General features: G+C 42.5%; 1 protein-coding gene across 1 annotated transcript; it reads right to left on the bottom strand.

Annotated features, from left to right (window-relative positions):
* Window positions 1-27,882: 27,882 nt before the first annotated feature.
* Window positions 27,883-58,163, bottom strand: LRP10 (LDL receptor related protein 10). The gene is made up of 5 exons (XM_089678187.1): window positions 57,974-58,163; window positions 45,361-45,396; window positions 39,440-40,562; window positions 38,846-38,975; window positions 27,883-33,343 (listed from the first exon to the last, which is right to left on the bottom strand). Exons 1-5 carry the CDS (start codon window positions 58,002-58,004, stop codon window positions 32,780-32,782), a joined length of 1,884 nt encoding a protein of 627 aa, XP_089534313.1. The 5' UTR covers window positions 58,005-58,163; the 3' UTR covers window positions 27,883-32,779.
* Window positions 58,164-72,089: the final 13,926 nt, after the last annotated feature.

Raw genomic sequence — 72,089 nt, 5'->3', positions numbered from 1 at the left:
CATTTCAGTCTTTGCAGATGACACCAAGCTGTGCCGTTGAAATAACATCCTTACAGGATGTCTTCAACTTACAAGCCAACCTCAATGCACTGTTTAATTGGGCAACTATGTGACAAATGAGGTTTAATGTTGATAAAAGTAAGGTGATGCACTTGGGGGCTAAGAATATGCATGCATCATACATACTAGGGGGGTACAACTGGGGGAATCAATGGTGGAGAAGGATCTGGGGGCTCTGGTAGATCACAAGCTTAATAACGGCATGCAATGCCAAGCTGCGGTTTCTAAAGTGAGCAAAATCCTCTCTTGTATTAAAAGAGATATAGACTCCAGAGAGAGAGATATCATTCTACCCCTGTACAAATCATTAGTAAGACCTCATCTGGAATATGCAGTTCAGTTTTGGGCACCAATTCACAAAAAGAACATTGGGGAACTGGAGAAAGTACAGAGAAGGGCAACCAAACTGATAAGAGGCATGGAGGAGCTCAGCTATGAGGAAAGATTAGAGGAACTGAATTTATTCTCTCTTGAGAAGAGGAGATTAAGGGGGGATATGATCAACATGTATAAATACATCAGTGGTTCATATAGTGAACTCGGAGTAGAGCTATTCACCCTGAGGTCATCACAGAGGACAAGGGGGCACTCTTTACATCTGGAGGAAAAGAAATTTAATCTCCAAACACAGAAAGGTTTCTTTACAGTGAGAGCTGTAAAAATGTGGAATAGACTCCCTCAAGAGATGGTTTTGGCCAGCTCAGTAAAGTTGATCCAGGGAATATCTGATTGCCTCTTGGGGGATCAGGAAGGAATTGTTTTTCCTGAGGAACAAATTGGATCGTGCTTTGCTGGGTTTTTTTTGCCTTCCTCTGGATCAACTGTAGGTATAGGATTATAATTTTTTTTTTTTTTTTAATGGTTGAACTGGATGGACTTTTGTCTTTTTTCAGCCAGACTAACTATGTGACTATGTCTTGTATATTCCTTCCTGATCTCTTTCAACCTCCTCTGAACTATATGTCCCATGATGCCACCGTGGCCACTGCATTTCCATGTTTTCCTTCTTGGCAGTGTTCCCCCTCCTCAGGAGTATGTAAGCCGTGTACCGGGGTGAGCTCCCCAGGATACAGTGAAGTCACGAACGAGGAAAGCAACCCCAACACCAGCTTTTGTCACAACAGAATTTTACTTAGATGTGGCAAATAAACAAAACCACAAATGCTGGAATATACAATAAATTTACATACACTCAGCCCAAAGGCTGAGACCCTTGTGCTGCACAGCACGGCGCCTTCTGATGGATGAAGGTAGAAAGTTTAGTAATTTACCTACTGGCGGGTACAAATAAGCTGCCTCACCTTACCTGTTATTACCCTAAAAGAACAAGAATCAGTGTATGGGTGTATGGTATGGGTTAGCCTGCGGTGCAGCACAGCAGTTTACAATCTTACACAAATCTACAGTATTCCCCCTCCCATAACTGGTCCTGTAGCACGTGCCTGAGTATTCCTTCTAAACAATACGCCAGTCTGGCTTGAGTTTGTAGGATTTTATCAGCTCTCCAATGTGAAATGTCACTTTTAGTTGTGGAGTCCTTCCAATGATCAGTAACAACACTTGTGGCCTGTCACAAACAGAGACCCTAACTAACTATAGGCCTGTCTCAGTCCTATAGGCGTCAACACTGAAATGAGGTGCGTGCACGATCTTACCGACCTGGGTCTGCTTTGTATTCGCTGGTGACTCTGAACAGAACAAATGTCTCTCCAACAGGACTGCAATATTGTAGTGTATGCTGCGTTGTTCCTCGGCTCTCATCAGCTTCCTGGCAGCAATCTCATCGGCTTCTCCCAGCTGCAGCTCACAAGGCCCCTTCATTCAGCATTCTCCAGAACATGGCTCCTGCATTCAGCATCATGCAAAACATGGCTGCAGTCTCCTCTTCCTGTTCACTAAAAACCCCACCTCTTCATGAATATACAAATATCTATGCAGTCTGAGCCTGTGTTAGAACAACAGTGACATCTTGTGGCTAAATTGCAGAACGTCAGTCAAAACATTAATTTACTCCACACCATAATTTACTGCACACAAACAGTGTTCAAACAATGAGAGCTGTTTCCCCATCTCACAAGTACATAAACCATAAATCCACCACAGCCACTGCACATGCGTGCTCTATTTATTCTTTGCTTTTGCTCCCTGGATGGGATCCCCCTTCTAAGAAGTACACGTCCCATAATACCACCACAACCACTGCACGTGCATGCCCTGTCTTATCCTCTTTGATTGTGTTGCCCCTCCTCTGGAGTACGTAAACCATAAATCCACCACAGCCATTGTACATGCATGCTCTGTCTTTTCTTTCCTTTTCCTCTCTGGATGGGTTCCCCCTTCTCAGGAATACATGTCCCATAATACCACCACAACCACTGCAAGTGCATGTCCTGCCTTATCCTTTTTGATTGTGCTCCCCCTCCTCAGGAGTACATAATCCATAATTCCACTAAAGCCACTGCACATGCATGCCCTGGCTTTTCTTTCCTTTTGCTCCCTGAATAAGTTTCCCATCCTCAGGAGTACACGTCCCATAATTCACTACAACCACTGCACGTGCATCCTCTGTCTTTTCTTCCTTGACTGTATTCCCCCCTCCTCAGGACTATATGTCTCATAAGGCCACTGCAACCACTGCAGATGCATGTTTTATATCTACCTCCCTGGCTGCCTTCCCCTTCCTCAGGAGTACATGTTCCACAATGCCACTGAGGCCACAGCTACTGCATGCCCTGTCATTTCTTCCCATATGTGGATGTTGATCTACAGTGAAGGAAATAAATATTTGATCCCCTGCTGATTTTGAATGTGTGCCCACTCACAAAGAAATGATCAGTCTAAAAATCGAATGGTAGGTGTATTGTAACACTGAGAGACAGAATAGCAACAAAAAATTCAAAAGAAATACATGTCTAACAAATTATGCACTGATTTGCATGTTCATGAGGGAAATTAAGTATTTGATCCCCTTCACAAAACATGACTTAGCACTTGGTGGCAAATCCCTCGTTGGCAATCACAGAGGTCAGACGTTTCCTGTAGTTGGCCACCAGGTTTGCACACGTCTCAGGAGGGAATTTGGCCAACTCCTCTTGGCAGATCCTCTCCAAGACATTAAGGATTGGTGGCTGACGTTTGGCAACTTGAACTTTCAGCTCCCTCCACAGATTTTCAATCAGATTAAGGTCTGGAGACTGGCTAGGCCACTCCAGGACCTTAATGTGCTTCTTCTTGATCCACTCCTTTTTTGCCTTGGCTGTGTATTTTGGGTCATTGTCATGGTGGAACACCCATCCACGACCCATTTTCAATGCCCTGGCTGAGGGAAGAAGGTTCTCACCCAAGATTTGATGGTACATTGGCCCATCTATCTTCCCTTGGTGCAGTTGTCCTGTCCCCTTAGCAGAAAAACACCCCCAAAGCAGAATGTTTCCACCACCATGTTTGACAGTTGGGATGGTGTTCTTGGGGTCATAGGCAGCATTCCTCCTCCTCCTCCAAACACGGCGAGTTGAGTTGATGCCAAAGAGTTCGATTTTGGTCTCATCTGATCACAACACTTTCAGCCAGTCCTCCTCTGCATCATTCAGATGTTCAGTGGCAAACTTCAGATGGGCCTGGACATGTGCTTTTGTGAGCAGAGGGACCTTGCGGGCACTGCAGGAATTCAATCCTTGTCGGAGTATTATTATTATTATTACAGGTACTTATATAGCGCCATCAATTTACGCAGCGCTTTACATACATATTGTACATTCACATCAGTCCCTAACCCTCAAGGGGTGTACAATCTAAGGTCCCTAACTTACATTCATACATACACATACTACGGCCAATTTAGACAGGATCCAATTAACCTACCAGCATGTCTTTGGAGTGTGGGAGGAAACCGAAATACCTGGAGGATACCCACGCAGGCACAACATGCAAACTCCAGGCAGGTGGAGCCGTGGTTGGGATTCGAACCAACGACCCTAGTACTGCCAAGTGGAAGTGCTAACCACTTAGCCACTGTAGTAGTTTGTTACCAATTGTTTTCTTGGTGACTGTGGTCCCAACTGCCTGGAGATCATTGACAAGATCCTCACGTGTAGTTCTGGGATGATTCCTCACTGTTCTCATGATCATTGACACTCCACGAGGTGAGATCTTGCATGGTGGAGACTGACAGTTGTTTTGTGTTTCTTCCATTTGAGAATGATTGCACCAACTGTTGTCACCTTCTCACCAAGCTGCTTGGCAATAGTTTGGTAGCCCAATCCAGCCTTGTGTAGGTCTACAATCTTGTCCCTGACATCCTTGGACAGCTCTTTGGTCTTTGCCATGGTGGAGAGTTTGGAATCTAATTGTTTGATTGCTTCTGTGGACAGGTGTCTTTTATACAGGTAAATGCGATTAGCAGCACTCCATTTAAGGTTCAAATCTCAGCTTGTTACCTGTATGAAAGACACCTGGTAGCCAGAAATCCTGCTGAATGATAGGGGATCAAATACGTATTTCCCTCATGAACATGCAAATCAGTGCATAATTTGTTAGACATGCATTTCTTTTGAATTTTATTTGTTGCTATTCTGTCTCTCAGTATTACAATACACCTACCATTCGATTTTTAGGCTGATCATTTCTTTTTGAGTGGTCAAACATTCAAAATCAGCAGGGGATCAAAAAGGCATTTCCTTCACTGTACTTGGAGTTTTGCTGGCACGTATTTACATGTATACATGTATTTATGTCAGATTTATAATGCATTGAACGTTTTTATGTATGTATAACTTGTCAGTTCCAGTGATATGCAATTAATGGCCTTAACCCTTTCACTGCTAGTGATGTATGCCATGTGTCAGCAGCAGCAGCGGGGGGGGGTTTTACACACACTCCCGGCCGCTATATGTAAATATGACAAGCAGACTATCAGTTGTCAGACAGAAGCGATCAGGTGGCTGTACCGCTGTCTGATCTTTTCAACACACCCCTGCAAAAGTTGATTTCCCCTTCCACCAAGCACCCCCGCCATGTTTACCAAGCTCCACACTTTCATCAGCGGTTCCAGGAATGGCACTGCAGGTGTTTCCAGGTAGAGGAGAGAGAAATATCTGTTAACTATAAAAAGAATAAGTGCATTGTGTCTGAAACTGTTTATTCGGATACAAAATGTTCTGCACCATTTTTCTGTGTTGCATTGAAATGCATCAGATTATTATTGGTCATTAGTATGCTGGCATCTAATGGCAGTTTCTGGTCACTACAACTTGTTTACAATGTAAATTTGTATCTTCCTCTGCCCTCCCTCCTCTTTAGTGCTAGTTAGTTTTGCCCTAGCTAGACCCCCCATTTCTTCAATATTCCATCACTCAGTGTTAGTTTTTCACCAAGACAGGGTTTAGGAAAGTGATTGTCTTCTTACACTTCAAAAGACTGGAAAACCATCCTCTGTACTGCAATTAGGTGAAGTAAAATTGTGTTGGATTCAACATCTGTGTTTTTTGAAGAGTTAAGCTGCCTGTGGATAGTGCCAAGGCAGCAGGTGATTATACTGTCTGGACAGACTGGGTCTAAGAAGGTATGTCAATGCATAAAGTGGCATTTGAAATAAAACATAAAAAAACACATATGTATGTTATTTTATTTAAAAGCAAGCAGTGTAAATACCTGAATGTAACTTATCAGTCTTGTGCAATCCACTGTACAGCAGAGCTCAAAGTAGTAGAAGGGGCACAATAATTTAGTCAGTTACAGAGACAAAAAAGGCAAAGTCCTCCAGGAAGCTTGGAACAACCTACCATGAGAGTACCCTTCAGAATCTGCATACAGGTCTACCAAAGTGCATTACTACTGTTTTTTTTAGGACAAAGGGAAACAAAATATATTTTCTTTTAATTTCATTTTTTGCTGACTGCACTTATTTGGAAGTTTAATTATTAAAAAGTATTGATAGCATTCATTTTTTATTAATATATATGCTTTACAATATATTCTTACAAGTGCCTAAGGCTTTTTTACAACTTCATAAATAGGGCAGCCATATTTGTTCATTAGATTTGTTTCTTGGTTGGTAGTGCTGTACTGCTCCTTCCTCTCAGTGCAAATTTATGGATCAGATCTGACATCAGCAGAAACAATGCACTTTCTGTCCTGTAGAGAAGCTTTGCCTCCTGCATGTGACTTTTATTTGAAATCGCAAGTCTACAGATCCCTAGTCACTTTAGTTGTGTGCCTTGGATGACTGTTCTGCGTTTGATGGATCTTAACTTTAACTTGTATTGCAAGCAAAAATCAAGTCAAACTCACTCGAAGTGAAGCTGCTTTAGAATGTAAAATGAAGGATTCATAAGCAAAGCACGTCTATGAAAAACTGATCTTATAAGGTGCCTGGTATATTGCATGCCTCTGGATATCTGCATAGGAAATAAACTAACAATGCAACAAAAAGAAAGTAGAAAAATCACAATTAACTACAGTAATCATAATCACTATAACCAGTCAACACTCATAATTTATTTATTTCAGGTACTTATATAGCGCCGTCAATTTACGCAGCACTTTACATATATGTTGTACATTCACATCAGTCCCAAACCCTCAAGGGGTGTACAATCTAAGGTCCCTAACTTACATTCATACATACACATACTACAGCCAATTTAGACAGGATCCAATTCACCTACCAGCATGTCTTTGGAGTGTGGGAGGAAACCGGAGTACCCGGAGGAAATGCAGGCACAGGGAGAACATGCAAACTCCAGGCAGGAGGTGCCGTGGCTGGGATTCAAACCAACGAGTCTAGTACTGCCAGGTGGAAGTGCTAACCATTTAGCCACTGTGCTGCCCCATTTAATTTATGCTTTTAACAATTCCAAGCCAATGATATATGGCATTTGGTTACTATGGGTTAGGTTAAATAAAACAATGCACTATTCACAAATAATACACAGTTGCCAACATTTCCCAAAAATTTTTAGGAACACTTTTTTTTCTGTATGTCCAGAAAGGTGTTATGGGCGGAGTAACATTTTAATTATGAGTGAGGCATTCAATTGTGGGTGTGGCTCAACATTAATTAAAAATAAATGTGTGTGGCTTCAATTGCGCTAAATATTGGGCGTGGCTTAAAGGGGTGTGGTTAAATAGAGTCTAAGATGACTTACAAAGTGGATAATGTGGTAATGTTAAATAGGGAATATACTGTAGGTAGGGTAGTGTACAGGGGTCAGTAGTATATAGGGCAGTGTACCAGTATTTTGGTTTTGTGATGCCCTAGGCAAGGCTAAAATTGGGTGCCCCCATCTAAATTTGCCCCACCCCTTCTTGTTTAAGATCCACCTCTTCATTTTCCACCTCTGCACCCCCTTCTGAGCACCTGTTACACCACTGCACCCCCTCCTGAGCACCTGGTGCACCTCTGCATCCCCTTATGAGCACCTGGTCTACCTCTGCAACCCCTTCTGAGCACCTGGTCCACTTTTGTACCCCCTTCTGAGCACCTGTTACACCACTGCATCCCCTTATGAGCATCTGGTCCACCTTTCTACCCCCTTCTGAGCACCTGGTCCACCTCTGCATCCCCTTATGAGCACCTGGTCCACCTCTGCACCCCCTCCTGAGTACCTGTTCCACCTCTGCACCCCCTCCTGAGCACCTGTTCCACCTCTGCGCCCCTTCTGAGCACCTGATCCACCTCTGCACCCCCTCCCATACTACATTCATATATGCTATATACGCACATGCTACATATACATACACTACATACAGTATGTCCCACCGTCACAGCACTTACCTTCTTTGCTCACGCTGACCTAGGAAAAAGAAGGAGGGGCCGAGCGTGATTGTCTGTGAGGCTGGCCGCACCACCTCCCACCCACCTATGCTGCAAAGGCTCACAGGGAGTCCTCAATCAGAGTGCCCGAACAGAGCTCCTGAGGGAGGAGGAGTGATCTGTCCTCACTTCTCTCTGTTTGGAAACACAACAATGTGTTCCCCTATGTGCCGACACCCACTTGAGCGGCAATGTAAAAAGTACACAGAGCAGAACTGTGGTGCCGGCCGCCCGGCACAGGGGTCACTCTATCTGGGAGTATTTTCAAATTTCGGGACGAAGCGAAGACCGGCTGTGACAGGACTTTAAAACCTGGGACTGTCCCGGACAATCCGTGACAGTTGGCAACTATGATAATATGGTCAGTTGACTGTTCAAGGTTTACAACTGTTTCTGATTTGAATTTTTTGGACATGGCTCTGGAATCCCTATGTGAGGACAAGTGCTAGCTGTCCTTTTAGACTATTTTGAATGAATGACTGTTTTCAAACCAGCATTAGTTTCTATGTTTGCGGAAATTAATAAAATGATGGCAACACACAAAACCCTATGTATTTTCTTTATTATTTACATGGTTTGTTAAATAATGTATCTTACTGTTTCAAAGAATTCAGGGAGAGAAACATTACAAATAGAACACACACACAAACACACATACACAGTATATATATATATATATATATATATATATATATATATATATATATATATACACACACACACTATATTGCCAAAAGTATTGGGACACCCCTCCAAATCATTAGATTCAGCTGTTCCAATCACCTCCAAGGCCACAAGTGTATAAAATCAAGCACCTAGGCATGCAGACTGCTTCTACAAACATATGTGAAAGAATGGGTCGCTCTCAGAGGAGCTCAGTGCATTCAAGCATGGTATCATGATAGGTTGCCATCTGTGCAATAAGTCCATCTGTGAAATTTCCTTGCTACTCAATATTGCATGGTCAACTGTTAGTGGTATTATAACAAAGGTGGATGCAACTGGGAACAACAGCAACCCAGCCACAAAGTGTTAGGCCACATAAAAGCGGGGTCAGCACATGCTGAAGAGCACAGTGCACAGAAGTCGCCAACTGTCTGCAGAGTCAATAGCTAAAGACCTCCAAACTTCATGTGGTATTCAGATTAGCACAACAACAGTGCATAGAGAGCTTCATGGAATGGGTTTCCATGGCCGAGCAGCTGCATCCAAGCCTTACATCATCAAGTGCAATGCAAAGCGTCGAATGTAGTGGTGTAAAGCGCACCACCACTGGACTCTAGAGCAGTGGAGACGTGTTCTCTGGAGTGACAAATCATGCTTCTCTCTCTGGCAATCCAATGGACGTGTCTGGGTTTTGCGGTTGCCAGGAGAATGGTACTTGCCTGACTGCATTGTGCCAAGTGTAAAGTTTGGTGGAGGGGGGATTATGATATGGGATTGTTTTTCAGGGGTTGGGCTTGGCCCCTTAGTTCCAGTGAAGGGAACTCTTAAGCATACCAAGACATTTTGGACAATTTCATGCTCCCAACTTTGTGGGATCAGTTTGGGGATGGCCCCTTCCTGTTCCAACATGACTGCACACCAGTGTACAAAGCAAGGTCCATAAAGATGTGGATAAGCGAGTTTGAGGTGGAGGAACTGGACTGGCCTGCACAGAGTCCTGACCTCAACCTGACTGAACACCTTTGGGATGAATTAGAGTGGAGACTGTGACCAAGGCCTTCTAATCCGACATCAGTGCCTGACCTCACAAATATGCTTCTGGAAGAATGGTCAAACATTCCCATTGACACACTCCTAAACCTTGTGGACAGCCTTCCCAGAATAGTTGAAGCTGTTATAGTTGCAAAGGGTGGGCCAACTCAATATTGAACCCTACGGAGTAAGACTGGGATGCCATTAAAGTTCATGTGCGTGTAAAGGCAGCCATCCCAATACTTTTGGCAATATAGTGTATATATATATATATATATATATATTTCATTAATTCTGTATGTTGGCCTGAGGTAAGACCTCCCAATGAGCAAACACAAAAAATTTTATGGCTGGTTCACACCAGATGCACCCCAGTGTGTGGCTTTTTTTGCATCAAAAATGCATGCACAGCGTTTTCCATGTATTCCAATGTGCCTAGATCACACCAGTGCAGTTAGTTTCAGTCAGTTTCCGGCGCAGAAAAATAAAGTAGAACATGCTGCATTTTTTCTGCACAGAACTGTAAAGGAGCACAACAAAATGGATCAAAAATACACCGGAATGAAATGTAGTTTGAACTGTAAGCAAAAATGCATCCAGAACGCCTTTTTGTGGTGTGAACTGGCTCTGAGTCTGGGGATAAAGATATATAATGGCATATAGCTTGCACTGTATGCTATGCTTTCTATAATGCTAAATCCAGCACTGCCCATGCACATTTTGACTTCTACAAACTGAAATTTAGTAGTATCTTCTCCCAGCTAGGATAAGGAGGGACATATACCTCTTCTGATTCATTCACCACTGGGAGGGCATGTAAAATTAAATTAAAGTGTATCTATGGTCCAGTTGTAAAATCTGATATTCTTTTCCACATTGCATTCAATTATTTATAGCCTATTCCTAATAAACTGAACGATCATGAAGTTTGTAAACTTACTTTGTGAAGATCCCACACATTTATTTCCTTGAATTCTGTGACACAAATTCTCTATGGCCTGTTGATAGGCACTGCTGTGTCACACGTTTCACAGAGTCTGCCCTCTGATCTACAGAGGAAGAATTTCAGGAGGCGGAGTCAGTACAGGAATCACTGCTTGCAGGCAGCAAGATACTATGGGATATGTAGTCCTTGGAATCTGAAAGTAAACAGGTAGCACTCACAATATGATAGATTTTTTCCAGAAATCTTATATTGGACTGTCAAAAATAATTATTGTTTGTATTGTTATTACAATGCTGATGTTTTAAAATGAAAGTGTATGCTATGACCATAGAAGAGGAGCACATAAGAGGCCTTTCTACTTAATAAAGGGCTTTCCCTTAAGCAGGACTGTAATTTTCAGAAGATTAAATAGAACCCAGAGTTTTTATTCATATATTGATAAAACATAAAACATCAGTTATAAAATTCTTAGCTTAAAGCGGTAGTAAACCACAGATTAAACAAATTAAAAAAGTCCCCTGCAAGGTAATGTCATAATGTACTTGTATGCATTGCCTACTAGCACATTATGAAGGATTACTTTAAAACAAAGTCCTCCCTCCAACATTCTGTCACCACTGCAGAGGTTTCCATCTTCAACCGCTCTTCCTTCCGGTTCGTGAGCTCTGGCCGTCTGACTGGCTGAGCTGCAATAACATCACTCCCGCGCACAGGTATGCATCAGAGCACATGTGCCGACTCTCAAAAAGAGTGAATATCTCCTAAACGGTGCACATTTAGCAGATATTCATTTTACCTGCAGGTAAGTCTTATTATAAGCTTGCCTGTAGGTAAAAGTATAAAAAAAAGCATTTACTATCACTTTTACCACTTGCCTACCGCCACTTTTACCCCCTTCCTGCCCAGGCCAATTTTCAGCTTTCAGCGCTGTTGCACTTTGAATGACAATTGCGCAGTCATGCAACACTGCACACAAACTAAATTTTTATGATTTTTTTTTTAGACATATAGAGCTTTCTTTTGGTGGTCTTTAATCACCACTGAGTTTTTTATTTTTTGCTAAAAAAACTAAAAACAACTGAAAATTTTGAAAATTATAAAATGTTGTAAATAAGTAATTTTTCTTCTTCATTGATGTGCGCTAATGAGGCTGCAGTGATGGGCACTGATAGGCGGCATTAATGGGCACTGATGAGGAGGCACTGATAGAAGGCACTGATGGGCATTGACAGGCATTACTGGTGGGCATTGACAGGTGTCACTGATGGGCACTGAAAGGCAGCAGTCATATATGGCACTGATGGGCACTGATAGGCAGCACTGACTGGCACTGATAGATGGCACTGATTGGAAGTGTTAGAGTGGCAATGACAGGCACTGATAGGTGGCACTGATTGGCGGCACTGACTGGCATTGATAGTTGGCACTGAAAGGCAGTACTGATGGGCACTGATATGTGGCATTGATGTGCACTGGTAGGCACTGATATGTGGCTTTGATGTGCACTGGTATGTGGCACTGATGGGCACTGACAGGTGGCATTGATGGGTACTGACAGGTGGCCCTGATGAGGCTACAATGTTCAGTGTAGATGTCCCCTCTGAGGAATGCCGATTACCAGTTCTCCTCTCCTCATGAGCTGTCAGCAAGAGGAGAGGACTGCCAATAACCAACATTTTCTATTTACATGCAATCAGCTGTGATTGCATACAGCTGATCACATGACAGAGCCGATGTCATCAGCTCTTTAGTGTGATCCACTGTGTTCCAGGGACACAGCGCACTGCCGATTGCCGAGCGCCCCCATGGACGCGCATGCGCAGTTTGAGTGGGAGGACGCCATACAAACAAGAGAGCCGCCGCCAACCGCCCGTCATTTCCTTATATGGCGAGCGGGAGGCAGTTAAAAAAGAAATCCAGGCAAAATTATTATTTTCACATGCACTGCATATGTTAAATGCTCATTTTTGTCTAGGGCAGGGGTCTGCAACTTTTAAGACATAAAGAGCCACTTGGACCCGTTTCCGAAGGGAAAAAAAAGACTGGGAGCCGCAAAACCATTGCAACATTTAAAACAAATCCGACACTGCATATATTGTTTCTTACCTTAATGCTATATACAGGATCGTGCAGTTAGCTTCATCCCCCATATAGTAATTCATCCCCCATAGTAATTCATCCCCCATATAGTAATTCATCCCCCATATAGTAATTCATCCCCCATAGTAATTCATCCCCCATATAGTAATTCATCCCCCATAGTAATTCATCCCCCCTATAGTAATTCATCCTCCATAGTAATTCATCCCCCATAGTAATTCATCCCCCATATAGTAATTCATCCTCCATAGTAATTCATCCCCCATAGTAATTCATCCCCCATATAGTAATTCATCCCCCCTATAGTAATTCATCCCCCATAGTAATTCATCCCCCCTATAGTAATTCATCCTCCATAGTAATTCATCCCCCATAGTAATTCATCCCCCATATAGTAATTCATCCTCCATAGTAATTCATCCCCCATAGTAATTAATCCTCCATATAATAATTCATCCCCCATAGTAATTCATCCCCCCTATAGTAATTAATTCCCCATATTGTCTCAATTCACTTACCTTTGCTCCGCGCGTTCCTCTCGCTGTGTTCCCGCGCTGTGTTCCGGTCTTCAGGGCGGACTGTGAGAGGAGTTCGTCACGCTGCCCCGCCTACATCCTGGCTGCCCCGCCTACATCCTGACAGCTAATGTTCCACGCTCCGCGGGCCGGATTAAAAGAGTCCTGACTTTTGAGGCGGCCGCCCGAGAGGAGGGGAGCGGGCGCCCGGCACACAGAAGAGCCGCATGTGGCTTGCGATCCGCGGCTTGCCGACCACTGAAACCCTATTGCCTGTCACCTGGTGGGCAGTGTGCTCCGGAGCCGCAGCAAAGATGAAAAAGAGCCGCATGCGGCTCTGGAGCCGCGGGTTGCCGACACCCGGTCTAGGGGCTCAGAAAGCAAAGATATACTTACCTAATCAGCCAATCCTTTGAGTGCAAGACCAGTCTCCGCCACTCCTGCCCCCCTGCACGCTAGCAGCCTTGTGAATGGGGCTGTTCCTGATGTCATTACGTCCATAGACCGGCTCCGGAAGTGAGGACAGCAGGAACAATCCACCACTGGACATGGGGGAGTGTGGTTTTCCAGTGGATTGGAGGAATGGGTAAGTGCAGCTTTTACATGAGCCCCTAGACAAGACGAGATGGGCGCAGCCCCACTGCATTGGACAATACAATTTTTAACCAGAGTTCTGCTTTGAAAAATAAAATTACCCAAAGTACCTTTAAAGCAGGGGAACTGTAAAGTGTGGGCACCTTGTAGTGCTTGCAAGTACCTTCAAATTAATAACCCTGTCCCAATGCAGTCCCTTCGGTTCCAGGTCAAGGTTGAGCATAGGGACTCAACCTCTTTTGATAGTAGGCCAGTCCACCTCTAGTATTAGTCCAACAACGTATTTCAACAGTCAAATGCCAGAGCCTCAATGATCAATAGAGCCTCTGTTCATTGCCAGCTGAATGGAAGGGGACAGGGGCTTGGAACCAGCTTGGCACTCATGCCTGGGTCCAGGATCTCCATAAGGGCCTAGGATTTGAACACTAAAACTGGTACTTGCTGGTATCACAGGGTGACTGCATATTAAAAGAACTATTATATATGTCTGTATGAATTTTAAATGGCACAATCTTAAACTGAATAATGTAGTTTAAATTAATTTACCTTGCTAAATCTGCATGATGAGTAAAGGACAGGAAATATAAAACTACTGAAATGTTTTTTTACATCAAATATATGCAACATTGTCAGAGTGCTACTGTCATTAGAACGTGATGATTTCAGAAATGTGTAAAAAGAAAAAAACATTTTACACCCATCAACAAATATGTACTATCTGCTTGGTTAATTAGACTTCAGTGTTTCACAGGTGCTTAAGAACCTCATTTACTTAAAGGACTGTCTTCTATCACTAATTAGGAACAAGAAATAATTAGACAATTAGCAAAAACAAAAAAAAAATCATGCTTTAATTGGCATGAAATTACAGGCAAACTAGGGAGAAGCAATAGAGATGGAAGGACATAAAAACAAGAAGGAGAGTTTTGAAGAAGGCAGTATAGACCCACTGTCTAACATTAACGAAATGGCCAAACTGCAATTGAAAATTACCTTAAAGTGTTACTAAACCCACAACAGTAAAATCAGTCTGTATACGCAGTAACGCATGCTTGTTCTACGCACTGTGGAAGGGGTTAATTCTCTGCATTGTGTAAAAATGTTTTTTGATCCTGATGTCTCCGATCCTACTCTTCTTCCAGTGTTCCCCTCTTATCGCCTGATAAGACATCGTGTGGAGTCACTTTGCACATGCTCAGTTTGGTGTGTATTGCTAGAGAGGTTTTTTTTTTTTCATGGGAAATTGCATATGATCAGCAGAGGGCCAATCAGCACTCTCCAGACAGAGATAAGGAGCCCTGCATCCTCCTAGAGCAAAGTGAAAACTCCTTCTACAAACTTTAACCAGTGCTTGGCTGGAGACCGATAGTCACAAGACTGCTATATACTGCTGATGAGAAAAGTGTAGGCATATAAAATGTGTGTATCATAGATATAACTATATATATATATATATATATATATATATATATTTATTATGACCAGGCAAACTGCATTTTTTCATATCAAAAGGATAGAATGAGGACTCCTTACTATGTTCATTTACACAGGAGGTAATTACTTTACCTTTTTTATGTTGGGCTAACCTGTTTTTGGATAAATATGTGGCGAGTTGGGGAGTTTCAGTACAGGTTATTTGCAGATATACCATCATTGTAAAATGCAAGTTTGTCTGATTAGGTTTGGAAAGGTCTTAAATATTCATGAGAAATAGCCTTTTTAAAGAGGTGGAGTCGTTACCTGTGCAAGAAGGGTAAAAAAAATGCCATTTTCCCTTAAACAGTATGAGAAGTACAGTATATGGTAAATGGGTTTAAGGCGTCTTAAATATTCATAGAAGGAGATTTACTAAACCTGGAGCACCAAGAATCTGGTGCAGCTGTGTATAGTAGCCAATCCGCTTTTAATTTCAGCTTGTTCAATTAAGCTTTGACAATAAAACCTGGAAGCTGATTGGTTTCTAGGCAGAGCTGCACCATGCAGTGTTAGTAAATAACCCCCATAGTGTACTTGTTTATGGTGAAGAGAATTACAAGGTGGGTGTCCTTTCCACCTTTGTACAAGGATGTTAAAGATTGCAGTTTTGCCATGAACAAGACAAGGAGTATCTATTTAATGTTTTAATTAAAATCTATGCATACAGCTGTTCTAAGCCTATACACATTGTTTGTAACACATAAGATCAAACATGCTCATAAAACCATCCAATCAGATTGCTCGACACTTTGGTGTATATTAGGGAATGTTTTTTGGTTGTGACAGGAGAAAGTGGGTCTTCTGAATTGCATGAATATTCTAAGTACCCTGTCATCGGCCTTGTCTGTACCTCTGTCTTCCTCTAGGTTCCCACCTATGCATTTTGCAGAGACACACTACAGTCCATTTAACATGATTTCCTGTGGGACACATCTCTGCATTTTTATTCGGAACATTTTTTGTAAAGGGCCAGTGACTTTTTTTAAACAAAAAAGTTGCATTTTGGTTCTATGGACTTCAATGAAAACACTGCAAAAAAACATGCAATGGATTTTTGATGCTTTTTTGCCACATTTTGATGCATTTTTGATGTGTTTTAAATCTGCCTAGCAAGAAGAAAAAACGCATGTGCAAAAACCGCAAAACGCACTGCAGAAACGGCTCAAACACAAACTACATAGGTGTGAACCTAGCCTAATGGATTGTTTCTGAGCCCATTAAATCACTCTCTGGAAAAGAACTGTTGGACTTGTTGCTGCGGAGAAATAAATGTAATAGTCATCCTTGTAATATAAGACTACAGATTGTGCGGCTCTCAGTGACACTTGCCGCTCCGGGGAGACTCTCAGCCTCACCTCCGAGCAGGAACCGGCGGCGTGACAGGCAGTGTGGGCACCTATCAGTGCCCCATTAGTGCAGCCTCATTAGTTCCCCATCCGTGTAGCCTCATCAGTGTCCAAATCAGTGCCCCGTCAGTGCAGTCTCATCAGTGCCCCATCAGTGTAGCTTTATCAGTGTCCACATAAGTTCCCCATTAGTAAAGCCTCATCAGTGTCCACATCAGTGCCCCATTAGTGCAGCCTCATTAGTTCCCCATAAGTGTAGCCTCATCAGTGTCCAAATCAGTGCCCCGTCAGTGCAGTCTCATCAGTGCCCCATCAGTGTAGCTTTATCAGTGTCCACATAAGTTCCCCATTAGTAAAGCCTCATCAGTGTCCACATCAGTGCCCCATTAGTGCAGCCTCATTAGTTCCCCATAAGTGTAGCCTCATCAGTGTCCAAATCAGTGCCCCATCAGTGCAGTCTCATCAGTGCAGCCTCATCAGTGTCCCATCAGTGCAGCTTTATCAGTGTCCACATCAGTGCCCTATCAGTGCAGCCTCATCAGTGTCCACATCAGTGCCCCATCAGTGCAGCTTCATCAGTAGTCCCATCAGTGCAGCCTCATCAGTGCACCGTCAGTGCAGCCTCATCAGTGGTCCCATCAGTGCCCCATCAGTGAAGCCTCTTCAGTGCCCCATCACTGCAGCCTCATCAGTGCCCGATCACAGCCGCCTCAACAGTGGCCCTCAGTGCAGCCTCATCAGAGCCCCATTGGTGCAGTCTCATCACCGCACATCAGTGAAGAAAAATTACTTATTTGAAGAAAAAGGTTTTTTTTTTCATTTTAAATTTTCAATCTTTTCTTTGTGTATTCAGTAACAAATAAAAACCCCAGTGGTGATTAAATACGACGAAAAGAAAGCTCTGTCTCAAAAAATTGTCCTTTACACTCGGTTTACATCTGTGTGGGTGTTGCCATTGCGGGACCCGCACAAATACCTGCAACTGCACCACCCACACAGAGGAATGTGGGACTTGCAGGTGGGTGCCATTAATTCCAATGGCACACCGCCTGCACAGTAAATCGCATCCGTACTGGGAACTTCGGTTTACATGAGGGCTGCGATTTCCAAAGTAGTGCAGGGACTTCTTCCCTGCGTGTCCTGGGGCACGGTAGTCCATTCAAATGAATGGGATCACGTGTCTGCACAAATCACGGCCCGCACAGCCACACAGATGTCAACCAGGGCTTAAAGTGTGACAGCGTTGAAAGTTGAAAATTGACCTGGGCAGGAAGGGGGCAAAAGTAACCAGTAGGCGAGTGTTTAAAAAAACTGGCACCTAACTTTTTTAGCTGGCTCCTAGATTCAAAGCAAATTTGTCAAGCCCTGGTATAAGCAACCATAACGTGTAAAAAAAAAATCCTGATCACTTGTCCAGAGTAGTACAATATTACTATGGTAACATTGTATTGCTCTGGTCACGGGTAGAAAAAAAACTTAAAATAATTGTTAAAATTAACATTTTTTTAAAATTCTTAATTTTTTTTTTTTGGTACGTACTGTCGCCAGTCAGGGTCCCTGATCACTGCCGCACCATGACAACGCTGTACTGCATTGGTGACAGTATGTAAAATAAATAAATACAATTGTGAAATTTTGTTTTCATTTCTATATTTTCCACAAAATAATGACAAAAATTGACTTAAAAAAACATGCAACGCCTCTTACTAAATACTTCAGACTGTTTACTTTCCAAAAAGTGGGTATTTGTACTGACCTGGCATTTTTGGCCCTTAAGAAATGAGATAGACCATCAGTACATCAGGATTTATCGATTTTTAGATCTATCCCATAGTTTGTGGACTCTATAACTTTCCTACCAACTTAATAATAAACACTGATTTAGGTTATTTGCACCAAAGAAATGTAGTAGAATACATTTTGGTCTAAATGTATTTAATAATTAAAATTGTATAACAGAAACAAAGATAATGCTTTTTTTTCAATTTTTTTTTTACGTTTCAGTCTTTTTTTATTTATAGTGCAAAAAATAAAAACCCAGCGGAGATTAAATACCACCAAAAAAAAGCTCTATTTATTTGGAAAAAAATGATAAAAATGTCATGTGGGTACAGTGTTGCATGACTATACAATTGTCATTCAAAGTGCAACAGCACTGAAAGGTGAAAATTGGCCTGGGCAGGAAGGGGGTAAAAGTGACCAATAGGCAAGTGGTTAAGTGGCAGGTCTATTGGATATATAGGCTCTGCTCCAGGGCTCCTGATGGTCTAAACCAGTGGTCTCCAAACTGCGGCCCAGGGGCCATATGAGGCCCTTTACTTGCTTTAATCTGGCTCTTGAGGCAGTATTCCTCCCACAGACACCAACAATGAGGCACTACTACAACCACTGATACCAAGGATGGGGCACTATTCCTCCCACTTGACACCAAGGATAGGGCACTATTCCTTCCACTGACACCAAGGATGGGGCACTATTCCTTCCACTGACACCAAGGATGGGGCACTATTCCTTCCACTGACACCAAGGATGGGGCACTATGCCTTCCACTGACACCAAGAATGGGGCACTATTTCTCCTACTGACATCAACGATTTGGGCACTATTCCTCCCACTGATACCAATAAGGCACTATTCCTTCCACTGACACCAATAATGGGGCACTATTCTTCCCACTCACATTAATGATGGGGCACCCTAATACAAAAGATAGGGAATTGCTAACTCCTGCTCGTCACAGTCTGGCCCCTCTAAAGTCTACAGGTCTGTAAACTGGCCCTTTTTAAAGAAAGTTTGGAGACCCCTGGTCTAAACCTCTAGTGCCCAGCCTGATGCCCTTTGGCACTTTTTGTGTGGCTCTCTGAACCTCTGCAGACAAAAATCTGTGCTTGCCTTGTTATAGTAGTGATTTCTAGCAGTCTCATGTCTCCAGTCTATAATAGTCTCCTGAAGCATGTCCCCAGTCTCCAACAACTCCTATAGCATGTTCACAGTCTCTGACAGTTTCCTGCAGCATGAGCACAGCCTCTGACCATCTCTTGTATCATATCTGCAATCTCTGGCCATCTCTTGTACTATGTGCACAGCCTCTGACCATCTCTTGTATTATGTCCACAGTCTCTGACCATCTCTTTTATTATGTCCACAGCCTCTGACCATCTCTTGTATCATATCTGCAATCTCTGATCATCTCTTGTATTATGTCCACAGCCTCTGACCATCTCTTGTATCATATCTGCAATCTCTGGCCATCTCTTGTATTATGTCCACAGCCTCTGACCATCTCTTGTATCATATCTGCAATCTCTGACCATCTCTTGTATCATATCTGCAATCTCTGACCATCTCTTGTATCATATCTGCAATCTCTGGCCATCTCTTGCATTATGTCCACAGCCTCTGACCAACTCTTGTATTAGGTCTGCAGTCTCTGACCATCTTATGTATCATGTTCACAATCTCTGACCATCTCTTTTATCATATCTACAATCTCTGGCCATCTCTTGTATCATATCTGCAATCTCTAGCCATCTCTTGTATTATGTGCACAGCCTCTGACCATCTCTTGTATTATGTCCACAGCCTCTGATCATCTCTTGTATCATATCTGCAATCTCTGACCATCTCTTGTATCATATCTGCAATCTCTGACCATCTCTTGTATCATATGTGCAATCTCTGGCCATCTCTTGTATTATGTCCACAGCCTCTGACCATCTCTTGTATTAGGTCTGCAGTCTCTGACCATCTTATGTATCATGTTCACAATCTCTGACCATCTCTTGTATCATATCTACAATCTCTGGCCATCTCTTGTATCATATCTGCAATCTCTGACCATCTCTTGTATTATGTGCACAGCCTCTGACCATCTCTTGTATCATATCTGCAATCTCTGGCCATCTCTTGTATTATGTCCACAGCCTCTGACCATCTCTTGTATCATATCTGCAATCTCTGATCATCTCTTGTATCATATCTGCAGTCTCTGGCCATCTCTTGTATTATGTCCACAGCCTCTGACCATCTCTAGTATCATATCTGCAATCTCTGATCATCTCTTGTATCATATGTGCAATCTCTGGCCATCTCTTGTATTATGTCCACAGCCTCTGACCATCTCTTGTATTAGGTCTGCAGTCTCTGACCATTTTATGTATCATGTTCACAATCTCTGACCATGTGTCGTGCCCATTAGGACTCAAACAGCTAATCGACATAATCAACTATGAAAATAGTTGTGAACTATTTTCATAATCGATTAGTTGGCCTGCATACAGAATGCATTATTTGTTTACATATCAGGAAATACAGTGCAGTACATATGCAGTTCAGTACATCATTCATACATGTCAGTATACACAGTGCAGCACACATACAGTTCAGTACACTGTCTAGACATGCCAGTAAGTGCCTGAGAACTGGTGAAGGTGTGAGGAACAATGCCTCATGGGACATGTAGTCCTGGGCAGGAGAAGGAAGTGAGTGATTCTAAAGACAGATTTGTTTTTTCACCTTGCTATAGGGCAGGGGTAGGCAATCTTTCAGAGGCTGATGTCTACCTGGACAATATGGAGTAAAGCAAAGATCCCCTGTGGGGGAGGGAGGGGTTACTAGGTGGCACCCTTAAAAAAAAAACATTCCTCTCCCCCACAGTAGTGTCCTCTGCCCCCTTTTCATCACCACTCTACTGTAGTGTCCTTCTCCCCCCCACAGTAGTGTCCTGTATTCCCCCAGTGTCCTCTGCCCCCCTTCACACTACATCCCCCCACTGTCGTATCCTCTGCCCCCTTCTCCCCCAGTAGTGTCCCCTACCCCCCTTCACATCACCCCCCCCCCCCAACTGTGCAGAATCCTCTACCCTGCCCCATAGAAGTGTCCTCTGCCTCCCCATCCCTCAAAGCAGTGTCCCCTGTCATTTTCTCATTAAAATCCACCCCCCCACTGTAATTTACTCTGCCCCCCCCCCCTCCCACAGTGTCTCCTAACCCCTCCCTCACAGTCTCCTGTGTCCCCCCTCCCACAGTGTCTCTTAAGCCCCCCTCCCACAGAGTCTCCTAAGCCCCCCTCCTACAGAGTCTCCTGTGTCCCCCTCCCACAGAGTCTCCTGTGTCCCCCCTCCCACAGAGTTTCCTGTGTCCACCCTCCCACAATGTCTCCTAAGCCCTCCCCCCTACAGTGTCCCCTTCATATTACACACACATAGGTAGCACTACCTACCTGTCAGCATGTGTGGAGCAGAGCGGAAATCAGAAGACAACACAGTGCTGGGTGGAAGGCGGGAGCAGGAACTACCATATTTCACACCAAGCTAGTTATTGGCTACTAGGACAACCTAGCAACCAATCACTGAGCAGCTGCCACCCCCGACCCCGCCCTCCATCTAGCACTATGACAGTGATAGCGAACCTTTTTGAGCCCGAGTGCCCAAACTGCAACACAAAAGCAACTTTTTTATTTCAAAGTGCCAACACTGCAATTAACCACTTTCCTACCGGGCACTTCTACCCCCTTCCTGCCCAGGCCAATTTTCAGCTTTCAGTGCTGTTGCACTTGACGATGACAATTGTGCGGTCATGCAACACTGTAACCATATGAAATTTTTATCATTTTTTTCCCACAAATAGAGCTTTTTTATTTAATCACCACTGGGGTTTTATTTTTTGCACTATAAATGAAAAAAGAGCAAAAAATTAAAAACAAAAAAGATTTTCTTTGCTTCTATAAAATTTTGCAAACAAGTAATGTTTCTTCTTTGATGTGCGTTGGTGAGGCTGCACTGATAGGCAGTACTGATGGGCACTGATGAGGCGGCACTGGTGGGCATTGATGAGGAGGCACTGTTGATGCACTAATATGCAGCAATGATGGGCACTGATAAGCGGCACTGACTGATAGCACCAACTGGAGGCACTGACAGACGGCACTGACCGGTGGCACTGCTGGGCATCATTGATGGATGACACTGATGGGCAGCACTGATGGGCAACACTGCCTGGCACTGATGGGAGACACTTCTGGGTACTAATGGATGACACTGCTGGGCACTGCTGAACAGCACTGATAATCAGTGCCCTGATTATTAGTGCAGATCTCTACTGTCACCTTTGCTGGTTACCTGCAGTACTTTCTTCAATCTGTGACAGCGTGAAGAAAGTGCAGCCGATAACCGGCAACTGTATTTACATTGTGATCTGCTGTGTCATTTGATACAGTTGATCACGTGGTAAAAGGCTGCTGTGATTGGCCTTTTACCTTATCACGTGATCAGCTGTATCCGTAGGACACAGCGATCTCCGGCAGCACAGGGTGTGTGCCACTGGGTACGCGTTCTGGGATGCCCTCCCAGAACTAGACAACCGTACTGTAGCCATCTTTCGGCTATAGCATGGTTGGCAAGCACCTCTTACCTCTGGCAGTGTCAGTGTGGCTTCCAACCCAGCAGCTCATTCCCATCCACGCTAAACACATCGCCGCTGGCCCCGGAGCAGTGTGGGAGCCTCTTCCTCTCTTCCACGCCCATCTCCGGCTACATCACCCCTGGTGCCAGAGCCGCATAGGAGCCGTTTTCTATCGTCCACGCCCACCCTGGCCCCAGAGACATGTGGGAGATGTAGTTCAATGGGGGTCCAGTGTGGATGAGATCTGGATGGCCGGTCAGTGTGCGTGGTCCATGTGTGCTCATCTTCCTCTTCTTGCTGGCGTGCCCACTGAGATGGCTCTGCGTGCCAGCTCTGGCACGCGTGCCATAGGTTCGCCATCACTGCACTATGCTGTCTCCTGCTCTCCGCTCTGCCTGTAACATGAAAGCAGAGGTGGCTTGGGGGAGGCAGAATAACGGTCATAATCGACCTGTCGGCTCCTCGCGATCGACAGCTTGCTGACCCCCACTCTAGGGGCACTTATACTATACTTTGCGGCTTGCTATGGGGGCACTCTTAAGGCAGGAGGAGCCAGAAGCGCTGGTGGGGGACCCCAGAAGAGGAGGATCAGGGCTGCTCTTTGGAAAACCATTACAGAGCAGGTGAGTTCGACAAGTTTGTTGTTAAAAAAAAAAAGTTTCCGATCACTTTAAGGGCTCTGTGCAGGGTAGATCAACATCTGAACCCAGAGGAGCTGGAGGCTGATAGACTGGAGGTAATATAAGGAATTACAATTACATTTAAAGTAAACATTGTATTGTGCATTATATTTAAAATGATTATATCCATGGAATAAAGTCTCAGCCTTTAGTACTACTAAATATAAAAAATTTTTTATCCCCCCTCCACCCTTCATATAGCTTCATGTCCGACTCCCAGTTAATACTGTATACCCAGTATATCCTACATCTGTCAGAACACAAAGGCACAGCAGGAGAGACCGCTGCACTAACATCACTTAGTACAGCGATCCCTGTTTTGTTGTTCTTTCGTTCACTGAATGTGTGTACCAGGCTTAGGTGACAGCAGGCCTATGACAGTTCTTTTAATTTTTTTTCTTGAAATAAAATTGTTGATCTTTGAGTCTGAATATATGTACCAGATTCAACCTCTAATAGTAACTATATCTTTCTTCTGTCTGTTTTTCTCAGAGATGATTAGATATTTTGTTCCCCAACCATATAGCTGGTTATTTATATTTACCACTGCATATAAATATTTAACAATATATTCTCTTTTTTAACATTATATATTAACTAAATTATACACCAAACTTTCTTTGAGGTTTTTATCCGATTAATCAAAACAATAATTGGCCAACTAATCGATTATGGAAATAATCATTAGTTACAGCCCTAATGTCTATAGTTATGTTGTATGTCTGTTATCTCTAACAATGAATATTACCTGAATATTATGTGCGGCCCTTTGGTGATGTCACTGGCCACACTTGGGCACCCCATATCAAGAAAGGTGACCACCGCTTGTCTAGATCATCACTGGAATATCAGCCTTGGGGCTTCACAGCTGGTTTCCTTCTTTTGTGTTTATTTTTCTTACAGAAGCGCATTTGTGAAGTCAGGCACTGATGGCGGACGAGAAGGCCTGGCTCGCAGTCTCTGCTCTAATTCATCCCAAAGGTGTTCTGTCTGGTTGAGGCCAGGACAGTTCCTCCACCTCAAACTCGCTCATCCATGTCTTTATGGACCTTGCTTTGTACACTGGTGCGCAGTCATGTTGGAACAGGAAGGGGCCATCCCCAAACTGTTCCCACAAAGTTGAGTGCAAGAAATTGTCCAAAATGTCTTAGTATGCCAACACCTTAAGAGTTCCCTTCACTGGAACAAAGGGGCCAAGCCCAGCCCCTAAAAAACAGCCCCACACTATAATCCCCCCTCCACCAAACTTTAAACTTGGCAGTCAGGCAAGTACCATTCTCCTGGTATGGCGAAACCCAGACATGTCCATCGGATTGCCAGACAGAGTAGCATGATTCATCGCTCCAGAGAACACGTCTCCACTGCTCTAGAGTACAGTGGCGGCGTGCTTTACACCACTGCATCCGAAGCTTTGCATTGCACTTGGAGATGTAGGGTTTGGATGCAGCTGCTCGGCCATGGAAATCCATTCCATGAACCTCTCTACATACTGTTATGCTAATCTGAAGGCCACACGAAGTTTAGACGTCTTTAGCCATTGACTCTGCAGACAGTTGGTGACTTCTGCGCACTGTGTGCTTCAGCATGCGCTGACCCCACTCTGTCATTGTACATGGCCTACCACTTCATGGCTGAGTTGCTGTTGTTTCCAGTTGCTTCCACTTTATTATAATACCACTAACAGTTGACCGTGGAATATTTAGTAGCAAGGAAATTTCACAGATGGACTTATTGCACAGGTGGCAACCTTTCATGGTCCCACGCTTGAATTCACTGAGCTCCTGAGAGTGACCCATTCTTTCACAAATGTTTGTAGAAGCAGTCTGCGTGCCTAGGTGCTTTATTTTATACACCTGTGACCATGGAGGTGATTGGAACACCTGAATTCAATGATTTAGAGTGGTGTCCAAATACTTTTGGCAATATATTATTATTATTATTATTACTACGAGTTTATATAGCGCCAATGGGTTTGCTCAGCGCTGTACAATAGATATAGTGTATATCCATCCCCAATGTGATGAAGAAGAACAAAGGCAAACGTGGGTGTAGTCCAGCCTTTCTCCACAGAGAGTGGAGGAGTGAGCATTGCACCCAGGTACAGGAGGTTTGCTATTTGCAGGATTACCAGGTGAAAATAGAAGGAAAAAAATTGGAAGAACACCACTAATACAGCCCCCACATTTAAATGCTGATAGGCTGCAATGTGCAGTAATTTTGTTTTTAGGTTAAGATAAGCTTTAACTCTTAGAAGAGCTTAGAGCTTCATCACTTTATGCTCTGCCAAACTGTAAACTGCAAAAGGATAAACCTGGTGCTCCAGACCAGAACAGATAATCACTGCTATGGGCAAACTGCTCTCTGAAAAAAATGATGGGCCTCCAACCAGTGAAAACCTGAGGGCAACTAACCGTCCGCCTAGAACAAGTGGAAAACTCACTATCCTCTAAAGGGGAAATCTGAAGCAGGATTCCAGTTTGAGCTGTCGGATGACCTCCCAGAAAAATACAGGAACCTCCAGCAGAAACTTAATTCCAAGTAGGAAAAGAGGAGCACACAAGTGTCTCATCAGTGTGAGGACCATCTGCGACCTGTGGGGATCTTAGGGAGACTGTGCAGTCATGAATGACACACTCAGCGCTGTCCAGTGTAGGGAGCAAGCCACCCAACCTGTCAGAGAGATCCCATACCTTTCTGGAGGTAAAGGCCCTGCAGCATCCAGGTGATTGTCAGAGGAGGTCAGGAGCTCAACACACATAAGAATCATCCGACCACTCAGGAACGGTCTATTCCAAAGAACCAAGCCCAAGGGTCAGCCAAGAGGATACACCCATTAGAGGAAACCATCCCCCTCCCCAACCGGTTACCAGTGAATGGCATCTGAGATTTCCTTGTCCAAAGAGACCATCTTGGTGTCTTGCCCAGATTTCAAACACGTGCAATTGACTTAGGAATGCGATGTGCCCAGAATTCTTGATGTGACACCCTAAGGAGCATTTGTGTACTGTCCCACCTGCTGGCCATTGTTTTAAATTACCTAGTATGTTGGCAGGTTGCATGGGATCATTAAAAACATGCCTAAAATGCTTGTTTTTGACACATCTCTAGACCCGTGTGGAAGAGATCACAGAAAAAGCAGAGTCACCCTTCTGACTGCCATGTTTGGCAGAGGTGTACAAACCACAAACGTGGCTGTATGTAGCCACTCTGTATTGCCTGTTGGGAGATGTGAAAGCAACTATCTCAGTTATGATAAGGGATGCACCAAAATTCCGGCGGCTAAAGTACTAGCCAGGCCTTAGAGTTACTTGCAACCAACAAACACACACAAACAGAGACACCTGTACACACACACACACACACGTACACACACGCACAGAGACACATGTACACACACACATACATGCAAGTACATACGCACAAACACGTACATACACACACAGACACATGTACAGATACCCACATGTGCATACACACAGACACATGTACATGCATACACACACACACACACACACACACACCCCTATAAAAAGTTGCAGTACTACTTGTTCACTCACAAAGCCGGGTACTGCATTCTAGGGGGAGGCAGAGAGCACAGCACACACTCCTTCCATTGCTTTCACTGCGCTCAGCTATTGAGCAGTCTGACGGCTCCCAGTGCCAATGACAGATCCGGCCTGAGCTCCGAGTCTGCTCAGCAAGACAGCCCTGGGCGACACACTTGCCCCCACCATAATTTCCACTTGCTATTGGCAAGCAGGCGAGTGGGAATTTCAAGCCCTGACATAGGGGACTATTGGTCCACTATGTGATAGCAATAAAATCATAAGTTAAAAAAATACACACATTAAAAGTAAAAAAAAAAAATAATAAAAAATAAATTTGAGCCTCCCCACCCCTAGAAATGGATATTTCGGTGCACCGCTATGACTATTGTTCTCATATGCTATGTGTTATTTCCTTTGATATTTTGATGTGCAGGTTTGATGCTCTGTTTTCTATACATGGTGTACTGATACCAACGTACATGCATACGGCAGTTCCTGGAAATTTGTTTTGTTCTGCATGCCTTTCTTGTTTATTTTTTAATAAACACCTTTCTGATTTAAAAAAAAAAAAAAAAAAAAAAAAACTAAAGCGGCTGAACACAATAGTAAATAATTAGGCACATACAGTATGTTAATGTCAGCTTTAGCTCTAGACAACTTTTGTGCAGGCTTATATAGAACATGTCAAGAAGAACTCACAAAATGTTTTAGCATTATAAAGATTTATTTTTTACATAATCACAGAAAATAAATAATTTAGACAGCCCTGCATACAATCCCACACCAATCATCAATGCATTCTTTGACACAATAAAAGCCATCCAGAACATCATATGGTTTTAGTAGCTGTTTGTAAGTTGGCTATACGTGAACACAGCAATGTCATTCCTGTGTGAAAGATCCATTTGCAGACAGGATGCTGTTTCAATGTGGTGTGGGCCTCCTCATGTCTGGATTGCGGAAGATAAAGGAATACTTAACTTTTTTTTTTTTAAGTAGAAAAATATGTTTAATTTGTTTCCACACAAACAACCTTGAGAAGACCTGCTCATAATATCTCCTCCGTGGAGTGATAGTGGAAATCAAAAGAGAAATTTCAACCATTTGATTGTCGACACAAACTATGTTTCTGGAAATTGATGGAGCCAAAAGTGAAAGCAGACAAGCAGTGTATGTACGATTTCACCAGATAAGGATACAGGATATTAAATCAACATTAGCATTGTATTAAACAGAAAAGACTTGATGGAAAAAAATTCTTACTGTATACTTGGCACAATCCTGGCCAATTTAAACCAAGTGTAAGTTACAACAAAGATGCATAAGCTAAAGTTACTATCAGTGAAAAGCACGTGTCAAAACAACAATAGAACCAGAGATATAAGAAACTGATGTTATAAGCAAATCTCAACTTGGCAAAAGCAAAGCTTGGTCTCATACCTTCTCACTTCCCTACCGGTAAAATTAGGCCACTGACCACAATAATAATAAAAAAAATAAAATCTAACAAGGCAGCAAACAGATGTGAATGATGGGGAACAGTTGAGATCTGAATATCATTAATTAGCTATCTGTATCTCTGGATCTGCTCAGGTTTGTCACAGATTTACTTTTACGTGTTGGACACATTCACACATCTCTACTGGCTTCAACATACTATACATCCATACAGTGTATACACACACGTCAATATATATATATATATATATATATATATATATATATATATATATATATATATATATATATATATATATATATATATATATTTATTTGGACACAGGCACAATTTTAGTTTTTTTTCCAGGTACCGACCAAAACATATTCAAGCTCTAGTTCTATAATGGATATGGTCTGAAAATGCACACTCTCAAGTTTAATTTGAGGGTATGTACATCCAAATTAGAGGAAGGATTTAGGAATTACAGCTCTTAAGAGTAGCCAAGGGACCAAAAGTAATTAAATCAAAAACGGTTTCATGGCCAGGGGTGGGCTACTCCTTCGTTATTTCTTCATCAATTAAGCAGGTAAAAGGTCTGGAGTTGATTCTGCATGTGGTATTTGCATTTGGAATCTATTGCTGTGAATCTACATCATGCGTTCAAAGGAGTGTTCCATGCAAGTGAAACAGGCCATTGTAAGGCTTCAAGTACAAAAAAAACCCATCAGAGAGATAGCAGCAACATTAGGAGTGGCCAAATCAACAGTTTGGTACATTCTGAGGAAAGAACAATGGAAGACAACAGTGGTAAATGATCGCAGGATCCTCTCTATGGTAAAGAAAAACCCATTCACAACATCCAGACAAGTGAAGGACACTCTCCAGGAGGAGGGCGTATCATTATCAAAGTCTAAAATCAAGAGACGACTTCACGAGAGCAAATACAGAGGGTTCACCATAAGGTGCAAACCATTCATAAGCCTGAAGAATAGACAAGCCAGATGACAAAAAAAATCTAAAAAAGCCAGATCAGTTCTGGAAAAGCATTCTTTGGAAGGATGAAACTAAGATTAATCTATGCCAGAATGACGGGAAGAAAAAAAGTTTTGAGCAGGCTTGGAACAGCTCATGATCCAAAGCACACATTGTCATCTGTAAAACATGGTGGAGGCAGTGTGATGGCATGAACATGCATGGCTTCCAGTGGCACTGGGTCATTGATGTGACAGAAGCAGCTGGATGAATTCTGCAGTATTTAGAGATATACTGTCAGCCCAGATTCAGCCAAATGCAGCAAAGTTGATTGGACAGCGCTTCACAGTACAGATGGACAATGATCCAAAACACACTGCAAAAGCAACCCAGGAGCTTTTGAAGGAAAAGAAGCGGTGGAATGTTCTGCAATAGCCAAGTCAATCACCTGATCTCAACCCAATTGAGCATGCCTTTCACTTGCTGAAGGCAAAACTAAAAAGGCAGAAAGACCCACAAACAACTGAAGACAGCTGCAGTTAGAGCCTAACAAAGCAACAGAAAGGAGGAAACCTGGTTTTTGGTAATGTCCATGGGTTCCAGACTTCAGGCAGTCATTGTCAGTAAAGGATTCGCAACAAAATATTAAAAATTAACATTTTACTTATGATTAAATTAATTTGTCCAATTACTTTTGGTCCCTTGAAAAAGGGGGGATGGCTACTCTTAAGAGCTGTAATCCCTAAACCTTTCCTCCAATATGTACATACCCTCAAATTACACCTGAGAGTGTGCACTTTCAGCCCATATCCATTATATAACTATAGCTTGAATATGTTTTGGTAAATACCTGAAAAAAACTAAAATTGTGTCTGTCCAAATATTATAACACATATATATATATATATATATACACACACACACACACACACACATATATATATATATACATACACACACTTGGGGGATTTGTTAAGGCAGTGTGGAGCACATGTCTATCCATACAAATGCTGACTACAACTTATTTATCTACAGGTTTGTAACATTACTCAATAAAAGGAACCTGTCAAGATAGCAATACGGGGTGGGCTGTCCTTGTTAACTTGATTTTCATCCTGAACCTTGCTTCAATAGCTACTGGAGTCACTCACCTGGAATATAAAGGCAATAGAGATGATTGGCTTTTTCACACTTCACTGGTCACGTACGTGTTCCAAGTCAGCGATTCATCAGGTGGTGAAGAAAGATTTAGGATGAGAACCCCAAAGCCTACACCTTTAAGAACAAGCAATGGCAGCTCCCAAATTGCTATCCAAAGAGGTTCTCTTTAACGTTTACCCCTTACGCCAGTTAATTTAGTGCACTGCATACATGCATGAAGTTTGTCACCATTTTACTTCAAACTAATTCACAGGACCTGCAAATTTTCAATTAGTGCAACTTAACTTCTAATCAGCAGAGGGTTTCCCACCAAAGCTGCAAACTACAGCTGGTAGAATTGCGCAACTACATGCAGCTGTTCTGCATTGTCTTTTCTATAGGAGTTAGAAATTCCCCACGCTACCTTTCTATTTTTACACCAAAGGCTTTATGCCCTCTCAGGCATTCAGTCACACTCAACTTCACACTGCTGCTGGATATTGCACAGCTCTGCTCTGTTTGTTAGTTAGCTCTGTGATCTAAAACCCATTTTAAAAAAAGTGTACAGTGCTGATGTGAGGGACATGAACCCTACCTGCATCTTCAAGAACAAAGAGTCACCAGCACATCACAAGCTCAGTTAAGAGTTTTTTTTTGAGTCACAAGAGGACTGATGAGAACGTGAACAAAACAGTTAACGCAAGCAACATACGATCACCAATATGCCAAGGTAGGTCTGTGCTCCAGTATCCTGTCCCAGTGTGTCATGCCTTATATCTATTATTATTATTTCAGGTACTTATATAGCGCCGTCAATTTACGCAGCGCTTTACATATATATTGTACATTTACATCAGTCCCTAACCCTCAAGGGGCGTACAATCTAAAGTCCCTAACTCACATCCATACCTACACATACTAGGAACAATTTAGACAGGATCCAATTAACCAACGACTACCAGCATGTCTTTGGAGTGTGGGAGGAAACCGGAATATCCAGAGGAAACCCACGCAGTCACAGGGAGAACATGCAAACTCCAGGCAGGTGGTGCCTGGGTTGGGATTTGAACCAGCGACCCTAGTGCTGCCAGGCGGAAGTGCTAACCATTTAGCCACTGTGCTGCCCCATCTAAAAGCCTATATAAAAATTAAGCTAAGGAGATAAAAATAAAAATCTAAATATACGTAACTTTTATTATAGAAGTACATATGAATGAGGGAGGAGGCGATTAGGACTCTTGGTGCAATATTTATAGGATTCATGAATGTGGTACTGGTGTCACTGTTTGCTTGATGAAGGGGCTGCTATATGCTCTGAAATGTCGCTGTATTTTTACTGTTGTCACCAATAAATTGCTCTTAACTGAGCTTTTGATGTGCTTGTGACAATCTTTTGTTTTTGAAGATACTGGATGGCAGCACTGTCCACCTTTTGTTGACTTCAGTTCATGCTTCAATTATTCCATCACACCATTTGCAGTGAACCACACTCTCTGCTCTCTACCTGTATTTGAGCGTTTCAAATTAGATAGTATGAGACCCTGCCCCCCACCGACTAAACGGAACCCTATTTGCACACTCTAGAGGTGTCCACTTACACTTATGTACACTTTAAACCCAGCAAACAGCTGCAGGTGGGGCAAAGTTCTGTGTCTCATCTAGGAGTAATTAGATGGAAGCACCTTACCAATGAACACCTATGCCTACATTTTTTTCCAGCATTCGAGAATCCATCACCGAAGTCTATGAGACATGGATAGAAACAATATATTGGTCAGCTGCTCAGTCTTCGATACAAAAGTGCATCCACCACCTGGGAACAATATCCAGATAAATCAGAAATCCCTCTGGACTGTTTTCTGTTCAGTTTTTATTCCCCTCCATCTGTGTGGCTGTCTTGAATCACATGTCGCAAGGAGAGGTGGGAATAAGAGGTTGGGTGAGATCCACTGAGCACTGTAGTTAGGAGTGTGTGATTAGCGTGGGCTAAATTAAAAAGCCCCCCACTTTGTGCAAAAGTGTACAGAGAGGATAAAACAAAAAGCGGTGTTAACATGAAATCAAGCTTACATCGCCTGACTCGCTGTCTAAGCTTTCTGCCAGTGGCAACAACAGCATTTCATCCTCTTCTTCAGGCCTGTCTATCTCCACATCACAATCATCACGCCGCTCAGCTCTTTCTGCACCCAAGTGTTCCACTCCACCTAGTGGGAGTAAAATTCTTTCCCTGACCACCTGCACCATTCCCATCATTAGTCCACTCCTATCCTCAGTGGGATAAATTGGTGAAGGAGAAACAGCAGGCTCAGTCTGGGAAACAGAAAAATCAGGAGTGTCTAAAGGGGTCTTGACTGGAAGAAGTGGGGCTGAAGGAGGATCACTGCCCTCTGACACTAGTTGTGACGAGCCTGTACTCTGATTTTGATGGGTCTCGGTCTGTGTCCCTTGGGTACGAGGAGGAAGGAGTCCCCAACGCCTGAGTCGACGGAGGAAGCGTCTGACAGGACGTGGTGGGCGTCGCCGTGTTGGCAGCTCGTTTAGGCCTCCAGCAGGATGTGGCGGAGTCTGATGTAAAAGTTGCAGTAGACTTCGGAGATTTCCCATGAATGAGCCCTACAGTAGGAAAACAGAAAACAGTGATCATATACAAATATAGTGCCACTGTGAAATTACAGCAACCCTGAAAAATAGACGACTTTAGTGCGGAGCCTTTATGACAAAGGGGATAAATGACTTTTTTCACACAGACTATAACCCACTTGTTTTGGAATCTGGTCACCTTTTCTTGTTTATATTCCTTAAATTGGTACTAAACCCTGGACCCTGCATTCACTATATCTGGTCTTCCACAGTACAAAGAACATGGAAATGCAAATATTTTAGGAAATATAAACTGCTAAATCTCTTTTCTCATCAGCAGTTAGAGCAGTCTTGTGACTTCTATCAGTGTCCAGTAGAGCGCTGGGTAAAGCTAGTACGAGGCATTTTCATTTTGCTTGAGGAGGATGCAGAACCCCTGACCTCTGTCTGAACAGCTGATTGGCCCCGTTCTGATCACATGCCCTCTCCCAAGAAAAAAAAACCCTCTCTAGCAATACACACCGAACTGAGCATGTGCAGAGAGACCAAACACGATGAGTCTTATCAGGAGATAGGAGGGGGGCACTGGATAAAGCAGAGGATCAGAGAAGTCAGGATCATACAGCCTTTTTACACAATGCAGAGGATTAACCTCTTAGCAGGGGCGGACTGACCATTTGGAAACTCAGGCACAGCCCGGGGTCAGTAGGGGGCCCCATGAGATGCCCCTGGTGCCTTTTTCATAGGCTTTTTTGAGTTTTGGCAAGGACACAGGGGCCCCATGATCCCCTATTGCCCGGGGGCCCCATGAGTTGTCAGTCCGCCCCTGCCTCTTAGGTTCCACAGTGAGTAATACAAGCATGCTTTACTGCATATACAGATTGATTCTACTGTTGTGGGTTTAGTAACACTTTAATCCTCCTTTCGATTTACCATGAACATTCCTTGGCTCATTTTTTCAAGGTTCTACCCGAGCAGGGATTGTAGAAATGTGCGTTTCTATGAGGTATACAAATAAATTCGGTATTCCCTATTGCTCTCAGTGTGGAAGTCTCTTCATTAATTTTCCTTGGATTAAGTAACGGATGAGGCTTCTCATGCCTATAGTCAAGTTATGAATACTCATAATTACGCCAATGAAAATAATTTGATGGCAAGGGTCTCATTTTCTCAGCCCTGCCCAATTCCTTACTTCTTACTGGCAGATATTGCCTTAGTATCAGCTCCTGTCTCCCCAACATGAAGCTATCTAGCTAAAATATTAAGTGATCCTATAGGATGAAGGAGGTTTGTCCTTACTTTCACAAGCAAGTATACAGTATATACATAATATGTGTAGAGATGTAGCTGAACACAAGCCTGCAGTCCTGGCCCTTTCCCCCACAAGCTGATTGTGAGTTAAAGACCAGTAAGCGTCCATTCTCAGCTGCCACTAGAGGGAGTATAAGGCTTCTTCTCAGTGACAGGCACAATGAGTTCTGGGAAACTGGCTTTATTTTTCACAAGTATAATTGCCAGTCATTAAAATGATTGGTAGTGTCAGTGTGTGACTCTCTCTGAGAATGACTGTGTGCATGCTTCTTTCTTTTGTTCCTCCTCTTTGTGTGCATTTCTATTCTAAAACCTTCCTGTAGGTGTCTATGCATTTCTGCTGCCTCCATAAAGTGAGTGATTTCTCTGACTCCCATCCCCCTTTTTCCTGTCCCGTCACACATACTACCCACTCAACGCTCTCTCCCACTACTTCTAAAGCTGCACAATCTGGGCCGCTTACCTTTTATACCCAAATTAAGCTCCTAATAAGCCTCTAGATTCTAAACAGATTTATGAAATAAAATTTGAATGATTTTTGTGTTTTTATTAATAAAGAATCTCATCAGATGATTTACAATCTGCTGTGTCAATATAATGATTTCAGGCTGAATAAAACAGAACATTCTATAAATATATCTGATCAATGCCCACGGCTGTGATTGGTTCTAGTTAGCTAATATTCTTCTGTGCATTTTACATGCACTTAAATTCCACAGTACGTCTAGAAGCGACATGGATCTGATTCAGCGGTTGTTCCATACAGAAATGAGGATATCTAAGAGAGGGGCCAGGCATCAAAATGAAATGATTCCACAATGACTTTGCCACCTTTACACAGGGACACGTCACTAAAAGGCAACAATGGAGGGGAGGAACTTCACTAGCAGTATTCCTGAGACTAGACAATTCCCACTCATAGGGAGCTGGTTACCAGTCACAGATACATGACGAAACACACCATTGGTATTATTAATGGACACTGCCCAGTTGATGTACTATGGCAGGGGTCTCCAAACTTTCTAAAGAAAGGGACAGTTTACTGTTCTTCAGACTTCAGGAGGGCCATAGTGTCCCAATGGGAGCAAACAATGCCTGATCTTTGGTATTGGAGAAATAGTTGGTGTCAGTGGAAGGAATAGTGCCCCATTGTTCGTGTCAGGGGCAGGAATTATGTCCTATTGTTTGTGTCAGTGGCAGGAATAATTCCTCAAGGGACAAATAAAGGCACGCAAAGGGCCACCTCTGGCTCCAAGCCACATCTTGGAGACTTCTGTACTATGGTAAATAATGTCTTTCACCTCATTGGCCCTCTTGTATGCAAATTCTAAGTCTTTCTACCTGAATTTTCATTACCTGGCATGGTTCATCAAGTGTAGCATGTATTAAATGTGCCAATCAGGTCTACAATAAGAGCTTTGACCCTTCCAGCAAAGACCTTTGACAAGCTAGTGCTGCAGTTCAATGGTAATGTGCAGGCTCTTAGTCCTTTAAATTACACCAGCAAGACAGAAACAAGGGCACAGCCACTGCTGATATTGCTCAGAAAATGCAAGCTACCTGGCTGTCTTGGGCTTCAGAGGCATGAAGCAAGTGAAGTAACAGCCCCTGATTTACGGTATATGCATGTTCCAGGTGAGTGATGTGTCAGCATGGATGCCCGGCAATTAGTATTTTCAAAAGAGAAAAGCAATGGCAATCCAAGGATTTTTCATTTGCACAGGTTTCCTGCACTTTTTAAAGGCAAGGTTTCATCCAACAAAATACCCTCCTGGTAGAGCCTGCTGTATCCTGACTCACAAAATACATGCCGATTCCCTTACAGTGAAAGTGATATTAAACCTAAAAACATTTTTACCTTAATACATTCCTTTCATTAGGATAAAAAATAATTTTTCTCTGTTTCTCTATCCTCCCCCTTTCCTGTGTGAAGGGGAAGAGAGAGGAGTAGAGATCGGTGCTGTGCATGGCTCCATCTCTTCTTCCCTCTCTTCCACTTCACACAGGAACTTTAACAGCAGCGGGAGCCATTGGCTCCTTCTGCTGTCAGTCAAATGCAGTGAGGAGGAAGTGGGGGATGGGTTCCATAGACACACAGGTTGGGAGCAAGCACGCAGCATGTGTCCCCATAGCAAAAGACTTGCTAAGGGTACACAAAAAAAGAGGAGAAGCCAGGATTGCTGGCAGAGGACCCAAGAAGAGAAAGATCAGGGCTGCTGTGTGCAATACCACTGTGCAGATGAGTAGGACATGTTTAATTTTTGTTTTTTTTTTCTAATGAAAATATCAGACTTTAGTAACACTTACAGTACTGGTTGAGCATCACATCAAGTACACCTTTTACATAAACTAGCCCATGCAGTCCCAGTAGTTCAAACTGCACTGCGCGGTTTGTAAAAATATTGTTTAATGCAAATGCCATATGTGTAATTCTTTTCTGTCACCCATGGAATCTGGCCAAAATACTCCCAAATGTTTACATTCCTATGCCCTTGACCTTGCAAATGTTAGGTTCTCGCCTCCAGAATTGCAGGACAGGTGCGCTTCCTGGTTCAAAAGCAGTTTGTTTTAACCCCTTGAAGACCAAGACGTACTTTGGTAAACAAGGGGATAAAAGTGTACCTCTAGTCAATTTTTGCTAGGTATTTAGTGTTGTCTGTGTCCCTGCTGGGTAGGTTCACTCTCTTTATTTGTCCTGATAACCACTGTGATGGCACATTCACAACTCTCCAGCTGTCTCCAGAACAAGAATAGAGGGGAAAGCTTGGACACTTGTTCTGTTGCTTTCCTCTCACTTCCTTTTATGTCTCATTGTGTACACACAAAAAAGCTGCTAGGGCTACAAGGACAATATGTATGGTGTTGCAACAGCTAGTTAGATAAACAGAGAGTTTTGCCAGGGGAATGTGGGTAGGGAGCAAAATAGCTTCCACATTCCAAGTTCTATACGAGAAATCAATCAGCACATTTTTAAAAAAAGAAATAAAATAAGCTATTGTTTTTTTTTTTTTTAAGTTGTTTCTAAATTTCTAGATTACAACAGAAAGTGTCTCAGGCATTGTAGGTCACTTGCTGGGAAATCTCCCTGCTATCAGGCCTGATCATCTCCCTGGTATTCAGCACAGGAAGGGGTCAAAGTACCAAGCATGCACCTCTGCGACTACTGAAAGTATAGCAATAATAACAAGATTTGTTCAGTGATGGGTACATTTCTTCATGCCCCTTGCTGACAAACATATACATATGTAAATCAGCTCTAACACTACCTAAATATGAAATGCTGCATTTTTCTAATTTTAATGATAGTTTCTCTACCCTACTGCTTTCTTACTGCACTAAAAGCAAGATTTACACTGTTGTTTCCTTTCTCAAGTGACAAGAGGCCTCCTGCATGCTAGAACAGAGTTCTCATTAGTTGTACTTCACCCTGTCTTAAAAATTGCAGCACAGACCGCACCATGCATTTGGATAATCTTCAAAACAGTGTCCAGTACATCAACAAACAAAAGCCACATAAAAAATGACTGAAGCTGGTCATGCATTGAATGAATTTTAGCCAACTCCTGATGAACTGGCTGAAAATTGCTCCATGGGTGGACCTGTCTGAATCTTCCCACCCAACATCTTTTGACTGTAAAAAATTGAAGGAGCCAGGAGGAAAATTGTTGGCTGAACAGCAGATGCAATCATTGTTTGGGTATTCTGACACCTGCCTTCTGCCAGAGAACAACTGCCTGTACTGCAGATTTGTTGATCTGTGCTCTGTAACACGGATGGAGAACTCTAAAGCCAACCATAGACAGTTATAATCTTGGCTGGTTCAGTAGGAACCGCCAAGATTCGCATGGGCAGGCTGAATGAACCCAAGCTGATCAATTGATCAACTTGGGTACAACCAGCCTGCCAGATTTTACATTCGAGTACTGCTACAGGCTACTCTAGCCACTAGCAGTAATCACGGTGTTCTACCATCGAGGATGGCTCTCCCCGCCAGATGAACACAATAGCTCTGCGGGAGGGATTTCCCTATCAACACTGACTGTGTTGATGAGGGAAATCACACCATCTGTGGCTGGCTTTGTTTTTTTTCAGTCAGCCTACAGGCTGGACAAAAAATGAATCTATATGGCCAGCTTAACAAAAGTGAAAAACAAAATTCAATGTATAATATAAATGAACACAGAGCATATCTAGCCAGACGGCAGCTGCATTAGGGGCACTCACATCACTTGGGCTCTCAGTTGGGAAGTCATCTACAGGAGGGATAGCTCCCTGAGCAATCAATTGCCCATAGGATGGAGGAGCTTGCTGCTGGATCAATTCTGCATCAATCCGAGACAGAGGAGCAAAGATGCTGTAGAAAAAAAAAAAAAAAAGTTAGATCTGATGATGGTTCCTAGCTTTACAATGCTCTTTCTTAAAGTGAACCCATCAATAAAATTCAAACATCACATAAAGTGGACACATATTAACAAAACATTATTATGTGAAAAAGTAACCCTTTTTTGCTATGAATGCTGCCTTATGTAACTTAAGGCGTAGACAGCCTAGATGACAAGGTCTCTGGCTACTAGAAATGTTGTGGGTGTTTCACATCATCAGACACTGCAGAGAATCTATGGTTCTCAATTAGATATGCCCTGTGTGGCAGACTTCCTGTGAGATAGGAGAATGTAATTAGCACATATTGTCATTCCCATCAACACATATACAGTAATTACAAAGTTTTTAAAACATTACATGCATTGATTAAACTATTTACATCATGCTGAACCCTTTCATGTGCATGTCTAAAATAATTATGAAAAATACAGTTACCTATATTCCCGAGCTCGTGAAGTATACAGTCGGCATGTACATCCAAGGGCTACCACCAGTAATGTAGCACATATCAAGCTCCCAATCACAGCTGCAGCAATCACTTTCCTTGGAAGTGTGTACCCACAGTTTTTCTCATCACTTCCATCCCGACAGTCAGCTTGTCCATCACACACCCAAGCTTCATAAACACAGCGGTCTATGTCACAATGGAAGCCTCCAGGCTGACATCCACGACAGCCTCTTTCATCTGTTCCATCTTGGCAAGATGTCTGGTAATTACACCTTTCGGCAAGGGGATAGCAAGCTCGGCTTATGGCACAGGGATAGTGACCTTCAGCACAGCCAGAACAATTAGCTTCATCTCTGCCATTAGCACAGTCCCAAACTCCATCACAACGCTGTGAATCTGAAAAACATCCTCCTCCTACTTCCATTCCATCCTCCCACAAAAGACCTGGACTGGAACCGCAAGGCTGATCCCAAGGAAGGCAGTAGCCATGTACACGATAAGTGGCATTAAATCTAGGAAGAAAAGAAGAAAAAGAGCTGCCAGCACTATAGCCAGAAAAGCGAGAACGAGAGGGAGGTGAACCCATCTGGTCGAAGAAGCGTGAACTTGGCTCATGAACCAATGAGCTGGGAAGGCGAAATCTGCTGTCATAAGTTATAGGAGACCCAACATTGGGGATACGAGTGTGGCTTGGGTAGTACTGATAAACAACCAAGACTCTTCCACCAGAAGACTCCACGGTGACAGATTTCCCATTACTGTGTTTATCTAAGGCACGGAGAAGGTGTGGAAATTCCCCAACACTATTTTCATAAACTACGAGAGCATCCTGCTCAGACAGACCTAGGGCAGAGAACTGCAGGACAAGACCTCGGCTATCTTCAGAATCAATCAGCCAACGACAATAAAAAGGCATGGAAGAGGATGGAACAAATGGATATCCAAGAGGAGAGAAGACACCATAGAAGTCCTTCAAAGTAAAGTTGCAGTTTGAAGAACATGCTAACTCATCAGATTGATCCTCGCAGTCAAAGGAACCATCGCAGAGAGTATATAGTGGAAGACATCCAGAGTTGCACTGAAAAAAACCTGGGTAGCAGGAGGACGATTCTGATAAAGCAAAAGAAAAGAGATAAAAATGATTTTATTATTTCTTTATAAAACCACAAGATTTGTATGTAGCACTGTACAAGAAGGAAATCAAATTACATATATTACACACTCAGGACCAAGTTATCAACTGTGCACATGGGTTTATTTAATAAAACAGTGAAAAGCGCTAGGGGCTTTTTTATATTGGTCTAATATCAGTGTCTATACCTCATAAGTTATAATAGGTTACAGCACTTTGCACAGTGTACCCAATAAGCCCAAAGTCTTAAAAAAAACACAACCTGCCTTAAAGCGATACTAAGAGGTTAATTTTTCTTTTTTTTTGTAAAATAACAAACATGTTATGCTTACTTGCTGTGTGCAGTGGTTTTGCAGAGAGCAGCCTGGATCCTCCTCTTCTCTGGCCCCCGCAGGTTCTCCTGGCCCCTCCCTCTTGTCGGGTGCCCCCACAGCAATCAGTTTCCTATGGGGGCACCCGCTGCTCCGTGTGTCCATTCACACATGGAGCCATGGCTTGGCCCTGTCTCCTCTCTCTCCTCATTGGCTGATTGGCTGTGATTGACAGCAGCGGGAGCCAACGGCAGAGACCCGAGACGGTCGTGCACATCGCTGGATCGCGATGGGGCTCAGGTAAGTATTGAAGGGGCTGGGGGCACTGCTGCACACAGAAGGTTTTTTATCCCCATGCACAGAATGCACAAAGGTAAAAAAACCTTGAGCCTTTACCAGCCACTTTAAGTATTTAACTACCTTCTGCGTAATGCAGCCTTTTTAACCATTTCCTCTCAGAGTCAAAAACATGGTGTTACTACAGCAATCGGAAACTGTATTTAGCACTCAGATCACCCCTGAGCAGTGAGTGGTAGCATTGTACTGTTCTATTGATCAGACACAATGGATACTGCACTGATTACAAAAATGTACATATATTTTTTTCCCCATAGTGTCACAAGAGCAAGTGCAGTGTCACTTTGGTGACATTGAAATGCTGTGGTGGTGATCATGTACAATGGCTGATATTACTGTATGTCTGGCTGACTGCACTTTGTCTCTGGTCACCACCACAGCAGTACAATGACTCCAGACCATTGCAGTCAGTAATAGGGGGAGATTTGCCAAAACATGTGCACTCAGAATCTGGCGCATCTGTACATGGAAGCCAATCAGCTTCTCACTTCGGTTTGTTCAATTAAGCTTTGGCAATAAAACTTAGAAGCTAAAGCCAGATTTTGCAAACTCCAGTTTTAGTAAATAACCCCCACAGTTTCCGATTATCCCCACACCAGTCGCAGTATCACTATAAAGGCCTTGATCACATTTGCAGTGCTCTCTGAAGAGCGATCCACATTCAGATCTCTCCTTCGATAGCATTTGACAGATTCAGAGTGCTTTAACCCTTTGGACCCCACTCGCTTAAATGGGTCGCAATTCCAGGCGCTACACCTGCCGAAAGTGACAAGGAGTATTGTTCCTGCCACAGCTGCGAACCAAAGCATCACAGCTGCTGCATGTGTACACCTCTGGCCCTTGCAGTTAAGCGGCTGGGGCAGTAAAACCTCAGCTCAACTGCAAGGTTTTACCACCCCCCAAATCTCATGTGTGAATGAGGCCTAATAGTGCAGCCAGTCACAGCATCACCAAACCAGTCTAGCTAGAAACAGTGCTCCGGACAGCCACCACACCAGAAAAGTACAGCCAGTAAGTTTTCCTGATCATCTCCACACCAGTCCCAGTGTCACCAGATCAGTGTATGCCAGCAACACTGTTCCTGATCGCCACGACACCAGTGCCAGTGTCACCAAACCGTGCAGCCAGCAAGTGTTCCTAACCATTGCCACACCACTGTAGCATTGCCTCTGCCTACTGCTTGTACTGACATTGACCATGTATCTGCCTGGACCGATCCTTTGCCTGTTTGCTGTTCGTGTATCTGCCTGCTGCATGAACTGACCCACCTGCAGGTACCATTGACCATGAAGAAATGGAGCAGAATACATTTTGGGCCAAATCTATGAAGAAAGATTGTTGATTTACAACAGAAACCAAGAAGGAGGGTTTTTTTTTTGTTTTTTTTAATGTTTGGTCTTTTTTCCATTATATATTAAGTAAAACCTGGTGATGATTAAATACCACCATTACACAAAATTAATTTGGGTACAGTGTTGCATGACTGAGCAATTGTCATTCAAAGTGTGACAGCGTTGAAAGCTTTAAAATGGCCTGGGCAGGAAGGGAGTGTAACAGTCCAGTCTTCAAATAAAACTAATATGGCCTAAATACTGTAGAACCCAACTCTGCTGAACTGCATCTCCCTTCCCTTAGCACCCCTGTGACCAAGGAAAAAAATACACACACACACCTTAAATGCTTTAGAAAGATGGGCCACGTCTGCTGAACTGCATCTCCCTTCCCTTAGTACCCCTGTGACCAAGGAAAAACACACACAGACCTTAAATGCTTTAGAAAGATGGGCCACGTAATGACATGGTGCCACTTTCTGCAGAATTCCTCCTTTTAGGAGGAGCAATCTTGACACCCTGGGCTGACTGATAAAAAGTTAAATGATGCTGGGCACCATACAACACAGAGGGCGAGCACTATTAGATTGGTGATCTGGTGAGTCCGTGGGGGACAACACCAAAGATCAGGTGAATATAGCAGCCAGAGCTGCGCTTTTATTTTTAGGAGCTGCCAGGGACTTCTAACGGTAAATCTTTGGCCAAGTGGGAGCTTTGTTGAGGCAGGCACAATTGAGCACCTCGTACTTATACTGTAGGCTGTGACTTAGTACCTGCCAGAGCCAGGATCTGCTGGATCATCCCACAATCCAGTACCAGAATCTCTCTGCCTACTGGCTACCCAGATTTTGTTGACACTCACATGGCTGCACTTGACTGTTGACACGTATTTACTTATTGTTGTTTAACCAATTTCCTACCGGGCCACTTCTGACACTTCCCTCCTACATATTAAAAAATAAGCATTTTTTTTGCTAGATAATTATTTACAACCCCCACACATTATGTATTTTTTGAAGCTTTCGAGAATGAAATGGTGGTTGTTGCAATTTTTATGTCACACAATAATTATGCAGTGGTTTCTCAAATGCAATTTTTTTTTGTATAAAATACACTTTAATTTTAATTTTGATTATTGGAAAAATGTGGGGTCTATTAGACCCCAGATCTCTCTTCTGGCCTCCAAAGCAGCTGATCAGACACAAATCAGTCTGATCGGCAGCTTCTTTGGCCGGTAAATGGTCAGTAAGCACAAAGCCAATTCTGGAAGTGACAAATACTTGTTCTGGTCTTCAATCATATCTATGGTTAGCTGGCGCAACAGCTGGCTGCAATCTCAGGTACCTGGTGGGAGGGAAGAGCCTTGTACAACAAACAATACACCTAGGTGCTGGTACACATTCACATCATTAAAACTGTGAGCATGACTCAAGTGCTATTACTTTACAATTCTTGGCCGACAGCAAAACCATGTTTCTTAACATTCCTGGCAAATTTGATCACTGAAAGGTGGGGCAAAAAAACAAACTTAGTTTAAGTTATGTATTAGCTATTTTTAGAACTAGATTCAGTGATAAATAGGTAAATGATTTAGGAGCTTTTCAAATAAGAAAATACAGTATGTATACTATACCTGTGATTGAGAGAAATGTGGAGGCTGCCATTGCGGATCTTCCTCTGAAAATAATAGCTGCTTGGCTGCTTTACTGAACCTCACTATTATCTTTAATCATTAACCAGAACAAGTATGAAGATCAGAAAAGTGAGAAGTCCTTAAAGTGGTATTAAACCCAGAATCAAAAATATAATATATTGCGGCTTAGCAATCTATAGATGTGGTGGCTGTATTGGTTTCCTTTTTTTCCCCGGATTTTTCCCATGTTTACCTGGTGATCTGACCAGCAACACACCTTCTGTATTAGAGTACTGCCACTCTGGATAAAGAAGCACAGGGGATACAGCATACAGCAGCATTGTCAGTCTGGAAGGAGGGGAGTGTTAAATATACTAGCAGATTTAAAAAATACTAACAAATTGAAGCTGAACTCCAGCCAACACTTTATAAGCAGTTACAGCATACAGTTTTTTTTGTTAGGATAAAAGGTATTACATGAATAAAAGCTGATCATTGTTAGCATCCCTGTCAGTAATGAATGGTTTGTCTCATCCCTGTAAACCGATATAGCTTGTTATTTTGACAAACAACAGACTTGCTGGCTGGATCACCAAATGAAAACTAGGGAAAGTCTAAAAAAGAAATTTAATGCAGCCAACACATCTCAGAATTGGTAAGCTGCAATATAATAAATGTTTGCTTTTGGGTTTAATAGCACTTTAATTGCAAACTTGTTCTGGGTCAGTGAAATTTACATGATACAGCGGACACACAGAGGCAAAGAGAGTTGCTTGGAAAATGATCAAGCTAAGTTATTGCAAGTTAAATTGATTTGAACTGATCCACTTCAGTAATTTGGTGCATATGACGTGTCTGTGATAAATGAACTGTGTTGTTATGTGGAATATGAGCAAAGTGACTAAGGCTGTTGACCATACAGTATATGCTCAGCCCAACTTATGGAGACTGTAGAGGAGCATATTGGGAAAGGGAAAGCATCACATTTTTACTATACAGAGACTCCTTTTAAGCCAGTGGCGAGGCTAGTTGTGCAGTGCTGCTCACACACCCTGAAAGCACTGTGATATTCTGAAACCTGTAGAAATTACCATTCACATCACCTTTGTGAACTTTTTTTCAGAACTGTGAGATTTAAACTTACCATAAGCTGAAACTCCATTTACAAATACCAGATGTCCTAAAGGGGAAGCAATAAAAATGACAAGTCAGTTAAAAACCTAAATGGGCTATTATGATCTAAAACATACAAGTTCAATGCCTCACAATAATATGCTATTACCCCTGGAAACAGTAGTAAAGTAGGAAAACAAAAGACACCAGCTAATGCAATAAAATGATGCTGTACTCTGGTCTAGACACATTACTTTAGAAGGCTATGCATACATCACATTTTGTGGGGAGTTCGCACGCAGCACATTTACTTGCCTATGGACACAAAAGTGGCAATTCTGTGAATGCAATCCTATTAGTTAGAAAGGGGTATCAATTCAAGAAATAAAATGTTTATACCACTCTCTAGGCTATTGCACCACGAGTGAGTCCAGGCTAATTCTGGTGTTCAGGACTACGAGAATATACAGCTCCTGCACTACAAAGCAAAGGACTATTTATTAATTCAGCCCGTCCCATGCCAAAACTCTGCAGTATAAAAAAAAAAAGTGGGGGAAAACAAATATATGCACTTTACTTCCAGCTACTGCACTGCACGGGGCAATGTCACCATCCTTCTGGTCAGATTCTGGGGAATGCCTGGTACCCTAAATTGTGCGAGAAGACACTCCTACACCATGCTGGAGCTTCATCTTGGTGCTATTCTCATGCAGGTGCTGTGGTGGGTAGCCAAAGTAGATTTTTCCCTTGCATTTTTTTTTTTAATGCAGCATTTTGACATGGGGGGCTGAATAAATACCCTGATCTTGCTCTAAAGATCTGGACTAAAAGGTTCTTAAATAGAACAGGTAAACAACTACAAAGATTCTGACAATTTGTCAAAACATGTTGGGTGGGGGCCATTCATCGTGACATCATTTCTGCCTACATCACTTCTAGTCTGTGGAACACACGCAGGAAGCAAACAGGAAGGTAGGTGAGCAGTGGCCATCTTGGACCCATGTGGTAAAATGGAATGCTGGCATTTGTATTTCTAATGTGAGTGCACACTTGGAATTGTTTCAATTTTACGATTACAATAAAAATTACTGCACTATGGCTTTTCATTTTATTGTTTATTCACGATGACCAAAGTATATTTGGAGGATTAAAAGGTGCAAAGATCAGAAGCTGACTTGGAAGGCTGCCTGGAAGAATAGCATAAGTCTAAGCTACTGTGGACCCACTTATTGTGTTTTTTGGGATGGAGGTGTTTTGTAGTCCACTACACACGGTTTGCTGGAGCATATATTGAGACTTGGATGAAGAGACACTGGATTTGTTTAGACACATTTATTTGTGATTACCGTATATATTTGAGTTTACCTATAAACGGATACATTGGGTGCACTTTGATTTTACTTTATGGTTTTTCACTGGATACTTGTCACATTAAATGAGTTGATCATTTATCACATATGTTTTTGACGTGTTTATTTTGATTGTAAGAGCATGCCATCTAGTATAAAAGGAGTGCAGCACTTCATTGTAAATAGTACTGTAGCTGAACAAAGACTGCAAAATTAAATATTTAAATAACATCATTTATTCCATTATGCAGCCATTATAAAATACAGTGAAGGAGTTCTTTAGAAATGGATTTATTTTCCCACAGCCACCGATTAGATTCAAGTGTTCAGGACAGGCCTGATGCTGATTGGTTGTTTAGCAGAAGTAACTCCTGCTTTTATAAAAATAGGTAGTTCAGTAAGGCCCTTAATATGTATTTTTACATAGAAATAAGTTAAGTACTGTGGGCAGCACAGTGGCTAAATTGTTAGCACTTCCGCCTGGCAGTACTAGGGTCACTGGTTCAAATCTCAACCATGGCACCACCTGCCTGGAGTTTGCATGTTCTCTTTGTGCCTGCGTGGGTTTCCTCCGGGTACTCCGTTTTCCTCTAACATTCCAAAGACATGCTGGTAGGTTAATTGGCTCCTTTCTAAATTGGCCCTAGTATGTGTGTGAATGTAGGTTAGGGACTTTAGATTGTACACCCCTTGAGGGTTAGGGACCGATATGAATGTACAATATATATGTGAAGCGCTGCGAAAATTGACGGCGCTATCTAAGTACCTGAAATAAATAAAGTACTTGAATGTGTCCTGATTATCATGTTCATGCATGGCACATCAATAGTGAGAGGGGCCAGGACTCTATTGCTGTGCACTATGCTTCTCAGTCTACCATTCAGCATGCTTACAGGAGAGAAAGGCACTGGGGTGACCTCATCAGTGTGCAGCTATTACATGCTGGGTGATAGGACATTTATCTGGGATTCTGGAATTATACTTTACAGACAACTAAACAGGTTTTACTATCATGCAGAATATAGCACACACTGATAGATTTCAGAGAGAATCTGATTGGTTGCTGTAGGTACTAGTTTGTTCTAGTCTTTACATGTAACGTGATAGCAATGCACCAAAGCTGGAAATTTGAAATTTTTATCTAACATAGCAACAAATTTATAGACATTTTAAGAAGCAGCTTCACCTGTCTAGGAAATAAGAGACATTCATAGAAGTCGCTGACAAACAGTTAGCCCCCAGCTTTAATTATATTTAGCACACATGGCATCTGTCCACCAGAAAACCTGCACCGTACAAGCCAGATCAAAACAAAAAAAGTCATTTTTCAAGTGATCAACTGTGAATACTAACATTCTTTTCACTGGTCTTGTAGATGCTTCTCATATGAAAGCCAGGACAGCTGTTCTAAAGGCAAAGCACAGACACTCTGGCTCTGTTGTAGATACCTACCCAGTATGCCCAGCAAAGAAGAGAACACTGTGGGTATGATTTTAAGGCACAGAAACTTCTTTGTTTACAAAAGACTGTAGGAGATGTAAAGGAGGGTAATTCAACTTATTAAACACAACTCAGTAGTCTGTGTGGTCACCAATATACTTCAAAGGCTACGGCCAACTTATTTTGCAACAGACAATTCCCTGAGAACAATGGCCCCAAAGTTGAACTGAAGACAATCCACCACCAAGTTAATGTATAACTGAAGGCGAAACTTCAGAGGGATTAGAATACCTGTCAGGTTTTTATTGCTGTCTGTGTCCCTATTAGGGACATTCATCCTCTCTATTTTCCTGGTGACTGCCACAAAAGAAAGAAATTTGAGTGGTCATTAGTACAGGAGAAATCATCCAGGGAAGGCACAAGTTCTGGTGACTACCACGGATTCCCTCACATTGGAGGAATTTATTCTTCCCCCTAGAGTGGCTATGGGCCAGGAAGTAAAGGGAAATCTCCCCAATGAGACAGATAGCAATAATCTGACAGGGGTTATAACCCTCCCTTCGTCTCGGTTTACACTACTGCAACCTGAAAGTCACACGACTTACAGTGCGACTTTGCCAGGCGACTTCCTGGCGACTTGAGTACTACTTTGATGCAACTCGATAGCAACTTTCAGGGAATGCATGGGTAATCTTCATGTAATGTTAGATCCAAATCACATCAACACAGATGAGGATTTGACACGGAGGCGACTTCCATTAAAGCCTATGAGCCAGACAGAAGTTGCCTTGAAGTAGTACAAGAACCTTTTTTAAAGTCAAAGCAACTTCAGTAGTGCTAATTAAGACAGATCTTGGGATTTCACGTCATGCGACTTGGAGTCTCACAAGGCGGATGCAGTGGGAACCGAGCCTTATGCAGGCCATAGATGGGGAGAAAAACGGCCGATTTTTCGTCCGAAAATAAAACCGGCCGATTATCTTATCGTTAGTGGACGATTTTGTCGGCCGTTTTTCGTGTATTTTGGACTTTCAGATTATCGGTGATGTTGGAAAATTTTCGAAAAACGCCCGACTTTATCCTCATTGATGGTCAAAAACGAACAATCGTTTTCCGAAAAAGGATCACAAAGGCCACAAAATGACATCATTTCCCGTTATAGGTTACTCATTAATCGGCCGATTTTCGTAATAATTGGTGGTCAGATAAGTTTTTTAGACCGACCGATAGTTCGTTAATCGGCCAAAAATCTGCCGTTTTTCTCCCCATCTATGGCCTGCATTACTCTATCCAAAATGAAAATCTACTTTCCGCTTCAACCCGGATTCCCACAACGTTTATAACAAATAATTTCCAAGGCTCCCCCAGGAAATGAACATTTACTTTCAAACATCAGAATCAACTTTTTCTTGTAAAAGGACTATAGTCTACCTTTTTGACAGCTCTGGTTTGCACAAACTGTTAGAGCAAGCCTACACCCCAATGTAAACCTTACATATTGGAAACCTTATCCTCATCCTATAATCTATATCCCCCTCTAAATAAAAAAATAAAAAAATCTTACATCCATGTCTCCATGCTCCTGCCAGATTTATGCTGTGTGACACCAGAGGGTGATGTACACAGAAGTGTTAGCCAGGAGAGATTTCAGTAGTTCCTGTGCTTGTCCCCGGGTCCACAAAACTTGGATAAGTAAAAAACTCTGGGAGGCATTGGTTAGGGAGGTAAATTTAAGGATAATTTTAAAAACATATCACCCACTTGGATGGGGAGGCGGTTTAGGATTATATGATGAACTCAGTAAAGCTGGCAGTCTAAATACAGTAGCACTGCCGTACAGGGACTGCAGGCGTGCCAACATGGCCACCCACTGCCTGAAAGTTTAAATGTAAATTTGTGAGCGGTTTTAACTGTCAAAAGAACTGTAGTAGTGTTCATCCAGTCACAAACAAAGGTCTATTAGACAACTCTACAGCCTTCCATTAAAGTGGTGCTGGCCCCTTTTGTGGGCATAGCTATGTAAAACATTAAAAATAAGTGCCTATACGGTTTAACCTTTACCCGCCCAGCCTACGGCCAGATGGTGGCCAGCAAAATTCCTCAGCGTTCTGGGTGGACGCCATATGGCGTCCTCCTGGGCATGCGCAGTTTGCGTGCCTGCAGAGCCGCGCGATCTGTCACCGGCTGTGTACCTCGGACACGGCCGATGACAGATCTGAGTACCGGCCCCGTTGCTGGCACCATGTGACCTGCTGTGACCAATCACAGCAGGTCACATGCACAATTGTATACAATGGATGGCTTCATTCATGCCATCCATTGTATACTAGTGTGCCTAGCTGTGAATGGTCACAGCGATCACATGCATAAGCTGGGCCAATCACAGCCCAGCTGTGTCATGTGATTAGCCGTGGCCAAATCACAGCTAAGCACAAAAAAAAAAAAAAACCTGAATGAATCGATGTCATTCAGGTAAATGCTTGCTTATAGCAAAGTAATTCTTTGCTATAAGGAAATTGTGTAAAAAAAAAAAAAAAAAAAAAATACTGATCACTTCCCTAAAGTAGTACAATGTTATGTTACTATGGTAACATTGTACTACTTTGGTCATAGTGAAATAGGAAAAAAAAAATCTTAAAGAAAAAAAATGTAATAAAAAATTAAAAAAAAAAAAAATTCAAACAAAATTTCATTATTTTATTTTTTTTTCATACTGTCACCAGTCAGTTTCCCTGATCACCGCCATGCCAGTTATATGATGACGCTGTACTGCACTGGTGACAGTATGTAAAACAAAAATAGTGAAAATAATTTTCTTCATTTTTTCATTTTCCAAAAAATTGACAAAAAAAATACTTCAAAAAACCTGCCATGCCTCTTATGAAGTACGTCGGACTGTCTATTTTGCAAAAAGGGGTCATTTGGGGATATCTGTACTATTCTGACATTCTTGGACCTCAAGAAATTAGATTGGCTGTCAGTACTTCAGGATTGATCAATATTCAGATCTATACCATAGTTTGTAAACTCTATAACTTTCCTGCAAACTAAAAAATACATCCTAATTTGGGTTATTTTCACCAAAGACATGTAGCAGAATACATCTCGGCCTAAATTTATGAAGAACAATTATTTATTTGCAAACTTTTATAACAGAAACAAAGAAAAACTTTTTTTTTTTTTCAAAATTTTCAGTCTTTTTTTTGTTAATTTAGCAAAAAATAAAAACCCCAGCGGTGATTAAATACCACCAAAAGAAAGCTCTAGTTGTGTGAAGAAAATGATAAAATTTTAGTTTGGTACAATGTTGCATGACCGCGCAATTGTCAAAGTGTGAGAGCGCTGAGACCTGAAAAATGGCCTGGGCAGGAAGGGGGTAAAAGTGCCCGGTATGGAAATGGTTAAAATCCAGTAACACACAGTCTCACCCTGATCTGCACATACTCAACTGCTGACAAGCTAAAGATTTACTGCTACTCAGGGGCTCTGGGTTCAGCCTCCAGCAAGAAGAAAACCAGGAACAATGCTGGAGGCAATTTTCAGCACGCACTTATTTTGGTAGTATAGTTATTAATGTGGAATGTATGTTCCTTGCTAAAGAACATTGTGTTTTATCAAGTTGTTATGGGTAAAGTTCCACTTTAGGACTTCAATGAAGTAGCATATCCTGATCCAGTACTCAACCCAGCTTCCAACGAGACCAATAAGGAGCAGAAGCAGCACACAAAGGAGATCATTCTGTACGCTCTGTTCTTTCATTCATAATGTAAGGGCCAGAACACACATGAGATCTTGTCCCTAGCTACAGCATCGCTAGAAAGAGCAGAGAGAAGTCCTGCCCGGCATTCACAGCGCCACTCCCTCGCTGGTCAGATGGTAAAGGCATCACTACCTTGCTGATAGAAAAACTGCAGAATCTCCTCACCGGCGAGGGAGCAACTCCTCTTTTTTTGGCTCAACAAGGATACAACACCTAGAAACAGGTAATATGTCTCTGCTGTGTATAGTGATTCTGTACCTGGTGAGATGTCACCAGTGTTACATGTAACTAAAAATGAGCTTATCCTTTAAAAGCGAACTCCAGTGAGTCCAATAATCACCGCATTTATAGTCCACTGACACTTCCTCCAACTTCAAATGAAAGTCTGTACAGAGGTGAGTGTGGAAGATTGGTCTGTAGGAGCTAGACACTGCACCGTGATCCACTGATCATGGGTGCAATGCTTAGCAGCCTGCTATGAAACAAACTAAAAAATTAAATGTACTATTTTGGCAAAAAATATGCGTATTGTTTTCTGAACTTAGCCTTTAACTACTTGCCTACCGGGCACTTATACCCCCTTCCTTTCCAGGCCAATTTTCAGCTTACAGCGCTTTTGCACTTTGAATGACAATTGCGCGGTCATGCAACATTGTACTCATATGAAATTTTTATCATTTTTTTCTCACAAATAGAGCTTTTTGGTGGTATTTACTTGTCACGCTATAAACAAAAAAAGAGCAAAAAATTTGGGAAAAAAAATAAAGTTTGTTTCTATTATAAAATTTTGCAAACAGGTTTTTTCTATTATAAAATTTTGCAAACAGGTTTTTTTCCTTCACTGATGTGCGTTGATGAGGCTGCACTGATAGGTAGCACTGAAGGGCAGCACTAATGAGGCGGCACAGATAGATGGCACTGATGATGGGTACTGATAGGCGGCACTGCTGGGCACTGACTGACGCAACTGCTGGGCTGCACTGATGGGCACAGGTGGGTGGCACAGGTGGGCACCAATCATCAGGGCCCTGATGATCAGTGCCAATCCCTGCTGACAACTGCCGGTTCTCAGCAGTACTTTCTTCACGCTCTTACAGCGTGAGGAAAGTGCAGCCAATAACCAGCAATTGCATTTCCCTGTGATCAGCATGTCATTGGACATGGCTGATCACGTGGTAAAAGGCCGCTGTGATTGGCAATTTACTACATCACGTGATCATCTATGTCCATAGGACACAGCAATCACAGAGATCGCTGGGAGCAAGCAGGAGAGCACGTTCTGGGAGGACGTCATATGACACCCACCCAGAACAGGCTGGTCGAAGTGCAGCCGTCATTCAACTATCTGTGGTCGGCAACTAGTTAAAGGGATGTTAGGTGGCCAGCACTGTGCAAAGTAACAGTTCTACAAATCTATACAAATATGAAAATAATGCACAATTTGTTTTTTTTTATACATGCATTAAGTTCAACTTCCAGAAAAAGATATGGTTTAAAGATTTGATTTAACCCATATCAGTTCCAGGTGTCAATTTAAAATGGCACTGGGAGAGCAGCCATTTGCACCAGCACCAATTTGAAGAGTCCCTTGAGACTGGCTATTTGTCCAAATGCTGTTGAAAATGGCATCAAGAATCGGGCTGGAACTGCCACCTGTCTGAGAAGTGCGACTCCCCTTCAGACTCCCATTCACTGTCTATTCCAAAATCTAATGTTGAAATTTGCACCACTGTCATGACAATCGAACAAAGTTTTTCAAAGTTTTTGTACAGTCACTGAAGGTTTCACTGAATGAAATGTTCGGAGGAACAATATTTATGCAATCATTTGAATGAAAATCCAGAAGTGTATGGTCAGCCTTAGGGCTCTATCACAAGTGTGGCAGGCACTGCCACGCCTCAAAAAGCAAACCATGCTCATATTGCTTTTTAGAGCTGTTTGACAGATAAGGAGGCACTATGTTGCCTCCTCATTGCCCAATTTAACCAGACAATTGCCATACTACCGCACTGTAATCACATGCATTGAGCACAGTTGCCATTCCAGTGCAGCCCCAAAGAATTGTATTAGTTGTGGCTGGCACTGCCCACTGAAAGTGACATGTTGTTTAAAGAGGAACTAACCCATCCATTTAACGATTTAAAAAAAACAGTTACATTCCAGGCACGCTGGGAAAGCTGTCACATTTGCTTGTCTTCTAAACCAAACCGTCAAACTATCAAATAGCTGGTATCATAACTGATCACATGTGCAGCACCATGGCAGTTGCAGATCAAACAGAGGCTAAGATGGCAGCTTCCTTGGCAGAAAAGGATAGGAGGGTTTAGTTCTGCTTTAGGTCTTGCTGCAGCATGTGCGCAGCTGTGAGCAACTGTATGCTAATGTTCAGGAAGACATTTAGAGGTTGCTAAAACTGCACCCTCACCACCCCAACCTCACTTGTGAGCAAGGGTAGACTACAAACACTTAGGCTGGCCATACACTATACAATTTTCTGCCCAATTTCCTTTAGATTTTTCTTAAACTATGTAGTGCAAGGGCCTGCCTAACTGGCTACAACTGAAAGTGTTGTTTAGGTTTGACCTCGTATTATATGGTTTTTGGTATATCTAAAGAAAATTGTATAATGTATGGCCAGCCTAAGGCCTCATGCACACTGGACGATTTACAGCTGCTCTAGGGGTGTCTGGGTCTTTTTTTTTTCCTGCTTCTAAACTCCCCTGCATGTTACCTATGTGTTCATGCAAACATAGGCTTTTGGAGGCAGGAAAAAACCACCACTGTCAGTGCATCCAAGAGCAGCAGAGTTTGAGCAGAAAAAATGCTTGACGGATAAACATGTTTAAACATGCGCTAATGCTAGCCACATTTAGAGCTTGAGTGTTCATTTATTTTGGCCATTGAAATGAATTATTTATTCTGGCCAATGAACTGAATGAATGCCCAAACACACTTTTACAAGCATCAAGCTTTTTATTTTGCTGCCAGAAGGAAGGCTTCTAGGAGAGTTTAGAAAATGTCCTGTGAGCATGAGACCTAAATAGTATGAAATGAAGAACTGAGACATTGCCAAGGCATCAAGGGGGATTAAGAAATAAAAGGACTTGGCACTCAAGCAGTTAAAAAAAAGTGACACTAAGTTTTGTTTTTCTGTTTGTTTGTTTTTTTTAAACAGAAACCACTAAACAAACATTGAAAAATGTATTCAATCAAAAACTGTTAACTTAAGAGAGTACCTTTTATTGCTCTCAGCCTTCTCCAAATTAACTTTTTCTGTTGCTGTGATCCGACCTCCTGTTAGAATGTGGCTACGTTTGTTCTCTATGGTCCCACTGTATGTAGGGATGTAACCACCCTCTCTTGCTCGCTGTCAGCATGGACTAGGGACTATGGGATTTGTAGTGTGCATAGAGCAGTGTACATTAATGCAAATAGCGTGCACTGCATTATTTCAAACACTTGGAAGTCAGGGGGAAACGTAGAGGTTTGGGAGGCCAAGGAGAATGTTAAAAGTGGCAGGAAAAACTGCTAAATCTGGTGCAGCTTGTTTAATTAAGCTTTGACAATAAAACCTGGAAGCTGATTGGTTTCTGTGCAAAGCTGCACCAGATATCGCACTTTCCAGTTTAGCAAATCAACCCCCGTGAGTAACAATTTCATGAAAAACTGATCACAGATCCATGAAGCTTTGGGTGTATATAGAATCATTTTGGAAAATAAGGATATTATTTAGTGTCACTTTAAGTGTGTAACTGATTAACCAGAGCAAAAGGAGATCCTGAAACTGAGGATTCAAGTGTAATTACAAAATCTTCTGTTGCGAAACAGCAAAAGGTGCTTCATAACCGTTTGCCAACTGCGCACTTTAGTTCTACTACTACAGTGTGGGCCGACTGCACAGAAATATATATATATATATATATATATATAAAATTTTGTGGGAAAAGGGCAAGCTCCTGCCGACCTGGCTGTGCTGTTACTGGCTCCAGCACATGTCGATCTCTGGGTCCAGGACCCACCGATCGCCAGAGCAAGTGACAGGAGAGAGCTCTGTATTGTCTAACAGAGGAGATGTGCCAGTTTTTGTCTCCCTGCAGAGAAAACTGAAACATCCCTTAGGGAGGCCTTATTCACACTAGCACATGCCTTGCATCCTGGGTTTGCTCGGACATGGCAGCCCATTCATTTGAACAGGATGCTGTGCCCACATTTTATGTAAGAAAACAGTGCATGCACCTTTTTAAAAACGCATCCGCAGAAAAAAATAAATAAAAATTGCATGATCTTTTTGACCCTGCGGTTCCCTTACCCACAACGCGCTGTGGGCTGATTGGCAGTCCATCCTGAATGGCTGCCCCTTGCGTCTCATAAGAGCAGAGCAATTTGGCTGTGGGTACTGATGCGATTCCTGCCCCCGCAACAAGAATGTAAAGTGCAGGCTAGTGTGAACCTAGCCTAAAAGCACCAAACAGTTAACACATTAAAACTTGCTAGGCACACATTTAACCCCTTGATCACTCTAGATGTTAACCCCTCTCCCAGCTAGTGTCATTAATAGTGTTACATTGTATATTTTTAGCAATGACCACTGTATTAGTGTCACTGGTGATGTCACTGGTGATGTCACTTAGTTACCCCCCCAACGTCTGCAAGTGTCAGCTTGCTTGCTACACTATCACATTCCTGGTATAAGTCACCAATAGTCACCTTTACTAGTATTAAAAAAAAATAATAATATTCCAGTATATATACACACCATCATCTGAGGATGCTATAACTCGTACGCAAACCAATCAATATACTGGGATTTTTTTTTTACCAAAGACATGTAGCAGAATACATTTAGCCTAAATTAATTAAAATATTTATTTTTTATTGAATATGTTTTATAGCAGAAAGTAAAACTTTTTTTCTTCAAAATTTACAGTAATTTTCCGTATTTATATAAAAAAAAACAATGGTGATCAAATACACCAAAAGAAAACTCTATTCATGTGAAAAATGACAAATTGAATGTGTAAAGTGTTGCATGACCACATAATTGTCATTAAAGTAGCACAGTGCCAACTAGCAAAAAAAATGGCCTGATCATGAAGGGAGTAAAACCTTCCAGAACATAAGTGGATAACTTCAAACCCAGCTGAAAACATGTTCTCCCTGTGCCTGCTTGGGTTTCCTCCGGGTACTCCGATTTCTTCCCACACATCAAAAACATTCTGGTAGGTTCATTGGCTTCTGTCTAAATTGACCCTAGTATGTGTATGTATGAATGTAAGTTAGGGACCTTAGATTGTACACCCCTTGAGGGTTAGGGACTGATGTGAATGTACAATATATATGTAAAGTGCTGTGTAAATTGATGGTGCTATATGTGGGCAGCACAGTGGCTAAATAGTTAGCACTCCCGCCTGGCAGTACTAGGGTCGTTGGTTCAAATCCCAGCCATCGCACCTCCTGCCTGGAGTTTGCATGTTCTCCCTGTGCCTGCATGGGTTTCCTCCGGGTACTCCAGTTTCCTCCCACACTCCAAAGATATGCTGATAGGTTAATTGGATCCTGTCTGAATTGGCCCTAGTATGTGTATGTATGAATGTAAATTAGGGATCTTAGATTGTACACCCCTTGAGGGTTAGGGACTGATGTGAATGTATAATATATATGTAAACCGCTGCGAAAATTGACGGCGCTATATAAGTACCTGAAATAAATAAAACAAATACAAATGTCAGCTGACTCCAGCCTCATCATGTATACAACACTGAGCCACAAGGGGGAAATGTATACTAAAGGGAGGCTCCCTGTTGCCCATAGCAACGACATCCCACCACTCATGTGTCAGCCCTGCACCATAACAAAAGCACCTGGCAGAGGACTGGTTGCTATGGCCCCCCCTTTGAAACACTTGGCATAGATCAGGCCCATGATGGCAATGGCAGATCACGTGACTTCCTAGAAGTAGGTGACAATATGCACACACATAAGGTCTACAATGGCTCTCTCACTCGGGGACCCTGAGACACCATAGGAAGTCCATGAAGAACACAGCGCACAGGGCTGCCCCGGGTGGGGGAGGGTTATGGACACGAGTCTCTTACCGTACAGGAGCAGTGTAAGGAGCAGAGACATGGTGCTGGCTCGGGCACAGTCACTTCTTCAGTGGGTCATGTCTATGTGTGGCAGCAGAGAAGTCCGTGCAGTGCCTGTAGAACTTTCTGGAAGTAAAATATTGGAGGTCCGGCTCTGTGCACTCCCTGTGTGCGTCTCTTCCTGTCTCTTATTTTTCTCTTCACTTCCTTCTCCCAAAACACACGGCTCTTCCGTCTCTCCGCTGCCCCCTGCTGGCCATAGGGTTCGCTGCAGGCCCGCCCCCTGCCTGCTGTGCCATGATCACCTCCTGTCTAGACTGGAAAAGCTGCCCTGAACAGATGTGACAGCAGAACTGCTTCTGCAATAAAGAAGCTTTTTATGGCCTGAAAAATAGCCACAGTATACAGGTCGCAGGACTAGCACACAGGTTTGGAAACTTACATGATTTTGTAACAGTTTCTGACTCCCCAAAAAAGTCCTGAGCTGGACTGCCGTTCCTGTTCTCCTGAAAATGCACGGTGCTTGGCTGACATGTTGAACCACAGAACTCAGTAGGTTCTGTATAGAGGGTATGACTGCGGGCAGTATGTACATAGGAGGTGTATGGAGGGTATGAGTGCGGGCAGTATGTACATAGGAGGTGTATGGAGGGTATGACTGCGGGCAGTATGTACATAGGAGGTGTATAGAGGGTATGAGTGCGGGCAGTATGTACATAGGAGGTGTATGGAGCGTATGACTGCGGGCAGTATGTACATAGGAGGTGTATAGAGGGTATGAGTGCGGGCAGTATGTACATATGAGGTGTATAGAGGGTATGAGTGCGGGCAGTATGTACATAGGAGGTGTATAGAGGGTATGAGTGCGGGCAGTATGTACATAGGAGGTGTATAGAGGGTATGAGTGCGGGCAGTATGTACATAGGAGGTGTATAGAGGGTATGACTGCGGGCAGTATGTACATAGGAGGTGTATAGAGGGTATGAGTGCGGGCAGTATGTACATAGGAGGTGTATGGAGCGTATGAGTGCGGGCAGTATGTACATAGGAGGTGTATAGAGGGTATGAGTGCGGGCAGTATGTACATATGAGGTGTATAGAGGGTATGAGTGCGGGCAGTATGTACATAGGAGGTGTATGGAGGGTATGACTGCGGGCAGTATGTACATAGGAGGTGTATAGAGGGTATGAGTGCGGGCAGTATGTACATAGGAGGTGTATGGAGGGTATGAGTGCGGGCAGTATGTACATAGGAGGTGTATGGAGGGTATGAGGTCGGGCAGTATGTACATAGGAGGTGTATGGAGGGTATGAGTGCGGGCAGTATGTACATAGGAGGTGTATGGAGGGTATGAGTGCGGGCAGTATGTACATAGGAGGTGTATGGAGGGTATGAGTGCGGGCAGTATGTACAAAGGAGGTGTATAGAGGGTATGAGTGCGGGCACTATGTACATAGGAGGTGTATGGAGGGTATGAGTGCGGGCAGTATGTACAAAGGAGGTGTATAGAGGATATGACTGCGGGCAGTATGTACATAGGAGGTGTATGGAGGGTATGAGTGCGGGCAGTATGTACATATGAGGTGTATAGAGGGTATGACTGCGGGCAGTATGTACATAGGAAGTGTGTAGAGGGTATGACTGCGGGCAGTATGTACATAGGAGGTGTATAGAGGGTATGACTGCGGGCAGTATGTACATAGGAGGTGTATAGAGGGTATGACTGCGGGCAGTATGTACATAGGAGGTGTATAGAAGGTATGACTGCGAGCAGTATGTACACAGGAAGTATGTAGAGGGTATGACTGCAGGCAGTATGTGCATAGGAGGTGTATAAATGGTATGCCAGTGGGCAGTATCTGCATAGGAGGTGTATAGATGGCATGACAGTGGGCAGTATCTGCATAGGAGGTGTATAGATGGCATGACAGTGGGCAGTATCTGCATAGGAGGTATATAGAGGGTATGACAGTGGGCAGTATGTGCAGAGGAGATGTGTTGAGAGTATTACAGTGGGCAGTATCTGCATAGGAGGTGTATAGAGGGTATGACAGTGGGCAGTATGTGCTTAGGAGGTGTATAGAGGGTAGACAGCGGGCAGTATGTGCATAGGAGGTGTATAGAGGGTATGACAGTAGGCAGTATGTGCATAGGTGTATGGAGGGTATGACAGTGGGCAGTATGTGCATAGGTGTATGGAGGGTAGACAGCGGGCAGTATGTGCATAGGAGCTGTATAGAGGGTATGACAGTAGGCAGTATGTGCATAGGTGTATGGAGTGTATGACAGTGGGCAGTATGTGCATAGGTGTATGGAGGGTATGACAGTGGGCAATATGTGCATAGTAGGTGTAAAGAGGGTATAACTGGGCAGTATGTGCATAAGAGGTTTGTAGAGCGTATGACAGCAGACATTATGTGCATAGGAGGTGTATAGAGGGTATGACAGTTGGCAGTATTTGCATAGGAGGTGTGTAGAGGGTATGACAGTAGACAATATGGCAATATGCAGATGAAGAGTGTGGAGGGTATGGCAGTGAGCAGTATGTGCTTAAGAGGAGCGCATAGGGTATGACAGTGGGTACTATGTACAGTGGAAGAGTACAGAGGGTATGACAGCAGGCAGTGTGTGCACAGGAGGTGCGTAGAGGATTTGACAGTGGGCAAAATGTGCAAAGGAAGCATATGGAGGGTATGACAGTGGGCAGTATGTACATAGGAAGTGTGCTGAGCATATGACATCGTGCAGTATTTGCATAGGAGGTGTGTAGAGGGTATGACAGTGGGCAGTATGTACATAGGAAGTGTGCTGAGCAAATGACATTGTGCAGTATTTGCATACGAGGTGTGTAGAGGGTATGAAAATGGGTAGTATGTCCAGAGGAGGAGTATGGAGGATATGGAAGTGGGCAGTATGTGTACAGGAGGTGTGCAGAGGGTATGACAGTGGGCAGTATGTACATAGGAAGTGTGCTGAGCGTATGATATCATGCAGTATTTGCATACGAGGTGTGTAGAGGGTATGAAAATGGGTAGTATGTCCAGAGGTGGAGTATGGAGGATATGGAAGTGGCCAGTATGTGCATAGGAGGTGTGTAGAGGGTATGACAGTGGACAGTATGTACTGTACATAGGAAGTGTGCTGAGCGTATGACATCGTGCAGTATTTGCATACGAGGCGTGTAGAGGGTATGAAAATGGGTAGTATGTCCAGAGGAGGAGTATGGAGGATTTGGAAGTGGGCAGTATGTGCACAGGAGGTGTGCAGAGGGTATGACAGTGGGCAGTATGGCAATACACAGAAGAGGAGTGTGGCAGTATCGCAGTGGGCAGTATAGCAATATACAAATGCATTTTGTTTTTATAAGGGCCCTTGAAGAAAGTTGAATGAGATTTGACCTACCTTAGAGATGAAGCTGACAGAGGGGCTAAGAAGGAGATCGCATAGGGGGTCTATTTTTAAAAAAAACCTTGGCAATTTTCCCCAGAGCTTAGTGAACATTATGACATTTCACTCTACAAAGAACACCCAATTATGTTCAAGGAAATAAAAAAAACATGCCAATTTTCTTGCATGCGATTGGATGATGGACATCAACAGATTTGTACCTCATTCACTGAGCTCATTCACAATGCAAAATCCCCTTGCAGAGTGCAACTTTCCTTGCAAAGGAAACCTATTAGCGAATCAACCCCTATATTTCCAAAATCAACACTGCCTTGCTGAAGGCATTGTAGACAACCTGTAAATGTGGAACAGATCGTATGGTACTGTGCTGTACTAGCACAACACAAGAATGAGATTTTAAATATTATTCAAACTATGGCAACACAACTTCCAAAGGACCAATTTTCCTGTTTTCATCTTTCTTTTAATATTGTCTTTGTATCAAAAGCTAATAAATCATTCCAGCTATTATTGTACTTTGATGAAAAACAAATTAAGCACATTTTAACTGCATCTAGATGTTTAAATATCATCTCGCTTGAAAGAGGCAAATATCTCCACAGTGCCAGACTGTTTCTTTACAGGGTGCCTTCAGCCAGATACTATGACTGTGCAATTTAAAAAAGAATGACTCAGTGTGACAGAATGTAATCACGATTAGACTTTTCACGTTATTTTTTTGTTACTAAAGAATAGTTTTCTTGACATCTGCTGTGAAAACTGTTTTTTGTAGCTTTAAAAGTACTTTGTTGTAAGATGTGTACTTTTGTTAAATTATAAAAAAGACATGAGTTTCTTTGAAGTTTGAACAATTATTCTTTTGTTGATTGTTTGTCATTTTCACGCAGGGGCTCTAAATAAATAGTTACAAATAAAAATGTTTCAAATAGTGGTAAAATTAATTGTCTCACCCCCTTAGTCCTTTAGCTCCTTCCTTCTAATATGGACACCAAAGAAAAACTATAGTGTCCATAGTGCAGGGAACAGAAGTTCTGGGGTAAATTAAAGCGGTATTAAACCCAAAATTAAAAATGTAATATATTGCAGCTTACCAATCATTAGATGTGTTGGATGCATTTGGTTTCTTTTTAGGCTTTTCCCCTCTGTTTTCACCTGGTGATCTGACCAGTAACACACCTTCAGTATTAGAGTGCCTCCATTTTAGTTGAATGAGCACAGGGGGCACCTTTTGACAGCAGCATTCTCAGTCTTGGGGGGAGGGGAGTGTTAGATGTACTAAAAGACTTACATACACTAACAAATAGAAGCCAAACTCCAGCTCACACTTTATAACCAGTTACAGCATACCTTTTGTTTCCTTTAACCACTTCCCATCAGGCCCATGTACATAAACAGCCCATCAGAGTGCCCCTTACCATAAAATGTGCCCATCAGCATGCCCCTTATTTTTTGTTAAGGGGTACTCTGATGTGCACAATTTATGAATTAATGAAAGTTAATGGGGGAGACCTAGAAAGCAATCTCTGAATCCTTGCTAAAAGGATTTACTGGTACCACACCCCTTAATAGTACTCTGAAAATTGATACCCTAACCAAAAAGCTAGTGGGGTTTTAAAGGTACCATACAATACAAGTGAAAAAAAACAAAAATCCAATTATATAACAATTGACACTTTATTAATAAAACTGAACCACCATAAAAGTGGTGGAACATAACATGTGAACATGTTCATCTTAAAAGGCATAACAAGCTTATAGCAAAAATTGGACAAACAATATTGCAACAAATGGTCTTGTGGCATATTACATTGGCATAGCCATTTCCAAGCTGATACTTTGTTAATTGCTCCAACGCATTTCACAGGACGCAGCCCGCTTCTTCAGGGAGACAAACTATATATTTCTGAAATCATACAAAAAAAGACCAAAAGCACAAGACAAAAATATATAACATTTTACAATCATAAAAACCGTGACATAAACTCTGTTAACATTTACCGATTGGTGATATCAGTAACTGCATGAGGCCAATGAAAAGACACAAGTATCTGAACCAAACATATATGAAGGAGATCCCTCAACCAAAGATGTCAATATCTGCCAGCCGAATGAGGCCATCGATCCCTGATAGGAAGCTGAAAGATCATCAAAAAGTCACGGTGTTTCAAATGTCCCAGGGCATTCCAAACTACAACCCTACTCCCCAAAGTAGTTATGCATCCAAGCCCTACAAAAAGGGACAACAATGACAGAAAGGGGAACAGAAAGTATACTGTGTCCCCTAAGAAAAGGAAAAATATCAGCTTTGTAATAGAAAGTCAATTCATTATGGCAGAGACTCCCATTTAACTTAAGCTTACTTGTGGCAAACTAAGTCCATTTAAATACACACCACAACGGACAGTAATTATGTAGTCCAAAAACACTTGTTTGTGACATCCAGAGAACTCCAGACAGAAAATTGCAAATATGTCCAAGAACCTCCGATCACAAGAGGGGAGAAACACTCCTTCGTCTATTAGTCCCATCAGTCCTCTCCAATGTGGCCATGAACACAGGTCCAATTCCTTAGACCTTAAATAGCGGACCTAGCCGCCAATTGGCGGCATTTCCACCCTACTGTGCATGTGCAGCGATGTTATCGACATACGCTGATGACGTTGTGACATCCGACATCACAACAATTACCACCAAAGGGAGAAAAACAGAACAAGGAAAAAGCTCCCAAAACAAACAAATTGTCAATATCCACTATCAATAGATATTTAAAAAAACGCAATTGAAGGAACAGAAGCCTGGGATTCAAAGGACTTTCAGAGTCAATTTCAATCACCAACTGGTTTTACATTATACTGTTTGGATAATCTCATAAATATAAGTCACAATGATCAAAGATATCTCCAACTTACTAAATATAGATATCTCCAACTTAGTAAATATATCAAAGCAAAAAATAATCAAATACACAACTTATACAGTACACACGAAGTAATACACAAATACCAATTAAATCAACTCAAAATATATACAAAAATACTAATCATGACACCAGGGCTATATGATGGCTGCAAAAGAGAAAAAAATAACAAAAATGAATAGAAAAATAATAAATAAAGTTTTCTCAAGATTCAGGGCAAAAAAAAGTTTAATGAGTCATTCAAACCCGGAGTTTGTGTTGCCACAAAATTATGCATCCATCTCGCTTCTTGTTGAAGAATATGGCAGTCCCAATCATCACCTGGGATCTAAATGAACTGTTTCAAGAGCAAAAAACTTCACACATTGTGGGTTCTTCAAATGGTACCAAGTGCCATGTCTACCTATGGGGGATGAAATGTCTCCTGTTTGAGCACATTTTATGTTAAGGGGCACTCTGATGGGCACATTTTATGTTAAAGGGCACTCTGAAGGGCATATTTTATGTTGAACCCCTCAACATTAAATATGCCCATCAGTATGACCCTTTAACATTTAATTTGCTCATCAGCATGCCCCTGTAAGAAAAAACACACCTTACCTTGAGGACAGGCAGGAGCAGAGGCAAGCAAATGTAGCAAGCTGTAGGGGGTGAGAGCTGTGCCAGGATCCTCGATGAAGGGGGTGGGGCGCGTGCTTGATGTCATACCAAAACCTGTGGACAGGCAGCGAGCAGGAGCTGGGAGAGACAGTGAGCTGCAAGGGGCAGGGCGCACATGTGATGTCATCGGTTCCCTATCCAGGGAAGGAATGTCCCCTTTCCAAAGGTCCCACAAACGTTCAAGCTTGGGAGAGTTAGTGATTAGTAAGGTCCTATTAAGGTCCTATCAAGAGTACCTTGAGACATGAGTTCCGCCACAGGATCTATCTGAAGGAGAGGCTGTGCAGGGAACTGAGTTCTAACAGCATGGTACAATTGAACGTAATGGAAAAACATCCAACCAAACAAAACGACTGAGAGAGCTGAGAGTTTAGCAACCTGTTAGTGATCTGGGGGTCAAAAACAGACCGAAAGTGCATTAGCTTCGGGATATCCCAAAGACGCTGAGCAGGGGACCAGCGCAGATCCCGCAAAAATCAATGTCTAGCAGCCGTCTGTACCCTCAAAGTCGCCCTGGTTGGACCCGGCACAGTGTCATATGCCCTAGCTCCCCTGTAAACCAAGTTATGTAGGTCCAACAAGGAGCCCAGACAAGAATCCTCCACGCATGCCGCCGGAATGTGATCCCTCGAACCACCAGTACGCTGTTACTAAGACTGCTGCCCAGTAATACATTTGGAGGTTGGGTAGGGCCAGTCCACCCAACTGAGCAGGAAGATGTATGGTAGATTTGGCCAGGCAAGGGAGGGAACCATTCCAAATTAAGGAACTCACACAATGCAAAAGAAGGAAGTTTGGATCCAAACAGGGCAATTGTGAAACAGGTAGTTGAATTTAGGCAAAATCATCATTTTGAGAATATTTATCAACCCTAAGAGATTAAGGGGAAACCCAGACCATGATGAGCACCTTTCCTTAAGGAATGAAAGTAGGTGGAAAAAGTTCCGTGCAAACTATTGTGACACATTTCTGGTCACTGGAACCCCTAGGTCAGGGGTGGGCAATCTGCGGCTCTCCAGCTGTTGTGGAACTACATTTCCCATGAGGCATTGCAAAAACTGACAGTTACAGCTATGACTTGCAGAGGCATGATGGAACTTGTAGTCCTGCATCAGCTGGAGAGCCGCAGTTTGCCCACCCCTGCCCTAGGTATCAAAACTCAGTCACCCAATGCAACGGGGAGGAGTTAACTAACATCAGTGCCTGATCATCAAGGGGAAAAAGGACAGATTTGGACCAGTTAATGCGAATGCCAAAGAAGGTGCCAAAGGTGTCAAAGGCCACCAGAAGCGATGGACACGCATAATTCAGACATAGTAAAGCATCATCCACATAGAGGGACAACTTTTCTTCCAGTTCCCCAATCTGCAATCCCCGAACTGCCAAAGACTCCCTGACTAAAACTGCCAGGGGCTCCAGGGCGAGGACAAACAGACCAGGAGAAGGGGACAACGGATATGATATCCAATCATTAGTGCAGACCCACGCCGTAGGCGCCCTGTAGAGTATCTGGACCCAACATAGGAAATTAGGACCAAATCCAAAACAACGTAGGATACTCCCATTCTACGGAATCGAAAGCCTTTTTGGCATCTAGGGAGGCCACCACACGAGAGACACTGTTATCATGTTTAAGTTCAGGAAGAGGCGTCTGATGTTGATGTCAGTGTCTTTGCTTGGCATGAAACCAGTTGGGCCACTTGTATGAGATCAGTAATAACTTTGAACAATCGAGAAGTCAGGATTTTGGCAAGAATTTTGGCATCCACATTTAATAGGGAGATAGGCCTATATGAGGCACAGTCCTGTGGGCCCTTGCCTGGCTTGGGCACCAAAACAATAATTGCTTGCTCCATAGATTTAGGAAGGGACTCCAAGGATGAAAAGTTGAAAAAGAGGGCAGTTAGTCTAGTGGCTAATAGATCAACATATTGGGAATAGAATTCAGTAAGTAGATCATCTGCGCCAGGAGTTTTCCCACCCTGCAATCCTCCGATGGCCTCCTGAATCTCTTCCAAAGAAATATCCAACTCCAACCGATCCTAGCAGAGTCTTCTAGCATAAGGATTGGGATAGTATTCAGAATGTCTTGCAGTTCAGAGGGGGAAAAACGAGCTCTAGAGGTATATACCTCCCTAAAAAGTTTAAAGAAATGGCTATTATTCTCATTGGGGGCAGTCTTCAACTATTACATTTAGTTTAATATATACTTTAAAAGACAAACAGTTTTAAAAGATGCAAATAATTATATACATACACAGAGAGAATATCAGAAAAATAAAAAATCATAGAATAATATTTTGAATCATAAATGTAATAGAGCTAAACAGGACAGGCAGTAATATCAAAGTTGAACTTGCTGTTCCCATGTACTGTGGATTGTTGCCAGAGTATTCACATGCCAAGAACTAAAGTCTATTACCCATTTGAAGCCAGTTTCATCCATCTTGGCCCATTACCATAAAATCAATTAGTTACCGAGGTGTTACCAGGGTGCCTGGGGTAAATATTCAGATTTTATTAAGAAGATCAGTGTTTAGCTTTTTATAAACTAAAGCGCCTGAGCAAAAGAGAGAATGAATCATTACAGCAACTTGTGAAGTCAGGGCTCCATTGTGTTCTTCACACATAAAATCTGTGACACACCAAAGTTAAATATATCACTTTACACAAAGCTTTACCAAGCAATTTCCCACATTAATTGTCAAACTGGAAACTCCACTTTGAATTTAACAGAAATTTCTGACAAATTTCTTTTCTAATTATTTATCTGATTAAATGTGTAAATTGTGCATTTTTTAGATCTGAGCATGCTAACATGAAGGATCAATGAAAACAGACAGTTATACATATATAGAACAGTAGTGTCAAACTTGCCAGATAAAGGAGACCTCAACTGAGTTCTCAAAGAGATGTACAAGAGTTAGACAAAAAATGGAAACACTACATGATTTGCAGGTGTGAAAGTGATGGCATGTTTCAAGTTGGAAGTGGAAGTGATGTAACATTCATTTCTTTAAATCAAGAGACGTTTTATTGAAAAAAAGAGTATGTACAATGCTAGATTCAGTCAGTGATACAAACTGGGAATAACCAACTACGACCAAGAAAATAGGAAACCAGCAGTTTGCAGCTATAGCACCATCCCAATTTATCCGAATGCTCACCAAAGACCAGCAACCAAAGGGGTACATATTAACCTATTACCAGCCTGTCCATGAGGACATCAAGCGGGCTCAGACTTGGGGTATCTAACCATGGGCCCCAAAGATTTTCGTGTTTACGGGAGCATCCCCTATGCTGGTAGATGTACTTTTCCAGTCTAAGAGTTTCACCCATATGCTGTACCCATTCCTTAAGGGAAGGGGGATCAAAGGATTTCCAATGCCGCAATATAACTTTCCAGGCTTGATAAAAGTACAAGCCGTCAATTGGAAGTCGTCTAGGATGCCTGAAGGGCACGGTTTAGGGTCAAGTGGAATAGAAATCTGAAAATAAAGTAATATTTTTATGCTTCCGCTGCGTGAAGTGAAACCTAGCTAACAGGTAGGAAACTTAATTTTTGCCATTCACTGTGTGCTTTGCTAGTAATATGGAGTCTTGTCAGAGCTTAATGAGCTTCAATGTTGGTGCCCGCTTAGCTGGTGCCTCTGTGACTGAAGTTGCCAATTTATTTGCTGTGTCACGAGGTACAGTATCAAAGGTTATGACGGCATATACAGTTTCCGGGAAAACATCATCTGATAAGCATAAGCACAGTCGACATGGTCAACTGATTGAAAAAGACAAAAGGAAAATGCGCAGGATTGTGACCCGGAGTAAGAAAACAACTGCTGACAACTACTGCTAAAGTGACTGCAGAGCTCAATCTCAATCCAGATTGAGTACCACCAAAGCTTTATTCATGACCTTGCTGTTGCAGTTCCTTAAGGAACATACTGTATGTCTAAAATTGGCTACATCCAATAAGTATTTACCTGGTTTGAGAATTACATTGATAAAAGCCAAATTACTAGCTATTCCCAATCATTATCCTAGCATTAAAGAAAGAGCACAAGTAAGGAGCTAGTAACATTTTTAAATGAGCAGTTAGAAAAGTTATCTGGACCTGGGGAATTTCCCCTTTTTAAATTTTATTAACTTCTAAAATTTCAGCAGTCGTGAACTATTCCTATATCGAGTTCACATGGCTTTGATATATTACTGGAACATTTAGTGACTGTAGAAGTTAGCTATATTTGTCTTTGCAAAATGGCTTGGAATGGTCATATAATCTGCCTAATATTTGAAATGGCAGATGATAAATTTGTGCTAGGAGGGGGTAAGGGAATTTTGGCTAAGGGGGGGACTGGGGGAGAATTTGAGCTAGGAGGGGGTGTTAGGGGGATTTGTGCTAGGAGGGGGATGGAGATTTAGGCTAAGAAGGAGAATTTTGGGGAGATTTTTGCTAGAATGGGAAATTTGAGAGGGAATGTGTGCATGGAGGGGTGTTTTATTGGGTGAGGGAGATTTGTTCTAGGAGGGGCAATTGAGGGCTTTGGAGGTGAGACTGGGGGGGGGGGGAAATTTGAGCTGGGAGGGGGATTTATACTGGGAGGAGGGAATATTTTGCATTGTTGTTTGGGGGGAATTTTGGCTTCAGACAGAATCTATGCTTGGGGACAGTGTGCTGATTAGTGGGTTTTTTTAGGGGGAGGGATTTAAGCTGAGACAGGATGCTCACACATGGGGGGGCTTAATTTGTCATCTTTTCCCTGGGAGCTAGATGACCTTGTCCTGGCACTGCCCTCACCACACACACGGCAGTCAATAGATCTCCTCCTCCCCACACAGCACATAGCAGCCCTAATCTGCAGTGTATAGCTGGCTGCTATGTTGCAGTTCTGACCCTGTCTTCTTCTCTGCTGACCACTGTCATCTGCCCTGCTGACCCCTGTCATTTACCCTGCTGACCCTCTGTACCCTGCCCTGCTAACCCCAGTCCTGCATCCTGCTGAGCCCTGTACACTGCCCTTCTGACCACTGTCCTCTGCCCTGCTGATCCCCTTTTCTCTGCCCTGCTGACCCCCTTTCTTCTGCTCTACTGCCCTGTCTTCTCCCTTTGCCCTGCCCCCCCCCGTACACTGCCCTGTGTATAGAAATTACGGTATCAACCTAAATAGAATCTAAATCTAGAATTAAACCCTATAGCATAAAATTACACCTTCACCCCTGAAAGTGTATCAATATGTGACTTACTTAGCGTATGCTACCTATAACATATACAATTTCCCAAATCATGAAAAATATAAAGAATCAAAATAAATAAATAAATAAATATCAAAAAGTGTTCATAATAAACAATAATTGCCAAATTCAAATCAATATATAAAAATCATATACTTGTGTCCTTCAAAAATTATAAAGTCATAAAGTGGTAATTCCAAATAAATCCTGGTAAAGTACCAAAGTAAACCTCAAAAAAAGAAAATTTACATAGTGCGTTATCCTTGATAAACCAATATATAAGCAATACACTGTGTAAAAAATTAATAAACTGTGTAAAAAACACACGTGACCACTGACAGTGAAAAAGTGAGTTAATGTGTCAACTGTGACAGTGAATCACTCTCAGTGCAAAAATAAACATCAAACAACAAATGTCAATATCTGTGCACACTTCTATTGTATAATGAGTAAATACCATTACCAAATTAAATTAATAATCACACCATAAAAACCACCAAAGTATGATACAAGTCCAAAGAGCATACTCCTTCTAATACCAAGCACCGATGCACACCATATATGAAACAGAATATATATGTGGCTCTCAAGCTGTATCAAACACGTCCATAATTCATCATAGGGCAGCACAGTGGCTAAATGGTTAGCACTTCCACCTGGCAGTACTAGGGTCATTGGTTCGAATCCCAGCCACGGCACCTCCTGTCTGGAGTTTGCATGTTCTCCCTGTGCCTGCGTGGGTTTCCTCCGGGTACTCCGGTTTCCTCTCACACTCCAAAGACATGCTGGTAGGTTAATTGGATCCTGTCTAAATTGGCCCTTGTATATGAATGTGAGTTAGGGACCTTAGATTGTATGCCCCTTGAGGGTTAGGGACTGATGTGAATGTACAATATATATGTAAAGTGCTGCGTAAATTTATGGTGCTATGTAAGTACCTGAAATAAAGAAATAAAATCCCCAGGGTTAGCAGCATCTAGCTGTAGATGTTTTGTCAGTTTGTAGCACAAGTGCAACACACAGCCAGGTCTCCTCTCAACTCCTACATCATTACTACAGACTCCTATACACTGCCCTGCTGATCTCGCATCCTCTGCCCCCGTGATATTTTTTAATGCACTCCCACATCAGATAGGCTTGATACGACCCTGATAACCCATCTTAACATTTTTTCAGCCAGAGTGATAAAGCATAAATTTAGCTTTCTAAGAGCCTGTTCAATCTGTATCCATAGGGGTTCTTATAAGGGTTGAGTTTGTGTTCTTGTACCAATGTACCAATTAACAACATTCTCTGGATTTAGATGGATGTACAAGGAAGTACTAACATGTTAAGCTTAGAAGCTAAATTGATCATATGGCCTCTAAAATAGCCTTTAGGAGCCTCGCAATTAAGAACTGGAGAGGTAACTTCAGGTAAATGTATGCAAAAGAATTCCTTAATATATAACAAAATTTCATTATCGAACATATCGTTATTCAGCAAGAAATCACTGAGTCACAGGTGACATTGGTTTGCTTTTGTGCATAAGCCTACTAAATTTATTATGATATCTAACCCTTAAAACAAGCCCTTAACACCTAACTACCTCTCATTCTTTACTCCGCACATGAACCATGAAACGTAATCCTGCTTCTTAAACATTGTTTACCCATCAAAATCAAACTGAAAGTACCATGAAATAAAAGAGGAGAAATATCAGTGTGCAACATATAGAATCTTTGTTCTCCTAAGGATCTTATGGTGATCGTCAAGTAGGATCATACTAGCCAGCAGGAACATGCAATCCAATATACCTGGAAGTGTTAGATAGTAAAGATGTGTGGTCCGTTTTTTTAAAAATCGACATTCAGACGAAATTTGCGTTATTCAGAGATTTGGATGTATCCCACTCTCCGAATCACAATAGTAAT

Source organism: Staurois parvus, unplaced genomic scaffold, assembly GCF_062004578.1.
Source record: "Staurois parvus isolate SC_StPar_1 unplaced genomic scaffold, SC_StPar_1.0 ptg000199l, whole genome shotgun sequence".
Lineage (NCBI taxonomy): Eukaryota > Metazoa > Chordata > Amphibia > Anura > Ranidae > Staurois > Staurois parvus.
This window is presented reverse-complemented; position numbering and strand designations above follow the sequence as displayed.

Bases quoted from the DNA above. Each gene is read 5' to 3' on its own strand.
- LRP10 (XM_089678187.1), bottom strand. From the start codon at position 58,004: ATGTCTCTGCTCCTTACACTGCTCCTGTACG. The intron at 45,397-57,973 runs GTAAGAGACTCG...CTTCCCCTTTAG, and splicing joins CCTTACACTGCTCCTGTACG to GACATCTGGTATTTGTAAAT. The intron at 33,344-38,845 runs GTGAGTGCCCCT...TTCCTACTGTAG, and splicing joins CAACTGAGAGCCCAAGTGAT to GGCTCATTCATGGGAAATCT.